This window comes from Haliotis cracherodii, unplaced genomic scaffold, assembly GCF_022045235.1.
Source record: "Haliotis cracherodii isolate W230 unplaced genomic scaffold, xgHalCrac1.p SCAF_1, whole genome shotgun sequence".
In the NCBI taxonomy this organism is placed as follows: Eukaryota; Metazoa; Mollusca; class Gastropoda; order Lepetellida; family Haliotidae; genus Haliotis; species Haliotis cracherodii.
In genome coordinates this window covers 61,139,740-61,196,808 of record NW_027266264.1, presented here as the reverse complement: position 1 = coordinate 61,196,808, position 57,069 = coordinate 61,139,740, and the positions used below count along the sequence as shown (strand labels likewise).

General features: G+C 41.2%; 1 protein-coding gene across 1 annotated transcript; it reads right to left on the bottom strand.

Moving 5' to 3' along the window:
* Positions 1–828: 828 nt before the first annotated feature.
* Positions 829–37,391, bottom strand: LOC139470189 (arrestin domain-containing protein 3-like). The gene is made up of 7 exons (XM_071252873.1): positions 37,140–37,391; positions 20,890–21,039; positions 14,295–14,518; positions 13,166–13,348; positions 6,338–6,517; positions 5,363–5,576; positions 829–4,904 (listed from the first exon to the last, which is right to left on the bottom strand). The coding sequence occupies exons 1-7, from the start codon at positions 37,255–37,257 to the stop codon at positions 4,756–4,758; spliced, it is 1,218 nt and encodes a 405-aa protein (XP_071108974.1). The 5' UTR covers positions 37,258–37,391; the 3' UTR covers positions 829–4,755.
* Between the last annotated feature and the right edge of the window lie 19,678 nt (positions 37,392–57,069).

The following is a 57,069-nucleotide window of genomic DNA, read 5'->3' as shown; positions in this document are numbered from 1 at the left end:
TAGGTAAAGTGGGCTGACACCGTTTAAGTATGGGGGCTGTGATAGGCATAACGCTACAACCGTTTCATACCTTTCTTGCTTTAGCCTATCACGCCATTCAGTCACGGTCACGCAGGCACCCAAGTCGGGGTTGTGTTTTATGATTCTGAACGCAGCTATAAATTGACCTCGTTAACAGTTAAGACGCGTGAAAGTAAAAATTCATGAGGTGAATTATATTTACTATCACCTACTGTTGCTATGGAAACTAAATAAAACGCATATTCCTTTCGAGTCGTTTGAGATTGGGGATGTGTACAACTGATAGGAATCTCGCCAACTCAAACAGCAAATACATCAAGTTTCGAATGTTAAGAAAATATAAAATAACATCTCTAGCTTAACACAAGAAGACGAGTGAATTCGAACTTGAACTGTGTGGAGCTGCAGTCACCGAACCCATTGTTGCGCTTGTTTCTTTTCTAAAATAAAATTCCATAAGGATATGTAATATTTCGCGAGACTATTTCTGAAAACTACAGAAAACTATTTTAAACCTCACTTTCAGCAGGTCATGCCGTGTGCTATCTTTATGTGTATTTAACGCTTGTGGGATATGCGATCCCAGTGCAGTGGAACGCGCCGCTGAATTCTCCTCGTGCTGGGAACCAGGTTGAATGATACCAGCACCGCAGACCGTAACGCTGATTGATAGCTCCACGCACAAACAGGACAACTGTAGTTGTGTTTTATTATTTTTATTAGTACGTAAACATTTTAGCATATAAAAGTGAAAGAAAATAGCGTTTCATTCAGTAACATGTTAACTTTCATAAAATACAGATTGTTTTCAAGTATTTTCAAAAATATTCATCATAATATATTGACACGATTAATGATATATCCCATATACGATTATAGAATTACACAGAAAGATTGATAATCAACATAAATAAAACTCAGTGATCTTTGCATTGCAATGAGTACTTGCTGTGTTATTTACAAATAAAATCAGAAGGCAGAGGAGACAGCTGTCCAACATGTAGAGCAATGCCTCAGAGTTGCTGGAACTAAGGCTAAACTATATATTGTCCATCCTGCTACCCGGGGCCACGTCCACAAAGCGATCTTAGCACTATGTCGATCGTATTGCCCAAACTTTAACACTGGTTTACAGTCGTAGTCCGAAGAAGGCTTTGTGGATGCCGCCCAGGGCCATGTTCCGAACAGAGACCTTTGCCCTACGATGTTTCGAAAGTCTTTGTTAATGAAGCGCTAAAATCACTTTGTCGAACGGCCAAGTTCTATCGGACACTACCTGTTGTAAGCCCTTCAGTGGAAGCAGTCTCTCATGGATCCTACATTTGAGTGAGAGATTTGGTGTAAGCCGCTTTGAACATTCTCATTAATATTGCCATAATATATATGTGCACGAAAACGTAGTTTGAGGGGTCTAAACTGACGCTGTCCTTGACGTTTACCCCTTTCATAAACGTCACTGTTAGCTAAGAATGCTAAGTACATAATGTTTTCTTCTAAATGCGAATATTTCTATAAATACAGCCTCATGATGATAAACTAGTGTTTACAATCATAATGATTATATTAATACCGTGTTTCTTAAAGGTATTATTCACTATGGAATACAGGATGATTACAATAAGCTTATGACCGTAGACGATAGCAACGACGTAGATGTAGAGCTACAATGCACGTTTCCACACACAGTGAAACCTCTTTATTCCGGACGTCACCTTTCCGAATGAATGCAAGCCATACAAAAATCCAATTGACGAGGCAAGTTCACTGAGAAGATCATTTTGTTAATGTGGACGGTCCTTTACAGTATTTGCCCGGAACGCGGTGTCCGGATTACCGAGGTTTCACTGTACGCACGATAGTTGAAGTTGTGACATCGGATCCGCTGTTGCAAACGCCACGGTCAGTGTAGCAGAATAAACAATGCCATTATATAAAACATAATGGTAATGTGTAAACATCAATTTTTTTTTATCAAAGAAATAGATGTATAGCCATTACTCTTACCAAAAAGGTCTAAACGCTGAAATATGTTATGGTTTAAAATACATTGAAATGTCAGCTGTTTCGTGAAAAGCTGAGACGTGAAAAGGCAAGGTACGGATTTGTGTTGATGAACAACAAACAGTAAACAATTATATAATTCCTTGTAACTGTTCCGAGCAGAATAGTCAGCCATGACATCCTATCCAGCAAGGCGTGTAAAGAAAGAATGTGTAAATGACGCTTTGGATGTCGTTACCAGGCCAACATGATAAAACATTTGCACTCTTCATCACAGGAAATAGGTAAAGAGGAATGGTGGGTAAATATATCATAATAAATGTACATGGTATACTGACATTCCGGACACGGCCGATGTGTTCCGATGTATGTACAGCATTATTCCGTAACCGATGTGGCTTTTACCGTAATGACACGAGTGGTCACGAATGCTGCCAACGTGCACTTGATGTGTACGATGATAAAATAGTTTTACTCCCACATGTGTCTCTGACAGTTGACGTAGGTCGCTGACACCGTTGCTGTTGACGTTGACGTTGATGACCGAGGATCATGTCAGGAAGGTAAATAGTGAACGGAGTCTCCAATAAGAGATGTCGAATGGAGAAACTATTGCGACGTGAACTCAGGCACATCGAGGACTGACAGACCTGTATACAGTGAAATCTCCAAAGGCCGGACCCCGTCAATCTGGAAACCCCGCGATTACAAGGTGATATTGCTCCGTATATGATTCTCTCATTTGGACATTTGTTAATCCGGTCGATCCCAGATATAGAAATATAATAGTCGGGTATACGAAGGCGACGCATTTCAAGGTCATTGTTGTCCCTTAAACCTGAAATACACACTCTCAGTCGATTTCTTTCTGAGATCTATTGCCACAAATACTTGGAAAATTGTAGTAACTAAATTGTTAGATTGGCGTTGAAGAAGAATGTAAGAACCAACATCGAAACATCGCTACATCCAATAAATCAAAAGTTGTTATCCAAACAGTTGTACGTTTTGTTATGTAATTACTAAAATTATGCATTCCGTACTCTGTAATTGTACATATCATTACTTCGCAAACGACAAGTTCTTTTCTGTAAATATTAGCTCTCGCTGTGATGCGTTGTCAAAATATCTGTTCAATCAGAGGTGTTTATAATGATTGGAAGCCTCTGATTGATTATTCAGAAAAGAGTATTTTCCATGCATGGTTAAATATACATAGCATCTTGTTTGCTTACATAAACGTTAGATAAAAATATTTTTATGCACCTTTGTAATCTTTGCAATAGAAGGACGTCGACTCAATCAGCGAACAACGGAACACTGGACTAAGTGAAAGTCGTTCATAACACATACGTTGACATACTGATGGGGTTGTTTTATAGGTAAAATACGGTTCGACATGATAGGCTTAAGGCGACGTGTCTTTAAGGAGTCTACACGGTATAACTCTACACGCATGAGTCTACATGTGTAACATGCTTGTATTGTTACATTTTACCAGTACAAAATACGATTGTTCAAAATATAACTGTACAATATGAATGTTGTATCATTTTATCACTGGTCATATGACGGTTAATTTAGAAAATCATACACGGTTTGGTGAACTTAACATATGAACTAACATATGCTCTATATACTATCTGGGGTCACGAGTTGCCCAGTCGTCTAAGGCGCCGCGATTCGCTGTGCAGAGTTGCGTCCCTTGGGCACGCCAGAAGCTTATGATTGTGGGTTCGAATCCCGGTTCTCCCCGATTATGTTTCTAGGTTTGTCAGCACCATACCCGTGCTCGTGGGTTTCACCGAAGTGGTAAACGTCTGAGACCTGCATCACTTCGGGCTTTCCTTCCACATTAAGCTGACACGCCGTGATATAACAGGAATACTGTTAAAAGCGGCGTTAAACCCAACTCACTCACTCACTCATATACTATCTGTCCAGTATTTACAGGTTGAAAAGTAAACACTATAATTCCGCATTCAGTAAACAATTCATATTCGTATGTCCACTATCTTATACGTGTACGTGACTCCCGTTAGGTTAAAACATAAGATACCATAGAGAACATTCGAAACATAATTAAATTCGAGGTAAGATATATTTACATGGAATCTACAGACAATACCTCCTAATATAGGGGCAGATGTTGCCGTGAGATGAGCAGATCCTCTTACCAGAAAATAAGGATGAGAGAACAGAATTAACTGGATTCCGTTACAAGTAACTACTTCCTACAACAGCTGCTATAGCTTTGCTTCTGATGTTGGGAGATTGTTCAATGGCGATAAAAAGCCATATTTCTACAGAATTGTTCTTCTGACAAAACCTATTCTCATCCCAACCTTGACTTGGCTCGCCAAACGGTCCTGTCAATCACGGGGTCCTGTCTTGTAACGGAGAGCGTCGCCTTTTTCTGCTTCTGTCACGAATTCCATTACTTGACATGCGCATCTTCATCGCAAATAATTCAGCACTTAACCTTTTTCCTGATAAGGTTGATTAAATATACATAAAAAAGTCACGTTAAAAATAACTTGAAGTGACATAAAGTTTCTGAAAATACCGAAATTACGCCGACCTGTCAGCTTTAGCCTATCATATGACAAATTGGTTTTACTCAAGTACGGTAACACCGCCAACATCAGATGGTATGTCAGCCTCGTTTTAATGAATTTGCCAAACCTCGTTTTGAAAATCGCGAATATACCCGACTACCCCCGAATGATCGTTCTAATCATCAGTATCGTCCCTTGTTTGGTCGGCCATGTCGTAATATGCATACATAGGGGTGAAGACGAGGTCGCCCTGGGTGTAGTCGGTGTCGTCCTTGTCTTTAATGTTGACACGACCGAAGACACACTCCTCGTAGCTAGGTGGCGCTGTGTGTAAGAAAACAACCTTGGATTGTATTGGTGCTAAATATGAACACCTGAGGAAAATATGATTGAGAATGAAATTGATTTTAAATAATAAAAATAATAATAATAATAATGATTATAATAATAATAAAAAACAACCCCTTTTCGTATTTATATGACATCTCTGCTTAAAGCAGAGTCGAATGTACGATTCCGACTACATCATGAGCATGTTTTTGAATCACTACCAAATACTGATGATACCAGGTGGCACGCGTCACAAACACATACAAAGGCAAGTCAAATACAAGTACTTCATCACTCATATTGATCATAACGTTTACCAAGGTCGATTTATTACATTCGTGCAGGCTATATTTATCTTCTTTCACGTACATATACACCGCCATGACAAACATGAACTCCATCGCAACGACGCACGAAATCCCAGACACTGGAAAGAAGGCTGCTAGACTTACATTGCTGAATGAGTTTGGTTTTCTTTGCTTTCGCTGCTGCTACTGCAACTGTGTCTTTGGATGAGAAGGGCGTGTAGTAGGGTGGTGGCTCGACGGGTAGGGGGTGGGGCATGAAGGTCCCTGGGGTGGGCCCACACATGGGGATGGTGCCGATGATGATTTCCTTGTCAAACTCTATCGCGTCACAATTACATCCATCAGTCTCACAGATGAACTATAAGAGAAAACTATAAATATATACTAGTAGTACAGTGAATCCCCGTCTCACGGATGAGTGAGTGAATGAGTTAGGTTTTACGCCGCTTCGAACAGTATTCCAGTTATATCACGGCCTGTCAGCTTAATGTGGTAGGAAACCCCGAAGTGATGCAGGTGTCAAACAAGCACACAGAAATAGGTTTCTGGTCTGCCTGAGAGACGCAGTTTTGCACAGCGAATTGCGGCGCCTTAGACGACCCGTGCCCCCTCACAGGTGTGCTATAACAGAAAGCAAAAATGTGACCAACCATGAGATAACGGACCTTATGGTTGAAAAATAAAACTTTGACTTCTCATCATACTTTAAAACTACAGTAACTTAGGAACTCAAAAATACAACAAGCTTCAATTCATATTTATTACAGAGATACATGGCATCAAACGTTTGAACTCATTTTCTGCAAAGCCCCATTTTTTAAATTTGATGTAGTTGATGTAGCCTGATTAATTGAAAGTAGACATGTATGCTGAAATGTTTTGAAAAATGTTTTTATTACATTACAAACTAACGAGAGAGAAATAATATGTTTGTACAGACCGCACACCTTAAGTTGACGTCAAGAGCCCAGTTGTATCGAAACACCAATAAGGTCCCTTTTATGGTGGGTCACAATTATTTTGTACACCCGTCTGAAACCCCGTCTCCCCTTTGTCACCTCTAACATGCATATGACGTTCGCAAGGTCATGACATGCAGCTACATATTGTCACACTGACCTGTAATACATATTTGGTATCTATGATGCTGCAGCCTGCGAGATGAGACGGGGGAAGAGGGGGGATAGTGAACGCTTCAGTCCATATGTCTTCATTCCCCGTGCTCAATCGATCACGTTTTAGCCTCGTTATCACTTTCTTCTCCTGGCGGGACTTTCGATCCGCGTGGTACGACATCACCTGGAGAGACGAGAACAAGATAATCAGGCCAGTCCAACATTTACTGATGACCCTACCTTGACTAGGTCAGACAAACATTTACTAATAATCTTACCTTGACTAGGTCAGACCAACATTTACTAATGAGGTTACCGTGACAAGGTCAGACCAACATTTACTAATAATCTTACCCTGTCTAGGTCAGACCAACATTTACTATCAATCAATCTTTAATGTATGAAAGGCCATTGGCCCATATACACATACAGATAAACAATATTATTTACAGCTGTACAGCGCATTTTATAATTATTTGATAACTAATATGATGCTTGACATATAATAAAGGTATTGTAATAACATTGGTAATAACCACAGTGGCAGCAGTAGTAGTAAAAAATACATAAGGAATACAAAAGGAATGGAATGGAAATATGAAGTTTTACGTCGCAAAGGCTTTCAGCCATAGCGCGACATTCAATACAAAAGGATCTATCAGAAATATACTCATCATGTCAGGACAATTTGACAATTTAAATGTATATGCATTTCTAGTAGAAACAAACAGACAAAAATGAAATGTAGATACTCCTGATCTAGATGCGAAAGTTTCAAAACAACTTATTATTTCTGGACATATCGGATTTACTAAGTAGTTTACTACGCACTCGTAGACTTTGATAGATGTATTGTAATATCTTAGTTAATGTTTTACTAGAGATACCATTAAAAGATAATATACTAATAATCTTACCTTGACGAGGTCAGACCAACATTTACTAATAATCTTACCTTGACGAGGTCAGACCAACATTTACTAATAATCTTACCGTGACAAGGTCAGACCAACATTTACTAATAATCTTACCTTGACAAGGTCAGACCAACATTTACTAATAATCTTACCTTGACGAGGTCAGACCAACATTTACTAATAATCTTACCTTGACTAGGGCACACCAATATTTACTGATGAGCTTACCATGACGAGGTCAGACCAACATTTACTAATGAGCTTACCGTGACAAGGTCAGACCAACATTTACTAATAATCTTACCTTGACTAGGTCAGACCAACATTTACTAATAATCTTACCTTGACTAGGGCACACCAATATTTACCGATGAGCTTACCATGACGAGGTCAGACCAACATTTACTAATGAGCTTCCCTTGACGAGTTCAGACCAACATTTACTGATGATCTTACCATGACAAGGTCAGACCAACATTTACTGATGTTCTTATCTTGAATAGGTCAGACCAACATTTACTGATGTTGTTATCTTGACTAGGTCAGACCAACATTTACTAATAATCTTACTTTGATCAGGTGAAGCCAACATTTACTGATGACCCCAGCTCCATTATGTAAAAGGAAAGAACAAGTGCTACTTGTTTGTACGCGCTTTAATGGCAACATATTTAAGTCAAGTAAACAAGTACCCTTATTATCAACAGACCTGGATTCTTAATTTAGTAACAGAACGTACAAACGTGTTTGTAGTCAGTAATCTACAGCCAATCCGGTTATTCTCTTTCCCCTTGGCATTTTTGAATATTTCAACGGAATGTATGTATAAGAAATCCGGAATACATCAGCGGGAATTCTGGTAATGGACTGATCCGAGAATATGTTTAAGAGTAGTTGAGACGCCTATTGAACAAACTCTACAAAACTCCCCTAAATATAATTGGCCTCGTGATGGTGAGTTGATCTCTCAACTATCTTAACTGGCAGTATAGTTTGGCAACACACACGCTATGGGTTCACATGAATAAATAATATTTGTTTCCTCTGTGGCTCAAGAAGAAACCTATCAGTACTATATAAACACTGCGATCTCACTGGAAACACATACAACTATGCTTGACTGCATCCTCGAACTGTCTCAGTACAATAGAGACATTCTTTCAAGATAACAACCCAACATATTGTTAACGGAAAAAGTATGCCAACAAAAACTTTTTTCCTTACGAACTTCAAGACAACTAACTCTCCGATCTGATGCATCATATTTCTGAAGATGTAAATATATTTAATCAATAGTAACTATTCGCTCAGCGGCTAGGGTGTCCTTTTCCACTTTTTGAGTAAGATCGTAGGCAATATGTCAACTATATGACGGCTGTGAATAATATACATGAAAGTCCAGGGTTACTTGTTATTACCCTGTTAACAGCTGATGATGTAGGCATTCCCTGGATTCACCACAACATTGATTGGATGTTTGTTTGTTTGTTTGTTTGTTTGTTGTTTAACGCCGCACTCAGCAATATTCCAGCTATATGACGGCGGTCTGTAAATAATCGCGTCTGGGCCAGACAATCCAGTGATTGACATCATGAGCATCGATCCATGCAATTGGGATACGATGACATGCATCAACCAAGTCAGCGAGCCTTACCACCCGATCCCTTTAGTCGCCTCTTACGACAAGCATAGTGGCCTTTTACGGCAAGCATTCTATTGGTTTAGTACCTGACAGACAAGGTCTTAACTGTTCTAATCTTAGTTGTCTCCTGGCAGTGCGAAGGATGTACTGTTTAAGTTTCAGTTATCAGTATAAAAACTAAATGACACAGTACGTGAAGGTAGAAGTACAGATAGACGTAAAGATGACCGCGTGATGTCTGGTCACGTATGAGTGAGTGAGTATGGTTAACGCCGCTTTTAGCAATATTCCAGCAATATGATGGCGGGGTACACCAGAAATGGGCTTCACACATTGTACCCGTGTCGGGAATCGAACCCGGGTCTTCGGCGTGACGAGCGAACGCTTTAACCACTAGGCTACCCGACCGCCCCGGTCACGTATGATAAAAAAAGAATAGTTTGCAATAATTCCAACATTTAGTGAGACATGATACGTGGTTCTCTTCTGCGAAACGCTTGCATTAGAAATATACTTGGGTCATCACTGACTGGGTTGATCAAATGATAACTTCAGGGTCCTATACGCCCTGTCAGTGTACAGTGGTACCTCTGCAAAGCAAGCTGATTCCCACTCGTTTTAATAATATTTGGACAAATGCATAAAAAATAATTGGTTCTCAGTTTTTACATTCAAAAAAATTATTGTTCATTGGACATGATGAATGGTCTGAACAATTATGTGTTTTGGCAAAAAATATGGCATAAAGAAATGTTTAGCTATCCATTTCCGAGAAACAGAATGTCTGTCTGGTCTGTAAATTAACCTTTTTGAAGTACACAAGTGATGCTGAAATGCTCTGTAGATCTGGTGAGATGAGAAACGGTGTCTGGTGGAATACGAAACAGCTGTTTCACGTCAGACAGGGGGTTACGCCATCACATTGTAACACAACCCATACCTCGGCTACAACCGTGACACCACCATTACAACAGCACTTGGCCAGCAGAGCGTTTCGTGAGTTTCTATGTTCAAGCCACGTAAGCTTTTCGCCACAACACTCTGTTTACCAGTCTGTGACACGCGGTCGAGATCAGGGGTTACATGTTGGTTAACATGGACATTGCTCTCCTTGACGGCGTTCCGCAAAGGATCAAATCCCAGCTTTGTGGAACAAGATCCAGGTCTACTCAGTGGCATGATGGTCTCTGCAAGATGGGAGTGTGCAACACTTTTCATAATTCCAGTTCCAGAGTATTTTTCGAACTTGACTGCCCATAAGGTTGTGGTATGGATTTCGCCACTTTTGTCATTTATTTTGTTATTAACTTAAAGATTTCTGTATATTCAAAGAACAGTTACGAGTTAACCTAAGTTGTGATAAACTTGAAGAAACGTGAACGATAATTAATCCATATGCATATGGAATACTGTAAGGGTCATTTTCGCGTTTTCGCATTCTCGCGATCTCGACCTTTGGAAACAAAAGAAACATGCCAAAAGGGCGAGAGTGCGAGATCGCAGGAACGCAAAATTTCGTCTGTATCATTTGGCCACAGCGATATATCATAATACATCGTCAGCAGCATTTAGCCATAGGAATATGTTCATTGCCAGTAGCATTTAGCCATAAGAATATATATAACGTCAGTAGCATTTACATATAGCCATAGCGATATTAACACCGTCGGTAGCATTTAGCCACAGCGATATTTACACCATCGGTAACATTTAGCCACAGCGATATTTACACCATCGGTAACATTTAGCCACAGCGATATTTACACCGTCAGTAGCATTTCGCCACAGCGATGGTATTTACACCATCAGTAGTATTTAGCCATAGGTATATTTCTATCGTCAGTAGCATTTAGCCACAGCGATATATATATCGTCAGTAGCATTTATCCAAAGCTATATTTATGCCGTCAGTAGCATTTAGCCACAGCGATATATATATCGTCAGTAGCATTTAACCATAGCGATATTTATGCCGTCAGTAGCATTTAGCCATAGCGATATAAATGCCGTCAGTAGATTTAGCCACAGCGATATATATATATCGTCAGTAGCATTTAGCCATAACTATATATATATATGGTCAGTAGCATTTAGCCACAGCGATATATATATCGTCTGTAGCATTTAGCCATAGCGATATTCATGCCGTCAGTAGCATTTAACCATAGCGATATTTATGCCGTCAGTAGATTTAGCCACAGCGATACTTATGCCGTCAGTAGATTTAGCCACAGCGATATATATATCGTGAGTAGCAATTAGCCATAGCGATATATATATATCGTCAGTAGCATTTAGCCACAGCGATATATATATCGTCTGTAGCATTTAGCCATAGCGATATTTATGCCGTTAGTAGCATTTAGCCATAGCAATATTTATGCCGTCAGTAGATTTAGCCACAGCGATATATATATATCGTCAGTAGCATTTAGCCACAGCGATATATATATCGTCAGTAGCATTTAGCCACAGCGATATATATATCGTCAGTAGCATTTAGCCACAGCGATATATATATCGTCAGTGGCATTTAGCCATGGCGATATTTACACCGTCAGTAGCATTTTAGCCATAGCGATGTGCGAGTATCCATGACATTTTGTGACACAAATAGCCGTAGCATGAAGCCAAAGCGACATTAACTACACCGTAGTGACATATTTTGCATCGTCGGCAGCATGAAGTTAGAATAAAATATAGTGTATATGGTAGGGCAACATTAAGCAATACTGACATGACGCCCAATCCTATCAGCCCGTGAACCCAATAGCGCCCAAGGAATGTCTCCAGACATGACTGATAAACATCCGTGAATGCTTGCCAGACAAACCTCGCTTGCGTTAAAGTTTGTTGATGCATGATTGTCAGCTGATCAATCCCACAGTCCTGTTTTGTCAGGTTGTAAACGGTACCCATGACTGTGGATCACCCTCCTTTGATGGAGACGAACACGGCTCTGACCCTGTCAGGCCTCCACAGAGATGCTACTTAACTCCTGGAAGAAACTAATTACCTGGTTTTTGGTTTAAGGACGTTACACGCGTAGATAACGCCGCATGTTTTTGGCAGTTTAGGATACATTATACGGATGATGTCTCTCGGCCCATGCACAAAGTAGCCTTAACGATAAGACGTACGGGTTTATATTTCCCAGACTTTACCGAGGTCGTGGTCTGAACCTTTACTATTAGGTGTCTGGGCTATATATATATATATGAGTGAGTGAGTGAGTTGGATTTACCGCCGCTTTCAACATTATTCCAGTTAAATCACGGCGTGTCAGCTTAATGTGGGAGGAAAGTCCGAAGTGATGCAGGTCTCCATGAACAAAATTTTCTTATCAAGACACGTTAGATACATACAGTTAGGAAGTTGCGGGTCTTGCATAAGGTACTTCTGTCCCATGATATAGAATCAGTCTAGTATCTAAACACGTTGCCAATGTGCAGGAACATTTCAAGTTTGATATATAGGTAAGTGCTGTTTTGATGTTAAACGATTCACTCCAACGTTTGAACCAAATTACATTCCCCATTACATCATATCTAAGTAGATCGTCAAGCAATTTAGCTATTTCACAGATGAACTAGCAGTTATCCGAGTTAGTGGACCACCTTGCAATACATGCCTTATCTCCCCAAGGTGATGTGCGTGCACCAATGTGCACATTGTGTGGTGGCGGTGGCGGCCAACTAAGAGTTTTCGTCCCTCGCGTTCTCCACGAACCATTTCGGGTGTTCAGAAATATGCCCAAAATGAATAGTTTGATGGCAGGGGTGACTATTTGATTGACTGTGCTCAGTAAATAAATAGTGTTTTGGATGCAGGTGGGAATATATATTGTTCTGATATAATTCCCTCTTTACGCATCAAAAGGATGCTCACTTAGAGTGTTTCGTCCCGGGTGTTCTATATTAACCGTTTAATAGCCATATGATGACTGTTACGACAGCATTGAACCTACACATACCTGTTTGAGTCTGATCATCTAGTCAGATTTCCGCTGAGCAGATGGACCACCTACCAGTTTGAGCCTGATCTCCGCTGAGCAGATGGACCACCTACCAGTTTGAGCCTGATCTCCGCTAAACAGTTGGACCACCTACCAGTTTCAACCTGATCTCCGCTGAGCAGTTTGACCACCTACCAGTTTCAACCTGATCTCCGCTGAGCAGACGGATCACCTACCAGTTTGAGCCTGATCTCCGCTGAGCAGATGGACCACCTACCAGTTTGAGCCTGATCTCCACTGCGCAGATGGACGACCTACCAGTTTGAGCCTGATCTCCGCTGAGCAGTTGGACCACCGTGTATGGTTCTCGACTTCTGTGTACAGGAGGAGCACCTCCCCCGGGACGCACCCCCGGCAGTTGGTGCAGAAGATGGCGCTGTACCCACCACACTTGCACAACCAGCATCCGGCGTTCACCTCCCCCTCACACCGGATAGGGTCCTGGCGAAGAAATCATAGCGGTAAAAGTGAATGATTATAAACATGTTTTCAGGACTCCATTTCAGTTTTACGAGCGACGTCGTTATGAATGTCAAAACAGAACGTCGCCAGAGATCGATAAACTATGAATTGTGAACTGTAAACTGTTTTTTCGCTGTAATATTTGCTACAGAGTGACATTAGAACATACGATCATTTCCGAATGACTAAACGACAAGTGTTGAGCTACACAGATAACAGTATACAAACCTACAAGCTAACAAAACTTCCGTGTCGATTAGGACAATATGTATACAAACATGATCATGACAAAATATTGTTAGAAAAAATTATTATTTGCCAGTTGTATAATTATGGATGGTAATAACGCTTAAAAAAGGAAACTCGCTGTGCGGAGTTGGTCCCTGAATAGTATGCTCGTGGCTTCGAATAACACATTCGACTTGATTATGAATCTTACGTCGTCAGCACCGTGCAAGTGGGTTTCACCAAAGAGGAATACGTCTAAAGCCTGTGTCTCTTCAGGTTGTCCTTTCTCATTAAGCTGTGATACAACTCAAGTCCAACTCAGTCAATTCATTGTATCTAGACCATTTCGGTAGTCCAGTGGATAGAGCGGAGAGCGGAAGATCGGTGATTCGACCCCCGCGTCATACCAATAGACGTTACAATATGGTACTTGTTGTTTCCTAGCCCTGTGCTCGGCATTAAGGGGATAAAACAAGCACAGGCCTGCTCGCAGTCCGTATTCAGTGTCTGAATGGGGAATTCATGTTAAACTGCGGCGTGGTATCTCAGTTGGCTAGCACTATACATCAACATTAGTTCATGCAGCCACATACATGTATGCATGCAGTAAATAAGTAATAATCTTGAACGCGACGTTAAACTCCATTCCACCTCACTTCACCTTATATCGACGTAGGAATGTAACGGGTATTCTCACCGCAGCACGCGCCTCCTTGTTGAGGTCCAGGTTAGCTATGACAGTGAAAGCCTTTTTACAGTGATGGTCAAACTTCCATGGTTTGTCGATGGTACCTTTCACCCAGTACCGGATGTAACCGTAGCTGCCTTCGAACGACGACGGTAACGTCGCTGGCAACAACAGGTCGAAGGGGAAGGTGTGGTGGCCCGGCTGCAAACAGTTTGTATCCTCGCCTCGCACGTCTGGAAGGTGAAGACAACATTTACAACAAGCCTGCATCTTGTGGGATGACACCAACTTCGTGAGAGAGAATGACAGGTGGTGGTTATACTAAAGGTATACTAAAACACATTGTTTGTCAAATTCATACATTTCGTTAAACTAAAGTAAACAATTAAAAAACCCGACGCCAACGGGGTCATATATGGACAATTTACCACCTTGACGATTAAACCTAACCGTGAGTGAATGAGTGTGTGTTTTGGGTTTTAATCTTTAGCATGTTTGTTTTTACACCTACGACGCATATCATACACTAAATATACAGTTCTTGTTTTGAAATATATTTGTATAATAGTTTAGCAAACTTAATAAATAGATAATGAAAATGTATTTTCCTTTGAACAAATTCAAAAGATCTTATGTCAATCACGATTCTGAGTCAGTATACATTCGTCACCACTCGCCCCTTCCGTAACCTATTCGGCTTGTCCCGGAATAACACGTGTTGGTCATGAATGAGTGAGTATAATGTCCCAACCAATCAAACCTGATTTCTCTTACTATAAGGTTTATTATTTTTATCATCTCTCAACGTTTCTACATTCCCCGTGTTTCACCCGACCAAAGTCAAACTCCATTTATCCGAGAGCTGGTGAAAATGTCAGGATTAACAAATGTAGTACAAAAAGTGCGATTATTTACGACCTAAGCATCCGGGCAGAGGGAAGTGATGTTGGCCCAAAATAAAATAAACAAGAAATGTTTATTTGAAGGCGATGTATTTGAACGGGGTATCATGGGTGCGTTTTGGATCTAAAGTTTGCACTTTTTCGGCAACTGTTTTCAACCTAGTAACGTTTTGATAAAGTTTGTAATTTTGTGGTCACATCCAATTTCCATTGTATGCTGAGGGGCCTGCCAGTTTGCGGTTTACGGTAGAATTATGCAGTATTACTAATCCATTCCACCTGTAGTAGTATGTAGGTAACGGAAAACGATGAAAGGACCTGAACGAATCTGGAAGCAGGTAATATAAAAGCGAAAACAGCCTTTCCATATTCATAAAAAATCGCGTCCTAACGAGTGTACGATTCCGGCTATATCATGAGCATGTTTAAGAATCACTATCAAATAGCGATAGTTGTTCTCGGAAAGATGAGCCTATCCAGCCCCACTAGTGTCATTCGTCACAAACACTTGCAAAGGCAAGTCAATTGTTCACATGAAAAACACTGGAACTTATGATACAAGTCAAAATAGGGAATTGCATCGGACATCATTGTTGTCACTGATGCGTCATATTTGGAAACGTCCTCCACATATATACCATAAAACCTATTGGAAGCATTACTGAGACTTTGAATGTTGCAACCTTATCTCAAACGTTGTGAAATGTGGACACCAGGGGTTGGAGCTGTAGGAGTGAGTGAGTGAGTGAGTGAGTGAGTGAGTAAGGTTTTACGCCGCTTTTAGCAATATTCCAGCAATATTACGGCGGGGGACACCAGAAATGGGCTTCACACATTGTACCCATGTCGGGAATCGAACCCGGGTCTTCGGCGTGACGAGCGAACGCTTAACCACTAGGCTACCCAACCGTCCAGTGCTCGACATAAAGGTTAAGGTGACTATGGATGGGAAAGTGGAGGTCATCCCTCTTGTCACACAGTCATGTGGAGAGTGTTTTGCCACTCTGAATCTCTATGCACAGATCTAAATATGAAACCGATGTCCTTTATTTCTAGTTCAGGTGGGTAAATCAATAAAAGGGAAATGTCTCTTTGCTGATTATTGAACGAAATGTTTGCATCTCAAATACTTCTGACGACCAGTATTTAGAGACCACAAATGCGAGGCAGCACCTTCGCATGCCAGGTAACTTCATTCAAACAGTACGAAGATGTCAAAGTTGTTTGTTGCAAAGACTCAGTTTTGGCAGTTTTTGAAAGAAGCAATATGTATCAGAACACGTTAACGTCAAACCCACGTTAACTCTCCACACGTGTGTCAGCATCATTTCATCGCCACACTTTGAGAACACCTGTTAGCGATCATGGATAATTAAGAACAGTTCGTGCGAACGCAACCTGATATACCGTCTTGTGCAACTGATTGACGCTTGGATTTAACAAGGAGCAGCCTCATGACATAATGTCATATTCTGGTTATCGTTCTTGACAACCATTACACACAACTGGCATAACACATATATCGCTAACTGGCTGTGTAAAGTGTCGGTTATAATAATTCCAGCAATTAGCCATTGATATGCAATGAAATACATTTGCTATAGTTCACGCGTGAGTGGTACATCCTCCGTGTCAAGAGCTCCCAGGTTCTATTCCCAGATTCGACCCAATAGAAACCTATGATTATGGGTTGGAATCCTGGTTCGGGCTTTCCTCCCACATTAAACTGACACGCCCTGATATAACCGGAATACTGTTAAAAGCGGCGTTAAACCCAACTCACTCACTCACACTTATGGTCTTAGGATGAACCATTACTACGACCTTATACCTTGGGCTTCCTCCGCCGTTCAGCTGATATAATCGAAGTGAGGTTAAAAGTGGCGTTAAAACAAGCTCACAAATCACCCATGTGTGATAAAAGGGTATGGTTCATCGATAAATGAGGTGAGTGAAAGTTCATCACCACTCCACCAGCCATCGCGTTACTTATCCACGCCAGAATATCTGGTCTATGTACCGCAGCACCCGAGACCAAAATAAACAGACAGGAGCATGTTGTAATGACTACCACGTGCCAGAAAACTGCAGTCCGTCCATTTATCCACTTATCAGCCTCAAGCATTTAAAGGACTAAACGTCTGTGCATTATTGTACAGCCCTCACATACCGCTCTCACCGGAGACTTATTCGCCACCATTTCGCGTATACCCATCCTTATCTCAAAAACACGGTTAGGTGAGCTTTAAGTCAATTCATCAAATAATTTACCTCCTAAAACTGACTGCAGCTTCTGAAATAGTCCAAGCTGTTTAATATGAGATTCAGTTATCAGTCCCCAGCGAATACGTCCGTGGAGGTACCTGTACCTGTCGTCATCACGGCTCGCGCTGTTGGCTTACTCCCTATCCGGTTTATTGTAACTCAGCTTGGATGTATACAAGTTATCAGGAAGTGATGTGAGACAACTAGTATCAACAGTGCAGCCAAGACAAGAAGCTGTGCCGGCACTTTGTCTTGGCTATCCATTATATTTGGCATTTCCTTTCCATCCTAACCTTCACAAGGATCGTGCGGAAAGAAATTAAAGAGGCATGCTTTTATTCGAAAACTAATATGTGTATTATATGACAAAATGGATCACAATTTAATCGTTATTGTGCAGAAGTCGGAGTTTCCGAACGGTGCACGGTCGGTGTTAAGAGCTGAAGGCGAAAAAGCCCAAAGCAACAGACCTTCTTCGAATATGTTTACGATAAAAAAAACCCATAAAAAGTCGTTGATATGTTCTCCAAGACGGGATGATATATACATGCAAGCTGGCGTAATGATATATACATGCAAGCTGGCGTAATGATAGATAAGTCAGATGAAAAAGGGCATATGTAGGAAACGAAACGTAAGGGAGGCCTAATGCTGTACTGTTTACGATAATGGAATCGATGTAAATATCTTCTGTTCATATACGAGGAACAATATTTGAGGGAACCCCAAAAATGTATTCAGAAACGATATCATAATGTAAAGAAATGACATTGTGGAATTTATTATTCATAATCAAGTGAATATCTGGTCCATGGCCGCGAACATCAACACATGCACGACATCTTCTGGGCATACTGGATATCAAACACCGGATTGTCTCCCGTGGTATACTTCGCCATTCTTGTAAGACCTTTCCAAATTCTGGGAACGCTGAGGAACGCTGAGGTCGGTTGCGAGGACGTCAGCCCAGAACATCCCAAAGGTGTTCAATCGGTGCCATGTCTTAAGAAATTCGCTGGCCAGGTCAATGTGTCCCACATGGCTGCCTCAGACAGTTGACTGTAACACGAGCTCTGTGAGGATGCACACTGTCATCCCGGAACTCAAAGGTTCTCAACTACGCACTGGGCAAATGGGAAGACCGCTGGTCGTAAAATATCTGTCCACATAACGTTGTCCGGTCATGTTCCCTTGCATAATCTTCAGATGCGTCGTTTTGTGGCATTTGATGCCAACCCAGACCATGATGCTGCCAGCACCGTGCCTATCGTGTTCTGCTCAACAAAGTGGTTGTGACGTTTATTGGCACATGCAGGTTTCTAGGATGTGTCACTGTTGATGGCATGTGTTACATGTGCAACGTGCAAATTTTGAGCGAGTTTTCTATCCGTGTTCAGTAGCTGTGCCTTGTGCAACAAAGCTGGGCATGTGATTGTTACAGATGAAATGACAGAGGTTCCCTTAAATTTTGTTGCTCGTACATTGTGACATGTATTGGTATTATATTTCATGAAAGATATTTAATCAAAGAAAGTCTCTAAAGCAAGAATACATAACTCTTTTCTTGATGTTTTGTTTGAAATATCTTGGTTTGGTAAATGTTTCAATGTTCCCAATGAACCAATCACAACCCATTTCCTAAACTGTCAAATTTAGTTTGCAAACATGTCAAGGAAACAGTGAAACGTTAAGAATTGTAGCCTTTATCGAACCCGGACCAAATGACAGTAAACACTAGCCTACCTCATGCACCACCGAACAATGTGTGCACTATAACTGATACTTCTAAAAAAGTGTATCACCTCATGGATTCTAGGTTTCTAATTTCGGCAGCATATGATTAGGATAAAGAATGTGTATATCAACATGCCTACGTGGTTTGGTAGATAAAGTGACTGCCGGGAGCGAAAGGTTGGTGTTTCTATCCCTGGCCGCGTCATTCCAAACGACGTTATAATATGGTACTTGTTGTTACCTTACCTGGGGCTAGGTATTCAAGGGTATAAAACACAGTCCGGTCGGCTCGGAGTCAGTATACTGTGTTCAATGCAAACATTTTGAACGCCAAGTAAAACCCCACCTCACCTCACCCCAATATGCCCTCTGCTGACGCTGCTGCTGAAGATACGCCGATAACGGTGATAATGAAAATGAGAAAACAATTCAGAACATATGCAACATTACACTGCAGACGGCTTTCTCACTCGCGAAGCAACAGACCACAGCAAACAATAATAGCCATCGCACTGTCGCTGCATCATTAAGTGAGGAGTGTTGGTTTTACGCCTCTTTGGGCAGTATGTCACTTGTATCCGGGTGTGTAAGGTTAATGTAGGATGAAAGTGATGTAGATCTTACACGTTACCAATTTGACGATACCTACCATTAAAGGTGTAATACTGACGAACCAAGGACCAATCCGGGATTCGAACCCTCTGTCAGCAGATCCTGGCACGATTAACGGGCGCAACACTGCACAGCAAACGGCTGCACTCTATACGATAAGGCGACCTGTGCCCAGTCACCATATGGTTGTTTTGATGGCGATTATGACACAAAGGATGTTATATATTTAATCCCTATTTACTCTAAATCAGCTGCTTACGTTCACATTTTAACAGCAAGACGTTGACACGTAAACCAACAAATAATAGTTTTTTTCTACAAACTCTAACGTATGTTTCCTATCATGTACGTATCTGGTGAGTCTTTTTTCTATGAGTTAATAGATAACAGAAGTGGGAAAAGGAATGAACTCAACATTTCTTGAAAGGGAAACGTCTCAAAACCAGATGAATTGATTACACAGTTATTTAGCGTGAAAGTTGGGTTCGTGATAAAGATATTTGCACCTGAGAATCCATGATGACCAGATATACATTCCCCGAGTTCTCCACTGTCACATTTGGTGCATTTATCCGTCTTCTACTGTAATAGTTCCAATGGGTTTCTTATTTTGGAATGCAATTCTTTCATACAGAGTTTTGGAAATCAATCTCATACATACCCACATGTAGGTGTACATAGAGGGGTGTACTATTTATATACAACACAGCGGTGAGGTGAAGTGGGGTGTAGGTTTACTGCACTTATACAACGACGTGCATGCACATGTGTGTGTGTGTGTGTGTGTGTGTGTGTGTGTGTGTGTGTGTGTGTGTGTGTGTGTGTGTGTGTGTGTGTGTATGTGTGTATGTGTCTGCGTGTACTAGTCCGAACTTATGCCGATTTTATAGTGCCAGCCCACTGATATGCAATGCCACAGTTTAGCATGAATATCCCATTCAGACACAGTTAAATGACTCCGAGACAACCAGTCCTTGGTTAAGCCTTTATGCCGAGCGCCAGACAGGGTAACAACAAGTACATTCTTGAAACGTCTTTTGGTATTACGTACAAGTCTCGTCGTTGCCCCACACTACTTGTTCAGGTCTCACCTTTGCCCCACAGTCTGAACCTGTGTTTGAAGTAGCCCTCCTCCGCTGAGTACTCCACCGTCTCCAGACGTTGACGTCCCCCACGTCGCCCTACGTTCTCCAGCTCCGACCAATGCACATAAGCCCGGCCCAGACACGTCAGCCGGAGTTCTGCACAAACAATGAATGCACACGTGAGTTGTGTGAATGTATATGAACATTAAAACACAGTTGATACTTATGGGTAAACCGTAACAACTTGCAATGCATGTACGTAGCATTTATCAATTCAGACACGATATTATGCTTTCGGTACACATCAACGACCCTCGGACGAACGAACACGCTTGTAACGCACTGACGGATATAACAAACTGTTTATTGGTCCTGTTCATTTGCTGTGTATAGGGAGTACTCAAAGTCAAAGTCAAAAGAACTTTATTGTACAAAAGGCCTCCGGCCCATATACAAGAGAGAGTTACTCATGTAAATACAATCATAGATGTTATACACTGGGATATACACGTTGTTTGATTAATTCATGTCTTTTGGCTAATTCATGCTTAATATATAGAGAACGATTTAATATATTAGATTCGTTCTTTGTCGTCAGATTAACTACAAAGACGTTTATCGGTGGCATTGCGATTAAATAATCTTTTGTAACAAATGTTATATTTGGGATAACGCTTTCTTTTTAAACACAGATTCTCGTACTTTTTTGGGTTGAGTCCCGTCCGGGATTCGAACCCACACTTGCCAGAGTGAGGCACCTAATCGCCAGCACTCAAAGTCAGCGATCTAACCGATCTAGTGTGGGTTCGAATCCCGGACGGGACTCAACCCAAAAAAGTACGAGAATCTGTACTTTACTAAGAAAGTGTTATCCCAAATATAACATTTGTTACATTTGACCACTTTCTAAATGGCATTGTGTATTCAAATAATCTTTTATATATTTCTTTCGAAGATCATTGTAAAATGGACAGACAAACACAAAATCAATTTAATTTTCTATCTCAAGATTTCTTAATGGACAAATTCTTTTCAGATTTTCTATGGACAGTTTTCTTCCTTCATTTACAATTAGGTCCAGTAAACCAAGTCGATATTTAATGAAATTTTTTCTTAAGTTTTCCGAAGTGTGTACTCATAAATATATTTCTGGTTGAAGTAAAGTCTTGAAAGTTTTGTTATATTCATAACGTGAACTATGCTCTAAAGTGGAATGCAATTCTTGGTAGAACATATTTATAGACCGATTTCGAAATGTATAAAGAAACATATTTACATTTCCAACTGACTGACATAGCCAAATAAAACCAAAACCATGAGAAAATAAAAGATTTCTTATATGCAATGTCCAAGTATTCTTTCCCATGTTATCTAAATGTAGAAGCATGTTATGAGCTAAGTTAGGGTGACGTTTTTCATGCATATGAAGGATTTTAAACCAGTATTTTACACATCTAATCTGGGTATCTACATCATTCACCATAAACCATACAATTTAGTGTAGAGGATCCGACACACAGAAACTTTTTACATGCTGATAAGTGAACCTTCTCTTAACAGTCATAACGTTGATACCCCCATACTTCAGAACCATACAATAAAATTGGTTGTATCTGGGTATCAAAAGGCTTAAAGAAGATATTAGGTCACATCGTTCCAACTTTATGAGCAACAGACATTACACATATTAAAGCTTTCTTTGCACGCAAGGACAAGTCAAGGGCACATTTTCCCAATTCATTGTGTGTAAGAACCAGATTCCAAAATATTAATAGTATAGGCTGTAGATGTGCTTAATGAACTAACAGTGGTGGTCCTTGTACATATCAAATATGGATACACGATAACAAGATATGGAAACGATTTTTATTGCATTTGTCAAACAAAACACACGTTCAACGTTTTTTATTTATCATACAAATCTAAATGCTATCGAGGCATATGAACATTAATAAACACCAAAGTGGCTACGTATGTTACTATGTTTTCATTTTAAACACAGTGTACTGTTTTTGACCACAAGTTGTGTCACAGCAGGTTGCCTGCACGGCGTTGTTTTAAGATCGTGTGATGAGGAAACACGAAGGGTGCTCTTGTAATGGGTCTTCCTATCTTGATATACCTTGCCACTCAGTATTCGCCATTGTACACACCAGACAAGAACTATATATATAGCTATACTGATAGTTCTCCCCCAACACAAGAACGGTGATCTTACAATATTGACAGCAGGGAAATAATCAGCTTACTGAGTAAATATTACGAAATATATATAACAGTTTTAAAACGAGAATGGGTGCGGCGTATGGAAACGAAACCCTTCTCACGGAGGCTTTAATAGGATATGTTTGTAAATAGACTAAACTCTCTGCGTGAAATTGATTAAACTTTTGGAGATAAGAAAGCTAATATTCACCACAAGATGGATTGGCTATATCTTCACGAGATTTTAATTAAGAATTGAATTTCATTTTGGGTTGATTGGAGTATGAAGCTTCATGGCGTGTGAGTGTGAGTGAACGAGTGTGTGTATGTGTGTGTGTGAGTGATTGTGCGTGTCTGTGTGAAGTGAGTGAGTGAGTGTGTGTTTGTGCGTGAGTGAGTGAGTGTGTGTTTGTGTGTCTGTGTGTATGTTTGTGTCAGTGAGTGTGTGTGTGTGTGTGTGTGTGTGTGTGTGTGTGTGTGTGTGTGTGTGTTACAAAATATTTCCCATATTTGGACTTCATTACTGGTAATAATCGTAAAGACACACTGGTTAGAATGTTCTGTTAGAACTCTTCTGATGTAAACCGCCTTGAGAACTTAGCCAATTATATTAAAAATGCAATCTGTCTTCGTTCTTCTTACCTGTTAATATTATTTCATGCAGCACTTGATGTGAAACTAAATTATATATATCTGTACGTGGGCCTGAGGCCTTATTACCGAATAAACTGATTGATTGTGTGTGTGTTACACGTTGGTGTAGCTTCGAGGAAAAGGATAGTTTCGGTTATGCTCTGAAAATACAATTACAAGAGAGTATGCTATTCAAGATATTAACACACATGGAACTTCATACCGTAATGTCTTAAAAAAACTGCAAAATATTGTTGTATTTACCTATAAGGCTCAGCTGTAATGAAAGCAAGTACACGGACTCTCAAGAAAGTAGCCAGAGAGCTAATATACCAAGCAGTGTCTACATACGTCACTGGGAAAGCGTCAGTTAATGGTGGACTATATACAGGCCGCTATATATAGATCAGACTGTTTTTTTATTTCTTTTTATTAAAATACTGAAATTACTAGTAGACATATTCGGTTCTTAGTATAAGATGGTGTCATATGATAACACCTGCATTTTGGTGTGGGGTTATCACCACATGTATGCAGAGTTGACATTCATCAAAGACTTTCTCTTTTGGACTCCTTAGCTTCAAAGAGCTACATAGACATATTGACATGTTTATGGGAGCTTTTTCAATGTCAAAATATCTTTAACACTCTCTTAAACCTGGTTGGAATGCAACACACGAATAACTTAGTTCAGCTTGCGTCTTCATTCAGACACTGCCCCGTGGGAATTCCAGGTTACAGATAGTACCAACCTGTGCTGGTCGTTAGAGTGAGTGAGTATGGTTTTACACCGCTTTTAGCAATATTCCAGCAATATCACGGCGGGGGACGCCAGAAATAGGCTTCACACATAGAACCCACGTCGAGAATCGAACCCGGGTCTTCAGCGTGACGAGCGAACACTTTAACCACTATGCTCCCCGACCGCCCCGCTTGTCGTTAGAGGCGACACTAGTCGGGTTATAAGACCCCGGGACTTCGTTAACCGCGTGTCGCCGTACCCCAAAAGCGTACATCGTTGCTCATAATATCAACCTTATAATCAGAGCGAATCTTGATACGACTGAAATACTGGTAAACGAGACGCAAAACCCAACAAATCGTGTACAGAAACTAGGTTAAGTCTAGTTGATGTAAACATAATTTATTTACATACATACGATTCCTACGTCATATATGTTCTTCTACAAATGTGAAATCGGCAAAACGATCGCGGATCCGGGTTTCAAAGGCAGAAGGGCGTGTTGGTTGGGGGATGGGGGTGGGGGTGGGGGTAGGGGTGGGGTTGGGGGTGGGGGTTGTGATGGTGGTGCTGGACACCCTTGACATCTTACCTCCCTTTGGTTCTGCCAGGATAATGGATACATCGGCTATAGGGCAGCATTTGCTGCGGTGAGTATAAATGCTGCACCCTGGGCAGTCCACGCTGATGGCATTTGGATCTGCCCAAACGCATGTCACCTGGGAAGTTGCACAGGCCAGCACACTGTCTGGGAAATTTCCTCTCAGTGTTGGAAACAATTTTTCAAAGATGTACAAACCTGACATGAAACACATTTCAGTAGGCGCTGCTACTGCAACGATGGTCTACCAGCACTCGCCCATGAACTATTTCTAGAAACAGTAAGCTATTGTTTACCTTCAACATCAGACAAAGAAGAACAGATGGACCAAACATAAACTCGCGCCACAAAACACATGTACACTTGCTTACCTTGTATCAAGGAGACCACATCAACAACAAACGTACGTGAGAAGTGAGTGAGTGAGTGAGTGAGTGAGTGAGTTGGGTTTAACGCCGCTTTTAACAATATTCCAGTTATATCACGGCGTGTCAGCTTAATGTGGGAGGAAATCCAGAAGCGATGCAGGTCTCAGACGTTTACCACTTTGGTGAAATCCACGAGCACGGGTATGGTGCTGACAAACCTAGAAACATAATCGAGGCGAACCGGGATTCGAACCCACAATCATAGGTTTCTGGTGTGCCCAAGGGACGCAACTCTGCACAGCGAATCTCGGCGCCTTAGACGACTGGGCCACCCGTGTCCCCGTACGTGAGACGAGTGGGCAGATGCGATTAACTATACCACTCAACCAGAGTGCAGGCATTTAGCTGACAATAACAACGTGAGTTAATATGGTTACATGACACTCAAGACGTTTCTTGTGTTTTCATTAATTGGTCAGTTTTATTAATTACCTTGCAAGGAATGTGACGTATGTAAGAGGATTGCTGACGGCGGGGGACACCAGAAATGGGTTTGACACATTGTACCCATGTCGGGAATCGAACCCGGGTCTTCGGCGTGACGAGCGAACGCTTTAACCACTAGGCTACCCGACCGCCCCCGTATACATCTCAGACAGGAATATATAAGTTTTATGCAGGCAAACCGATGGCTGATGAACTGATATTGAGTGTCGCCGGAGTCCGATGATACACTGACTCACCCAGGTCGCACCTCATCGAGTCGACCGGATCAACCGTTCAGTCATATTGTCAGACAGGAGTTTTTGGGTCGTGTTCCACAACGGAGACAAGGGTATACCAATAGAGACCTCCCCGTGCAGGGGGCCGTGGTGGCCAGGCCATCTAAGCCGCCCAAAATTTGCTGTTTGGGGTTGCCTCCCTTAGACGTTCAGGATCATATGATCCCATTTTCACCTAAAGTGGTAAATGTGTAAGACCTGCATAACGTCGGAGGTTCCTTCAACATCAAACTGACAAACAGTGATAGGACTAAACTACTGGTCAAAATCTTTGCTTATATGACAATATATCGGTGATATCTAAGTCACTTAGGTTCTTAAACCCAAAACTTTATGCCTGAGGTCCCTTATCTTAACATAGACAGCCAGCCATAGCGCTGCTACAGCTTTGAGGAACGAGCTCCTGGGGAGCTAAGGTTGGAATGGTTATGGTATGCTCGTCACATATATTCACACACGCTCAAGTAAAAGCGGTTTTACAATTGGTTCCCTGCCTGTGACTATTAAGGAGAGTCTGCTCAGTTTGCACTCTAACCATGACTATAAATGAGGGTCACCCTAACTATACTACTACGAATAATAATGTGATTGACAAGATTCAGGGAAAACACGGCAAATATGTAGACCTCGCCTTAGGTTTGGTACCTCCCAACCTGTTGACAGACATTGGGAGAGCACCAGGATTTGCTACCAGGAATGCAGTCCTTCTGACAATCTGGGTAATGCGGAAGGCTGCAGTGTTGGGGAGTCTTCACATTCTACGCAGCGCTTCCTAGGAGAAGTCTCTGTCTGGGCTGCGTGTAGAGGAGGGCAACAGCCCTGATCTGATGACGAGCCTAACCAGCCTGACTGTGCCAGGATGACCCAAACTCTATTTGCGGCATTTTTTATTTGAATCTGTACATAACAATACTGGATATATGTAATGTACTATAGACCATCCCTTGACTAATGATCAAAGAGCAAGCACCATTATTACCCTGGTCAGTGGATCAGTTTCACTCGACTTTCTTTCTCAGCACCCTAAGGAGTATACAACCCTATCAGACTGACTTAGTAGTACTTGCTAAATTTAGTTCCCCATAATAATTAATAACTTTCTACAAGCTGCTGTGCTCTTGCGTTAATTTTGACACTGACAATTACGGCTGCATCTGGGCCCTGTAAACGGCGATGATAAAACTAAGCTGGAAACTCAGAATGTGTGCTATGCACCGGTACAGACCTTCAACAATACACTCGGCAGTGTGGGCGTGCTGGGAACGTGAAAGTGCAGTCGGCATACGCGTGTATTACACGTAGGTTAACTACACACTTACATACATCAGTACGCGTAGCAAGTGGCCGCCAGTGGAGGATGCTTGATTACAACATGCACAACGCATATGAATACTGATACAGGAGAGTGGCGGCTACATCTACATACATCAGGGAGGCGGTATGTCAGTGGAGTGTTAGTATGGGAGGCATGAGTATATTCCCAGAATGTGGGGGTGAGGGGTTCAATTAGGAAAGATAAGGCGGCTGTGCGTGGAGTCTTACTGTCACATCGTGGTTGCCCCTCAGTCAAAAATGTTTACTTCGGCCATACGTATGTCCTGTGTTGTCTCCTGCATTCTATAGAAGATTCGACAGCACAGGTAACCATCATGGGTCCGTATTCAGTGAAGTTGGTGAGTGAGGGAGTAGGGTTCACTCCGCTTTAAGCACTATTTTAGGCATGACATGGCGAATTGACTTCACATATTCTACCATAGTCGTTTGAAGAACTGTTTACATATTCTACATTTTTTGAAATAGTACTTATCTGACGTTCATGCATGAAAAAAGAAGAATTTACTTTGAATTTACCTTGGCAGTTGTTGGCTGACAACATCACATTCCAAGTTTAATAAAAAGGATCCAAAATAAGCATTGACATGCATGGTTCTGATGGGAATCTCACCTGAGTCAGATAATAAGTGTAGTCAGAGCGAATGATAAGTTGTGAGTGAACTTCTAATTATAATGCATTTCCTGTCCATCACACACTTCAAACACTTCACTATTAATGATACTTTAATACTTTAATGAAATGTCTCACTTAAGGTTTCTACATATTTTACACACACACACACACACACACACACACACACACACACACACACACACACACACACACACACACACACACACACACACACACACACACACACACACACACACACACACACACACATGCAAACATAAAAACATACACACATACATACATACATACATACATACATACATACATACATACACGTACGTTTGTAAAATAGTTCTGTCAGTGTGAAGAAGGACTCGTAAACACGTCATCGTATTGAATGTGGATTCGTTAAAAACCTAATTTATAATTGAGAATAGGTCTTGAAGTTTTTGTCACAATGTGAACCCTGCTATCCGGACATTGTTGACTTCACAATGCCACACACGACCATCATACAAGTTCAGCAATTCGAGGAGAAATACAATGTTCGATGAAGGTTATTGACTAGTACCGTTTTGTTCATGTTTTCAATGTTCATGATGATTCATGGCAATTTAGGATTCAAATCTGACTATCAGCGGATCCTGGTACAACTGCGGAACAATAACCACTGGACCCCACATCCCCTCTCCCCTAAACATATCGAGGTGTGATGAAATGGGGTTTAACGTCGCGTTCATGCATGTGTGTTTCTGTTTAAACCAGTTCGGAATAACGTCGGGTTAAAAGTGCTTGCCCACTGAGATACCGCTGTGGCGTCGCACTGTAACGTGAATACCCACTCTGACAAAATATACTGATCTCGAGCCGATCAATCCTTGTTTCAACCTCTTATTGCCAAACACCAGGAATGGTACCACAAGTACCACCATTTAACGTCTTTTGGTATGACGTGGCCGGGGATCGAACCACCGACCTTCAGCTCTACGGGCAGACCACGGAGATGGTCACAAACACTACGAGTAAGTGAGTGAGTGAGTGAGTGAGATGGGTTAAACGCCGCTTTTAACAGTGTTCCAGTTGATCCACGGCGTGTCATCTTAATGTGGGAGGAAAGCCAGAAGTGATGCAGGTCTAAGACGTTTACCACTTCGGTAAAACCCACGAGCACGGGTATGGTGCTGACAAACCTAGAAACATAATCGGGGCGAAGCGGGATTCGAACCCACAATCATAGATTTTTGGCGTGCCCAAGGGACGCAACTCTGCACAGCGAATCTCGGCGCCATAGACGACTGGGCCATCCGTGCCCCCCAAAAAATTACGAGAGCTAACTTTAGGATTGGAATGTAACAGCACAGCGAAGAAAGACAAGCCTGATCACAGTAACAAACACATAGTCCTATGTACTTGAGATCAAACACGCCTCTTCAACCACTGTGTGCGTGGTCCGTGATGTCAGCCGAAACTCATGTAACTTATCACAGGTACTAACCCGATATGACATCAGTCTCGGCAGGCATATCGTCACGCCGAAAACCCGGATTCGATTCCCGACATGGGTACAATGTGTGAAGCCCATTTCTTGTGTCCCCGCTGAGATATTGCTGGAATGTTGCTAAAAGCGGCGTTAAATAAAACTCACTCACTCAGCAGGCATACGAATAGGCGTGGAGCGCAGATAACAAAGACACTACACAGCACTGGAGTATAACGTATTGAGAACAGTAGTGCTACATATTGGATATTTTTTGTCTCGGGAATAATGATCTCTGTCTGCTGGAAGGCTGCCGAGAAGTGAAGAAAAAAATGTTCATTATGATGACTGGCAAAACACAAATTCAGTAAGACACACGATACCACCATAGAGACAGTTGTTTTCTTTGAAAGGAGTGAAGGCATCATCTCTCAACTGAGAACGCACTCACCCCGGCACACCTGACAGGTGCCCGTGTTTATCAGAGAATGACACTTTCATACAGTATTGAAACATCCGAGCTATGAAATAGTATTTCATTTGGGCTATTTGACATAAACGTGTGGATCTTCCCGTTGAATATGACAAATAAATGTTGGCGATACTAAACTACCTGGCAAAAGAAAGTATACACCGATGTTTGATGGTGACTAAACATGAAACAAATGAGGAATGGTTATTCAATTGTGATACATATGTGATACTAGTCCGGCAGAATGTTGACACGACCTTGCAATTTAGGTCCCACAGTTGTTTTTGCATGATTTCATTTGTTCAGGCACTACATATGAACACAACTAATGGATGCCACTTTGGCACCCTTGAGGGTTTCGAAATTCCAAGGGTATATTTAAAACACATTTTAATCATAATCCTCAAGGGTATCAAGTTGGCACCAGTTGTTTCTTGATCTACATATCTTAAAGTTATAAAATCAGCAATAAAACACCGTGTGGCCTCAAAAGCAAGGTTAGCATGGGAAATTGATTTTAGTTACTAGACTAATTTGTGTATTTGTTTCATTATGTTTTTAGATCTTAAGTTTGCAGTGTTTGGGCGACGGTTTTATGCCTGTAAGGTTTAATGACGTTTGTATTTTTTGGTCAAATCCATTTTCAAGTGTACACTTCCTTTTGCCCGGCAGTTTATTTTTTCATTTCAATGAGTACTTGGTGAGCGAGGGTACTATTACGCATGTTTTAGCAATGTACCAACGAATCCAAAAAGGGAAACAAAACATGGTTTATGTGATATCGAGCCGGATATGAAGAACGGACATCTTTATCACAAGATTACGTCAACTAAACTTAAGGAAGAGAATATATGGATGTCAACTTCTTTATTATGAGGAACACAACGTTTCGGAGTATATGCTTACTCCTTCATCAGGTGAGCATATACTCCGAAACGTTGTGTTCCTCATAATAAAAAAAATTGACATACATATATTCTCTTCCTTATGTGTATAAAACCTTTCAAAGACCTGGTCATCTAAACTTGTTTATAATGAGATGCACATGCTGCCCCTGATATACGTGTTGACGTTTCAAACATGTAGTTTCTCAACTACCTGAGATGAGATGGTGTATCCTAGTGATATGAACGCTCGCTCGTCAAGCACCTGGATTCGAAACCCCACATAAGTACAATGCGTGAAGCCCTTTGTCCCTTATTTGGAAATGGTTGCAATATTGCTAAAAGACGCAAAATACATAATCATACACTCACTCGCGCAAGTTCAGAATCGCCATTATCTTCTATTAGAATGTTAATATTACATCTATCAGCTCCATAGTTCCATGTGCATACTTGCAACACGTAGTTGTACCTGACCCCGATGGTCCAGGGTTTGAATCCAAGATACGCCTGATTTGGATGCTTGGTTTGTCAGCACCTACATCAAATGTCAAGGATCTGTATCACATTACCCTGTATCATATTTTCCCTCCCATATACAGCTGATACGCCTTATTTATATTAATCATATTGATAAACCAAAATAGATGTACAAACATTTAAGACCATCCACAAATGGATGGTTATGTGTTGCAATGTCCACCAGCCGTGAAAGATTATTTAAATAAATCGGATGTTCTTTTAACTTCTTAATGAGTAGTTGTCAAGCCGAGTAATGCTCGAGAGACATTTTAGTATAGTTTTCTCTTTTGCTCAAGCATTGGCTGATGCTATCAAATGTTTACAGGAAATAAAAAAAACATGTTTATGATAAACGTATTTAGTATGACACAGAAAAGCATCGAGTAGACAGTTGTTTTTATCGTGAAGATATAAACACATCTGTTTTGAAGAACCGGGGTGTACGTAATCACCTCTCGCCGTAGTGAGAAGCCGGATAGCCAACTCGCACAACGGGTTCACATGCAAATAAAAAAGTAGATAGATACGTTGTGAAAGTCCAACTCATCTTATAAGATCAACTTTCAATTATTAAACCTCATCATAAACATCGGAAAAGCACCCTTAATAGCTACTGCTGTGCTCTGACGGTGGCAGTGGCATTAACCTGTATGAACAGTTCCACGCGTTGCAACACGAAAATGCAGTTAAAAAGACCCCATGATGAAGTCTTATCTGTTCCCGTTAACACTGAAGGATAAGAGAGTCAAATCAGCCCCCGTATATATCGTTCCCCAATGACAATAAAGGATAAGTCACATCATACTCCGATGAATCAGCAGGATAAGTGTGTCACATTGGTTCCTGACGCACTACAGGATAAGTCATATGTTTCCATGATGATACTGAAAAATAGGAGAGTCATTTCGTTCCCTGAAGATTCTGAAGAAGAGAGAATCATGTCGTTCCCTTAAGATTATGAAGAAGAAGAGAATCCTATCTTACCAAAAGATTCTGAAGCAGGAGATAATCAGATCTTTCTTTAAGGATTCTGAAGGCGAAGAGATCTCTCGTAAGCTGATTACATTGCATGATAAGAGAGTAATAAAGGTCTCTGACGATACCGAAGAAGAAGAAGATAATCCTATAGTTCCCCAAATATTCTGAAGAAGAAGAGAGTCCTATCGTTCCCGAGACATTCTGAAGGAGAAGAGAGCCCTATCGACCCTTAAAGATTCTGAAATAGAAGAGAGACCTATCGTTCCCTAATGATATTGCATGAGAAAAGATTACTATCGTTCCCTGAAGATTCTGAATAGGAAGAGAGTCTTATCGCCCCCTAAAGATTCTGAAGAAGAAGAGAGCCCTATCGTTCCCTGGTGATATATAGATCCCTAACGATCCCTAATGAGAAGAGAGTCCTAGCATCCCATAACGATTCTGAAGAAGAAGATGCGATTTTTTGAAAATGTTTAAAAGTATTTAGGCTCATAATTGTAAATTATTTTTTTGTGGTGTTGCTATTGTGGATGACAACATGTCCGTTCTACACACACAATACATGAAAAATTTGAAGTATCAGAAGGTCCTATCGATACCGGACTAGTGGATAAGTCATATCATTTCCCAGTGGCACTAGAGGGTATTTCCTCTCATTTCCTGCTGGCACTAGATGATAGGTCATATCGTTCTCTGAACACTCTGAAGTATAAGAAGGTCCTATCGTTCCCTGATGTCACAAGAAGATACGTCCTATCTTTCCCTGATGGCACCAGAGCATAAGTCACATCGTTTTGTTGTTGGCATTAGAAGATACGTCCTATCTTTCCCTGATGACAAATGAGGATAAGTCATATCGTTTCCTGGTGGCACAAGAAGAGAAGTCCTATCTTCTCTGTTGGCAAGAGAGGATAAGCTATATCGTTCCCTGATGTCACAAGAAGACACGTCCTATCTTTCTCTGATGGCACGAGAGGATAAGTCATATCGTTCCATGATGTCACAAGAAGAGAAGTCCTATCTTTCCCTGATGGAACTAGAAGAGAAGTCCTATCTTTCTCTGATGGCACGAGAGGATAAGTCGTATCGTTCCCTGATGTCAAAAGAGGTGAGGTGAAATGGGGTTTAACGTCGCGTCCAAGATTATTGCACTTATATAGCGACGTGCATGTACGTGTGTGTGTTTGTGTGGCTGCTTGTACTAGTCCGGACTGATGTCGATTTATAGTGCTAGCTCACTGAGATACCATGCCACAGTTTAACATGAATACCCCACTCAGACACAGTATACTGACTCCGAGCCGACCAGTCCTTGTTTTAGCCCCTTAATGCCGAGCGCCAGACAGGGTAACAACAAGTACCATCTTTTGACGTCTTTTGGTATGACGCGGTCGGGGATCGAACCCTTGACCTTCCGCTCTCCGGGCGGACGCTCTACCACTAGACCACAGAGGCGGTCTGGTGTCACAAGAAGATACGTCCTATCGTTCTCTGATGGCATTAGAAGATAAGTGATATCGTTTCCTGGTGTAACAAGAAGATACGTCCTATCTTTCCATGATGGCACGAGAGGATACGTCCTATCTTTCTCTCATGGCACGAGAGGATAAGTCATATCGTTCCCTGATGTCACAAGAAGATACGTCCTATTTTTCTCTGATGGCACGAGAGGATAAGTCATATCGTTTCCTGTTGGCACAAGAAGATACGTCCTATCTTTCCCTGATGGTACAAGAAAATACGTCCTATCTTTCCCTGATGTCACATGAAGATACGTCCTATCTTTCCCTGATGGCACTATAGTATAAGTCATATCGTTCCCTGATATCACAAGAAGATACGTCCTATCTTTCTCTGATGGCACTAGACGATAAGTCATATCGTTTCCTGTTGGCACAAGAAGATACGTCCTAACTTTCCTGATGTCACAAGGAGATACGTCCTATCTTTCCCTGATAACTAGAAGATACGTCCTATCTTTCCCTGATGGCACAAGAAGATACGTCCTATCTCTCCTGATGTCACAAGAAGATACGTCCTATCTTTCCCTGATGGCACAAGAAGATACGTCCTATCTTTCCCTGATGTCACAAGAAGATACGTCCTATCTTTCCCTGATGGCACTAGACGATAAGTCATATCGTTTCCTGTTGGCACAAGAAGATACGTCCTATCTTTCCCTGATGGTACAAGAAGATACGTCCTATCTTTCCCTGATGACACTAGACGATAATTCATATCGTTTCCTGTTGGCACAAGAAGATACGTCCTATCTTTCTCTGATGGCACAAGAAGATACGTCCTATCTTTCCCTGATGTCACAAGAAGATACGTCCTATCTGTCCCTGATGGCACTATAGGATAAGTCATATCATTCCCTGATATCACTAGAAGATACGTCCTATCTTTCTCTGATGGCACTAGACGATAAGTCATATCGTTTCCTGTTGGCACAAGAAGATACGTCCTAACTTTCCCTGATGTCACAAGAAGATACGTCCTATCTGTCCCTGATGTCAGAAGAAGATACGTCCTATCTTTCCCTGATGGCACGAGAGGATAAGTCATATCATTTCCTGAAAACTACGAAGTATAAGAAGGCCCTATCGTTCACTAAAGACATGAGAGGATACGTCCTATGGTTCCTTGACGGCACTAAAGCGTTTGTCCTGTCATTCTCTGAAGATTCTGCAGGAGTGAGTGAGTGAGTGAGTGAGTGAGTGAGTGAGTGAGTGAGTATGGTTTTACGCTGCTTTTAGCAATATTCCAGCAATATCACGGCGGGGGACACCAGAAATGGGCTCCACATATTGTACCCATGTCGGGAATCGAACCCGGGTCTTCGGCGTGACGAGCGAACGCTTTAACCACTAGGCTACCCGACAGCCCCGATTCTGCAGGATGAGAGCGTCCTATATTTCCCCGATGGCAGTATAGGAACAGTCCTATCGTTCCCTGAAAAGACTTTGAGCGATATCTTAGTGTTATCGTTCCCAAATACTTTGATGAAAAAGAACGTCCTGTCGTTCCCTGGCTGAGCTAGAGGACACGTCATATTGTTCCCTGAACGGATGAATGAATATGAAAGTCCTGCCACCACCCGATTACAAAGAAGCATTTCCTCCCCCGACGACACCGTGAATAGAGATAAGAATATATGATGGAAACATGCTAAAATTAGGCTGGTGAAATACAAGACAGTGGACGTGTACCAAAACTGTAAGAACTGTGACTAGGTACGGCAACCCGAAAACAATGAGACCAGATGTCCTGCATACCGAGTCACAGCCACAGCAAAACACGAACCGTTCCCACCACCAATACTATGTGACATTCAACAACACATGCTCGTTGCCCCTGCAGCATAGGCGAAAACTGTTGATAACACTAGGCGATGATGCGCTCCTCCTCGGAAGCTCGGTCCTCATATCAAGGTAAATATAGACAGGAATTTACTTTATTTTACTGGGGTATGCCTAGAAGTGCTTCGTTAGTCCGGCAACTCATCTCGGACGGTCATGAGACCCGACGTTGTATATCCGAACCTTCCTCTACGCACTGAAAGGACAGTCCGAAGATACAGTTGACGCTACAACCAGTGGGTGCAGTGGTATTCAAGCGGTTCATTTATTTCCTGAATTTATGTACTAGTACAATTAATATGGTTCCTTGAGTGTTTGTGGTTATCTTTCGTTCCCCCAAATCCGGGCATCTATTTCTAGGAAAAGGGGAAAATGAAACAGAAGATATTTAACAATTTTGAATTTTGTTTCTATGTTAAATTGATCAAGTAATCCCCATTAGTAACACTACCCTCTCGGCTCCATAAACCCAGTTGTCACAAAACCAAGGAGATATTTCACCGTCAAGTGATTGATAGCTGTAGTCTCATGTTGTTGTAATACATGCATGAGTCGAAATACACACGGTAGAGATTTATTGTCGGAAACCGGAAATCTTCTTAAGTCCCTCTTTGATATACGAGGTACATATGTGAGACACATTACAAGGCAAATAAACACCTTCTGCTTGGAATACCCACTGCTCTGACATTTCTAATAAAGTAGCAACATTAAAAGAGTAAGTCGTTATCAGTGTCTTTTATCAAGAATTGCTTTCGATATGTGTGTAAGAATGTGTTTATGACCAAAGCCATATGTTTTCCCGTTCTGTGCAGACCTATCAATACCTGCCAGCCGACAGCTTTCTCCTCACTTGTATGACCTTTGACATGGATGCCACTGGGTTTATACATTGTTGCCGTTGGCTTCTCCACATAATGGAAGTGTATGCAGTGGTATATGTTAACGGAGTGAGTGTTTAATGTGCCCCTACTGACATACCATTGGGCTGGAGAGCCAAGTGATGCAAGCTTTAACGATCAAAACATGAGGGGATCATCTTCCCAACAACGCTGGCTGGTTGTATTGTCATTCCCATGATACGTCTTTCTGAAGGGCTGTGTATTACCTGTACTAATTTGGTCGAGGGAACGTGTTAGAAAACTGATCGGATAATCAGCATCTGGCTTTCATACCACTCATCACAATACGTCACAAATAACCATAGCAATAGGTACTGCTGCAATACCACATCATTGCTCCTCAAATGATTATGTTGAATAAAACGATATCCATAACTTACCTCTCATTTTCATGGGCTCATTCAGGTCCACGGTAATCTGACCCCTGAGCACTTCCCCTGCAAAGTAAACTCCTTTACTGTTGTCAAAGGTGATACTGAACTCTTTAAGTTTGCCCATGTTGAGTGTAACGTTCCTTCTCTCATCACGTGCAGAGAGCACTGAGCCTGGCAGCAGAGACGCTCGCAAGCAGCATCCCTCTGTGTTGTCTACCTCCCGTACATGGGTACTCTAGAAATAGTAGCCGCTCTACTTCTGACTTCTCCCCTCTGGCACATCAGCAGGACCAAGTCCTCAAAATGTGTCCTGATGCTTCTGGCAGGGGGAGATCACTCCGACTATTTCTCGTAATCATGACAACTGTTTATGATGCGAGCTGTTAATGAGGTGCATGCATGGGAGAAACAAGTCAGGTATGAAACCAGTGCTGTCCACGAGGGTTACGAACATTGTTACTTTCCCACTATGATTTAGTTTTTATCGTGACCAAGTTTCCATTATTTTTGTGACCCGGTCTTTGTTTTACTTCACTTCTTCTTAACGTTCAACAACGAACCAACAAGAACAAACTTTTTTTTTTTTTTTTTTCATTTTTTAAACACTTGAATGATCCCCCCCCCCCCCCCCCCCCCCCCCCCCTAAAAGTATTTGTGTCGTTAATATGTTCCTCCTAACGGAGTTCTATTTGTTTTTGTCTCGTTCTGGAAAATCTCTTACGTGTGGCTTAAATAACAGGTAAAACCATTGCATACTTCCAGTATATTCCGTGAGTTATTGTTCTGACCTAAGACGATGCTATTTGTCGCTGTCTGTTTTTAAACGGTCGGGCAATAGAATGTATACACACATTTTTTTATGTTGGCTAAAAATGAATCAAACAAGAAATGGTTATTCGATCGTAATAGATTTGATTTGTGTATTATAGTTGTGTTTCAGACCTTAGGTTTGTAGTGTTTTCAACCTAGTAACGTTGTGACAACGTTTGTAAGTTTTTGGTCAAATTTATTTTTTTGTCCGGCAGTTTATCTCTACATATCTATGGTGAGCTACCTCCAATTCGACATTTGACATGACGACAAAACATTTACCATTCGTGCTGACAATAACGTTTTATAACTGAAAAATATTTATAAAACCCTTTCATATACGTTCAACGGAACACGTACGGAAAACATTTTGTAAAAGTATCAATTCGTCTTGTTTATTATTTTGGGAAACATAAGAGTCAATATTACGATCTCACTGTCAGCTGGGCCCGAACAAAGGTGATATATGAAACAACTGCTTATGTTGTAGGTTGGAACCAGCCTGGGGAGACGGCGTTGATGGGTGTAACACTCCCAACCATATTCCACACCTGTTATAACTATGATTATACCTGGCAGTTTCCAAAAATACTCCGCACTCACAACCCCACTGCAGCGACACACAGGGAGACTTCCATTCACGTTATGTAAGACTTGGAATGAATGTAACGATAACCCATTGATATTCCGCCTTGCCTGCAGGTCAGTGCATATACCTTTGATGCCGACCATGGCGCACAGTACCCCCAGGTCTAAACGCACCCCCGGACACCTGTGATGGGGGTGGTGCATGTTCAAGCATTCCTGTTCTACAGAGATCACCTGCATATGTCCGAGGCCTTATAGCTCAGTGTATCAACTACATGTAAACATGAAGCGCAGGTATATACAATGTTACTCCCAACGTCGGGGTGTGCGGTGTACATCGTTAGCGTGTTTTGTGTCTCACTTTTTCCCACATGATTTGTAACACACTTCACGTTTGATTTTGATAATGTTTTGTAATGGGAGCCACCGGAGGGGCAGGATGCTCATTTTTTGACAGTGATTCAAAAACACATGCCCATGATACAGTCGGAATCCTACACTGGTCTCTGCTTTTCTGCTTTTAGCAAGCATTGTTTATAATTATCGAAAGCGCTTTGTCGCTTTTATTGTAAAATATGTTTTTTTTATGAACGTTAATGATCCGAACTGCTTGCAATAAGATGATAAGTGTCTTTCACTTTGTGAAGTTTTCAAAGTTAACAAGAAAACTGACATCAGTGGATAAACCCTGTAAAGTGGGTGGGTTAGTGGGTCGGGGATGAGGGGTGGTGTTGCTATGTTGCACAAAAGTTTGTTTGTTTTTTGTTTAACCACGGACTTGTTATATAGGTCCGTGGTTTAACGCCGCACTCAGCAATATTCCAGCCAAATGACGGCGGTCTGTAGATAATCGTGTCTGGATCAGACAATCCTGTGATTGATATCATGAACATCGATCCACTCAATCGGGATACGATTACATATATCAACCAAGTCAGCGAGCATGGCCACCCGATCTCGTTAATCGCCTCTATCGACAAGCATAGTCACCTTTCAAGGCAAGCAAGGATTGGTGGAGACCTGTTCTACCCCGGATCTTCACGGGTCGTTGCGCAAAAGGGATGGCCTTTTACATACGCTTGGATACTAATTGCTGAGGGAACGTCTTTATTAAGCAGGCGAACAATTGCACGATTTGACCCCATCGGATGTATTGGGTTATAATAAGAAGCAAGGAAGTATGGGTTATATGTCCCTCGTAATTCCTCGTAGATCGCAATATTTTCTCTAAATTCATAACCCTATACATAGTATGACGTCATACTGACTACGTCGATGATCACAAACATTCCATGTAGCAGTTATCTGATTTAATAATAGGGACTTATGTGTACCAATATACAGACTAACGCCTCCTACGTAATCTAATAGTATCACAGACGGTTCACACGTCCCACTTCCACGGCGATAGTTTTAAAGGTAGTCATCAAGCAAATATATTCCAAAGCCTGCTTAAACCCACCACGAGGGTTACATAACTGTGCTCTTTGAGCGCACAGAGGTTTTCTACTGATAGTACATTTTTGGGTGTGCTGATGCTTAAATCAGTCAGTGGAGTTAGTATTGTTGTCTTGTTTATTTATAAGAAATGACTTCAATATAATTTTGCGTTTTTGTAGGTATAAACCCGAAGCGGATTTAACAGAGTGTGCACTCCGTTTTTTACGTTGATACCTCCATAAACGCAAAATTATATTGAAGTCATTTCGCTTAAAGACCAGCGTCCTGTGGAGAAAGAGAATTCCATTGTGCCGGATCTGGTCACGTGTTACTTGGGTCTTCCAGACTCCGGGTATCGCTCGATGGCTTCTCTAGATCTGATACTATTTATCCCGAGGCGACTGTACACGCCTACCGAGCCCTTCACGTCAGTGTAAGAATCCTATGACGTAACTTAAGCGTCAGTGAATTCCCCAGTTAAGTTCATTTGTGATAACCCTTGAAGCACGTTTAAAGCAAAATGTGAAAGTAATATTAACCTAATCTCCTATTTTGAAATAACTACACAAGTCGATTGTATCAGTTTGTCGTAGTGGTTTTCGACAGCAGGGAACGTCATTAAACTCGTGTTACAGGAATCGCAACTGGCAACGTCTTCTTGAGTGTGTTAGATGGTAGTTGGTGTTTATGTGTTTATTTATTGTATAACCTATACATGAACAGGCAAATGTGATTGTCATATCAAACTATCACATATTACACTATCAAAATACGCCAGTCGTTAAAATGTGTTAGCCGGTAAGAGCTTGCCACGGTGGAAAATGTTATGAAAATATTACCTGGCAAATGCTTCTTTGAAATGCAATGATGACGTCCACATAGACAACCCCCATTTCTGATAATAAACAGTTTCTGGCATAATGTGTCTGGTAATGTTAGATTAGCGTCTCGTTAGGAATACGTTCTGGTCAGACACTGATACAAGTTTAGCGAGTGATGAATGATCTCTATTTTTGGCAGGGCTAAACAACCCTTCTGTTTAAGTAAGTGTGAGTGTGTTGTTTAACGCCGCACTTACCAATATTCCAGCTATATGACGGCGGTCTGTAAATAATCGAGTCTGGACCAGACAATCCAGTGACTGACATCATGAGCATCGATCCACGCAATTGGGATACAATGACATGCATCAACCAAGTCAGCGAGCCTGATCACCCGATCCCGTTAGCCTCCTCTTACAAGCATAGTCTTTTACGGCAAGCATGGTAGCTGAAGACCTATTCTACCGGGATCTTTACGGGTCGTTTGAGTAAGTGAGTGAGTTGGGATTTACGCAGTGTTCAAGCAATATTACGGCGGAGGACACCAGAATTGGGCTTCGCACATCTGTATCCATGTTGTCATTTGAACCCGGGCCTTCAGTGTGACAGGCGGACGCTTGAACTACCAACACTGCTCTTGAACTAACTGACTTGGTGATCTGTTTAACAGACATAACACACTACTACACGTATATTGCTTCACGGACCGTTTTCAGTCACCCAGCACTAAGCCTTCCAGTGAACCTGTGACCACAGATTCACCCCTCGATTTAGGAAAACAGTCCGTGCTTGCAAGACAATGAGATTTTGTGAAAGAAAACACATCTACAATACATTTGGTGCGGAAATGCTGTGGTTTTAAGCACGAGTGAATAATGTCAAAAGCTTCATTAGAAGTTGTGCATAAATCTGCTTCCTTCTATTTGATGTTGTTTTGTCATTATTTCTTGTTGGGATTATCATCGTTGTGTGAAACGAATAAGGCCAAGTCTTCAAAAAAAACTTTGAGGCAAACGAAAGAATACCTAGTTGCTTTTTATGTAATTGAAAATTGAAAGAACTGTTGTTAACTTTGATTATGTCTATTTAGAGACTGTGCATTTTACTGTAGGGAAGCGGGCGAGCGGTGAGATCTTTAATTCGCCGACCTCCCTGTTTTTTCCCCGACATTTTTTCGTGCCCACCCCCATCCCACCTGTAAACCTCTCTTTCGCTATGCCCCCCAAATTTCACCCTTAACCATCACTCATTCCTGCAACAGTTTGTAAAAAGTTATGTGTGGCTGGATAAGTTTTTCTGTACAAATATATTAGTTCAATGAAGACTGGAGTACGAAATAAATTTGCAACTACATGACCCCTACCATGTTTGAAATGTAAATTTGTCTTGAATTTTGTTTTTGTTGAATTTCAAAAATAATATCCAAGATAGTCATGATGTGTATTGTGTTTTTTCGTAAATTTTCAAAAGTTTTAAATCAAATGATATTTTAAACATGGATATTTCTTTGAGTGCGGACTAAGCACTTAGTGTCTATTGCTCCTCAGTTTACATCGTATGATTTAAGGGAGAGCTTAAAATTCATATGTCTACAAATTCACGAAGGAACAGGTCAGAAGTCAAATGTGAAGCTTAATCTGAACCGAAAACCGAAACCCGATTCAACTGTTACTCCTAGTGTTTGCCCCAGTGATGGTTGGGTGACGAAAGGTTTCCCAGGATCCCATGCCAGTCGGGACAGCCAACAGAGGGGGATTGGATGGTCAGATGACTTGGCTGACCGCATGGCATCGTATCCCGATGTAGTTGGTCATGCTTTCAGTCGTGATATACATGATGACTACAGTGTTATATTCATTTCTCACAATTGCCATCGCCAATCCTCAAACCTACTGGAGTTGCACAAGGCCGACAATACATCACTACTTTTTATACATCACTATCACTGATCTAAAGTCCGCCTGATGTTACATCTATTTTCTATTTCAGCACATCCTTAAATATTCGCTTCGTGAAGCAGACATAGTCACATTTATGGGAAAATATCACATACTCGACTAAATCTATATTTTTTGTATCCTCCTGGGTTTTTGTGGTTCCCCATAGCGCTGACTGTATGTGTATCGGAATAGCTAGAGTGTCCCGCTCCGACACCCGGTGATGACATGGACACGATAAATCGCACATTTACAAGCGATTTCTCTCTGGTGAAGTGAGGGCGTTGAGTAAAGTAGTGATAACACAGACATCCACGTGTTACACAATACGTTCCATCCCACGGAACGATCTATCTGTGCTGTAAGTCATGGCGCCTTGTGTTGAGCAAGCCGATATTCAACTACAGCTGTTATATAAAGCGAGATAAAGTCGCTGATGTTTGCAAAGCTCATGTATTCTCGATGAGTGAGTGAGTGAGTTACATTTTAACGCCGCATCGGTATTCCCTCGACGACAAATATCTGTTCTTCGACACATTTCATAGGGACTAAAAGAATAAAATCCATACGCAAATCAGTTTTATTATCAATCGTGATGTGTTAACATTGACTGCTTAAGACTCGAAGTACGCCTTCTCAAAGTATTTTCCTTCAAAAGTTTCTAAAGCTACATGCATGTGGAAGTCACAAATGCTCAACTGATTATGGTCATGCAACTCCCTGCTTTCTATGAAACAAAATGTTTTGTTTTTGTTTGTTTGTGATTTAACGCCGCACTCTGCTGTATGACGGCGGTCTGTACCAGACAATCCAGTGATTGACATCATGGGCATCGATCCACCCAAATGTGATCGATGACATGCATCAACCAAGTCAGCGCGCCTTATCACCCGATCCCGTTCGTCGCGTCCGTGTGTGAATGCCCGGAATAAGTAATAGTTTTATAGTGTTAGCCCACAGATTCCATGCCGCATTCTAACACGGACACACCACTCAGACACAGTACATGGACTCCGAGCAGACCAGTCCTTGTTTTATTCCCTTAATGCTGAGCCCCAGGCAGGGTAACAACAAATACCATCTTTTAAAGTCTTTTGGTATGACTCTCTCCGGGCAGACGCTCTATCCACTAGACCACGGAGGCGGTCGTGAAAACAGGGCATGATAAAAGGTGCCTTGATATCTTTGCAGACACTCGCTAACAAGCGTGATTAGAGCAACAGACACCGGCTATCGACCGAGCAGGACTGGGATACAATACTGAGCATAGCATATATAATTGAATATATATTTCAATAATGGATTTACAGCGTGTATTTCATCGTTAGACCATGGCGGCAAAGGTGACTCCATGTTGGTGGGAAACATGGCGAAATACTTACAAACTGAAACAACTGACTACAGGGCTGGTTTTCCCTGACAGAACACGTCTACACGATGTGTTGGTTGTGTACATGTTCTGTCTTTATGTAACGCACGGTGCACCTTTATTGCTTTTACATTTGTGGATTTGGTTTGAGGATATTACACAGAAAGTGTGACGTCATCAATGGAGCGTTGTTGTTGAAGGGCTTGTGGCATGTTAATAAGCTTACATCATCTCCCACTTGTGTAAATATTCCAAATCTGCCAAAATAATCTCTGAGTTAGCGAACGGAGTGGAACTAGTTTCATATACACTCTGGCACAAACAAGACGATGATGACTAAATGTGTTCCTCGTTAGCCTCCGCTCGCGTGGCGGGGTATCACAACTCTCAATTTGCGGGGGTTAAGTTTAGGGAAATATTATTTATTTACAGGTTCAGTAGTATATGTCGTACATGTTACAGATTAATTACATGTCACATACTTTGCCGATGTGTAGATGTTTATCGTGGCCCATCTTCGTCTGTTTCTGTCAAGATATTAATTAAGTAAGGCTGTTTTCAGGAAGCCATGTGGCTATCACGTCACTATAATGTAGACCAAAGTTCCAGTTGTGTCGATGTAATATCGTGACTCATCCCTCGCGCTGAAGATGTGTTTATGGTACTGCAGACAGATCAGGACTTGCTCCCACCTATCATGAACACCCGGTGCCGTTGTTATAAACAGTCTCAGAATTAAAAGTAACTCCTAAGTGTAGAAGGTATTGAGCATTCTCTGAGAGTTAATCTTTGTTTGTTATACCACGGACTTGTATAACCATATAGGTCCGTGGTTATACTTAAGGTTACTCTTAGAGTGAGCAAACATTACTCCTCACTGAGGAATCTTTAGTCCAACTAAGAATGCTCTTATTGAGTATTGAGTATTCTTGAGTATATTATGAGAATATCAGATAACAAAGGCCCATGATGGAATATCCTCGCTACGACCCACCCTAATGAACATAACTGAAGAAATACACACTCAAACTAGGCTTATATGTTGTAACTATACTAGAACAATCTGAGAATTTGCTTATGCCGTCTCACGTTTTGGGGAATCGTTTGTTTTTTAATTTAATTTTTAAACTTTAGTAAAAATAATCCTCACATTTTGTAAATACGTGTCATGGGTATAGCTCGAAATGTTTCGTCAAAGACTTCCATAAGGATTAGACATAAAAATACCATAGACTTTTAATAGAGAATGAATTTAAGTTTACATTCCACAAAATTATTTGCTGCGGTAGTTTGATGATAACATTGAACCATGGATCTCTATATTGTTTAAGGCACCCCTAATAAACACCTTATGGATGTTTTGACGTAAGTATGTCACGACATGCACCACTGATCTTTACTTCTTGTCTGTGTTATTGTCAGTCTTATTTGTTTTGAATATTCGTTCATCTCTATGCGGTTTTACATGGACGAAATGGCGTTATTGATTCAGATAATATTGTTTCAATGTCATCTCAAACTATTCACAACATTATTATAATGATAACGCTAGGCATGATACATATCATATGGTTCAGTAGTGAATGAGTTAGTGAGTGAGTGAGTGAGAAATTTCTTATTTCAAACCTTTTCAAATATAGCACTAACAAGTTCAGGATTACTTCAAATTGGTACGGCCATTATTTTGTAAATTGAATTTGAGAAGTTTCAAAGGTTATGCAGTTTTACCTTTATGAAACCCTTAATCCCCAGACAATAATTAATACCAGTAGTGCCTGTCTTGAAATATCTGACATGACAAACGCCAGGTAACCACACTTACCACAGGACGGAAACCAAGGTTTGAGTCCTACCTGTATATAATCTGATATTCTGTAAGTACTCTTTAAGCCTAACAAATGTGACATTTCTCCTAATTTGAATTAAACGTAAATCAGTAAATAAACACACGGGATCAATGAATAATCGATACATTATATTGAAACACCGATTTAGGTTGACAAACAAACAAAGTAATGCAACTGGTCAAACAAGTGGCAGCGGCAGTAAGTAGACGGGTCTAGAGCTATTATAAGTGCACTCGCAAATGTTCACTGTAGTGTCACTGTTGATTGCTTGTTGTTGTCTCCGTGCTTGAACCAAGAATATTGTTGGAAGCTGGTAGGAATTTGGTGTTTACACATGAGACTTTTTCTACTACTACTACTACTACTACTACTACTACCGCTGCTGCTGCGGCTACTTACACATCTGCTGTCGTTCCTACTATAAAAGTCTGGAAGGTAATTTGAGGTACCGACGTTTACTACAATATCAGAAAAACTATCGGGTGCACGGGAATCACGCACGCACGAATACGGTGTTGGCGTTGGGCGTCTCAACGTGCGTGATTCCCGTGCACCCTTTCGAGTTGAGTCGATTGGTTTAACTGTGTCATATGGCCTTGTCACGCAGGGTGAGCATTATGCAGATGGCTGTTTCAATGAATGATCGTTCCACCCGTGACGAACAGGTCTGGTTGTTGATGAAATAGTGTGATAGCTAAAAAGACGATGCACCGATTGTCTTTAAATGTAATATCCAGTTATGTATGACTGTTTAATAATCTCATACCAACTTTGACTGGAGTAGGTCCGATAGTTTTTCAGATATTGTTGTAAACGTCGGTACCTTAAATTACCTTCCAGACTATACCAATGCAGTCATGTCATGAATTCACCTTTAACCGCGGTCCCCGGACTCCCTTTAAACCACCATGAGCTGCTGCTATCTGTTACTGACATCTACTGAGGTATTTCTCTCGTGCAGGAAAACAACATGTATACACTGGAGTAGTGTGAAGACGTCAACGTAGAGGGGTTAGAATCAATTCTCGCCGTTCAATGCCCACTTGTAGAAAGAGGGACTCATTTGAATATTGTGGTGGTACGGTTCATGTCAGCGTGAGTAATGTGGATGTGTGGCTGGTGTAGTCGCTGATGGACGCACTGGGCGCAGGTGGAGACGACATATTAAACAACGTATGATGGACTGGAGGCAGTGTGAGTGCTCTTTACGTACTCCTCGTGCGTAGAGGCAGTATTCTCCAGTATGACTGCATGAAGGCAGTATGATACAGTATGATTGCATGTAGGCAGTATTTTCCAGTATGACTGTATGGAATCAGTATTGTCCAGTATGAGTGTATATAGAGGTAGTATCTTCTGAATTGGTGCATAGCGGCTATAACTTCCGGTATGACTGCATGGAGGCTGTATTCTCCAGTATGACTGCATGGAGGCAGTATTCATCAGTATGACAACATGGGGGCATTATTGTCCAGTATGACTGTATGGAATCAGTATTGTACAGTATGAATGTATGGAATCAGTATTGTCCAGTGTGAGTGTATATGGAGGTGGTATCTTCTGAATGGGTGCATAGCGGCTGTAACCTCCAGTATGACTGCATTGAGGCTGTATTCTCCAGTATAACTGCATGGGGGCAGTATTCTCCAGTAGAACTGAATGGAGGCAGTATTCTCCACTATGAGTGAGTGAGTACGGTTTTACGCCGCTTTTAACAATATTCCAGCAATATCACGGCGGGGGACACCAGAAATGGGCTTCACACATTGTGCCCATGTCGGGAATCGAACCCGGGTCTTCGGCGTGACGAGCGAACGCTTTAACCACTAGGCTACCCGACCGCCCCTTTCTCCACTATGACTGTATGGAGGCAGTATTCTCCAGTATGACTACATGGAGGCAGTATTGTCCAGTATGACTGTATGGAATCAGTATTGTCCAGTATGACTGTATGGAATCAGTATTGTCCAGTATGACTGTATGGAATCAGTATTGTCCAGTATGACTGTATGGAGGCAGTATAGTCCAGTATGACTGTATGGAATCAGTATTGTCCAGTATGAATGTATGTGAAGGTAGTATCTTCTGAATTGGCGCATAGCGGCTATAACCTCCAGTATGACTGCATGGAGGCAGTATTCTCCAGTATGAATGGATGGAGGCGGAATTGTCTAATATGACTGTATGGAATCAGTATTGTCCAGTGTGAGTGTATATAGAGGTAGTATCTTCTGAATTGGTGCATAGCGGCTATAACCTCCGGTATGACTGCATGGATGCTGTATTCTCCAGTATGACTGCATGGAGGCAGTATTCAGCAGTATGACAGCATGGAATCAGTATTGTCTAGTATGATTGTATGGAAACAGTATAGTCCAGTATGAGTGTATAGGGAGGTAGTATCTTCTGAATTGGTGCATAGCGGCTGTAACCTCCAGTATGACTGGATGGAGGCTGTATTCTCCAGTATGACTGCATGGAGGCAGTATTCAGCAGTATGACAGCATGGAATCAGTATTGTCTAGTATGACTGTATGGAAACAGTATTGTCCAGTATAAGTGTATAGGGAGGTAGTATCTTCTGAATTGGTGCATAGCGGCTGTAACCTCCAGTATGACTACATGGAGGCTGTATTCTCCAGTATGACTGCATGGAGGCAGTATTCTCCAGTATGACTGTACGGAGGCAGTATTCTCCAGCATGACTGTATGGAGGCAGTAATCTCCAGTATGACTGCATTGAGGCAGTATTCTCCAGTATGACTACATGGAGGCAGTATTGTCCAGTATGACTAAATATGAAGGTAGTATCTTCTGAATGAGTTCATAGCGGCTGAAACTTCCAGTATGGCTGTACAACAAGGACACCGTGTGTATGGTGATTGTCGTTTTGGAGGGAGAACCCACGTTGGTGGTATGAAGAGAATACGAAGCATCACTGTGATGTAACTTTGCCAGTAGAACACCACTATTTTGGAACAACTCATTTGTTTTGTTTATAGTAATAATAGCTAAATCCTAAGTTTAGGTAATTTTTCAACACAGGTAATGTCCAATAACACCGATAATATCTCTGGAAAGTCGTGATACTAATTAACTATCTTTTCGTGGAGATTGAAGCGACGGGGCTGAAGACAAAAACCTGAAACCGAGCCTACATAAAGAACATAGGCCCTCGACATTTAATTCAGTTTAACATGTGAAGTTGAAAGAAATCACTGTAGGATGAAAACAGCTTTAATCTGAGTCCCCGCCACCTGTCTCGTCGAGATGTTTCAGATTAGTCTGACATTCCAGCTCGCTATTGCCGTGTGAGCTGAGAGCAGGAGAGTAGGGTAGTGATATACTTGGAAGTGGAGATAAAGTATATTACCATCAAACATAACAGTGGAGTCCTGTTCCGCATTTAATCGCGAGACTGATCGTATAGTGGTATTAAGGATAAGGGTGTTCATCCATCACGGTCACTTCCAAGGAAATTGTGCGATATGCGTTCTTCCCATTTGTTGTCAGCCTATGGCTCATCCCCTCACTCTTAACTGTTAAACAAAGAGATAATAAAACTTACTAGTATTCCGGTCATCACTCTACACAGTTAAACAAAGAGATAATAAAACTAACTAGTATTCCTGTCATCACTCTACACCGTTAAACAAAGAGATAATAAAACTTACTAGTATTCCTGTCATCACTCTACACCGTTAAACGAAGAGAGAATAAAACTTACTAGTATTCCTGTCATCACTCTACACCGTTAAACAAAGAGATAATAAAACTTACTAGTATTCCTGTCATCACTCTACACCGTTAAACGAAGAGAGAATAAAACTTACTAGTATTCCTGTCATCACTCTACACCGTTAAACGAAGAGAGAATAAAACTTACTAGTATTCCGGTCATCACTCTACACAGTTAAACAAAGAGAGAATAAAACTTACTAGTATTCCGGTCATCACTCTACACCGTTAAACAAAGAGATAATAAAACTTACTAGTATTCCGGTCATCACTCTACACCGTTAAACAAAGAGAGAATAAAACTTACTAGTATTCCTGTCATCACTCTACACCGTTAAACGAAAAGAGAATAAAACTTACTAGTATTCCTGTCATCACTCTACGACGTCAAACAAAGAGATAATAAAACTTATTAGTATTCCTGTCATCACTCTATACCGTCAAACAAAGAGATAATAAAACTTACTAGTATTCCTGTCATCACTCTACGTCGTCAAACAAAGAGATAATAAAACTTATCAGTATTCCTGTCATCACTCTATACCGTCAAACAAAGAGAGAATAAAACTTACTAGTATTCCCGTCATTACTCTACACCGTCAAACATGAGGATACACCACTTACTAATTTTCCTGTCATCACTCAGCACAGTTAAACAAGGAGGATATACCACGTAGTAATGTTCCTGCCATCACTCTACACAGGTAAACAAGGGGGATATACCACTTACTAATGTTCCTGTCATCACTCTTCACCTTTCAACAAGGGGAATATACCACTTACTGGTATTCCTGTTATCACTCTATACAATCAAAAAAGGGGAATATACCACTTACTAATGTTCCTGTCATCACTCTTCACCTTTCAACAAGGGGAATATACCACTTACTGGTATTCCTGTTATCACTCTATACAATCAAAAAAGGGGAATATACCACTTACTAATGTTCCTGTCAGCACTCTTCACCTTTAAACATGAGGAATATACCACTTACTGGTATTCCTGTTATCACTCTATACTGTTAAACAAGGGGAATATACCACTTACTAATGTTCCCGTCATCACTCTTCACCTTTCAACAAGGGGAATATACCACTTACTGGTATTCCTGTTATCACTCTATACTTTCAAAAAAGGGGAATATACCACTTACTAATGTTCCTGTCATCACTCTTCACCTTTAAACATGAAGAATATACCACTTACTAGTATTCCTGTTATCACTCTATACTGTTTAACAAGGGGAATATACCACTTACTAATGTTCCTGTCATCACTCTTCACCTTTAAACATGGGGAATATAGAACTTACTGGTATTCCTGTCATCACTAACTCTTCAACGTTATACAAGGGTGATATACCACCTACTGGTATTCCTGTCATCAGTCTATACCGTTAAGTAAGGGAAATATACAACTTACTGGTATTCCTGTCATCATTCTATAGAGATAAATAAGGGGAATATACCACTTACTAATGTTCCTGTCATCGCTCTATATCGTTAATGAAGGGGAATATACTACTTACTAGTATTCCTATCATCACTTTTCACCCTAAACAAGGGGAATATACTACTTACAGGTATTCCTGTCATCAGTCTATGCAGTTAAACAAGGAGGGTATAGCACTAACTGGTATTCATGTCATCACTCTATACAGATAAACAAGGAGGATATACAACGTACTAATGTTCCTGTCATCACTCTACACAGTTAAACAAGGTGAGGTGAGGTGAAATTGGGTTTAACGTCGCGTCCAAGATTATTGCACTTATATAGCGACGTGCATGCACGTGTATGTGTGTGTGTGGCTGCTTGTACTAGTCTGGACTGATGCCGATTTATAGTGCTAGCTCACTGAGATACCATGCCGCAGTTTAACATGAATACCCCACTCAGACACAGTATACTGACTCCGAGCCGACCAGTCCTTGTTTTAGCCCCTTAATGCCGAGCGCCAGACAGGGTAACAACAAGTACAATCTTTTAACGTCTTTTTGTATGAAGCGGCCCGGGATCGAACCCTGGACCTTCCGCTCTCCGGGCGGACGCTCTACCACAGGACCACGGAGGCGGTCAGTTAAACAAGGAGGATATACCACTTACTAATGTTCCTGTCATCACTCTACACAGTCAAACAAGGAGAATACACAACGTAGTAATGTTCCTGTCATCACTCTACACAGTTAAACAAGGAGGATATACCACTTACTAATGTTCCTGTCATCACTCTACACAGTTAAACAAGGAGAATATACCTGTTACTAATGTTCCTGTCATCACTCTACACAGTTAAACAAGGAGGATATACAACTTACTAATGTTCCTGTCATCACTCTACACAGTTAAACAAGGAGAATATACAACTTACTAATGTTCTTGTCATCACTCTACACAGTTAAACAAGAAGGATATACAACGTAGTAATGTTCCTGTCATCACTCTACACAGTTAAACAAGGAGGATATACCACTTACTAATGTTCCTGTCATCACTCTACACAGTTAAACAAGGAGGATATACCTGTTACTAATGTTCCTGTCATCACTCTACACAGTTAAACAAGGAGGATATACAACTTACTAATGTTCCTGTCATCACTCTACACAGTTAAACAAGGAGGATATACCACTTACTAATGTTCCTGTCATCACTCTACACAGTTAAACAAGGAGGATATACAACTTACTAATGTTCCTGTCATCACTCTACACAGTTAAACAAGGAGGATATACCTGTTACTAATGTTCCTGTCATCACTCTACACAGTTAAACAAGGAGGATATACAACTTACTAATGTTCCTGTCATCACTCTACACAGTTAAACAAGGAGGATATACCACTTACTAATGTTCCTGTCATCACTCTACACAGTTAAACAAGGAGAATATACCTGTTACTAATGTTCCTGTCATCACTCTACACAGTTAAACAAGGAGGATATACAACTTACTAATGTTCCTGTCATCACTCTACACAGTTAAACAAGGAGAATATACAACTTACTAATGTTCTTGTCATCACTCTACACAGTTAAACAAGAAGGATATACCACTTACTAATGTTCTTGTCATCACTCAGCACAGTTAAACAAGGAGGATATACAACTTACTAATGTTCCTGTCATCACTCTACACAGTTAAACAAGGAGGATATACCTGTTACTAATGTTCCTGTCATCACTCTACACAGTTAAACAAGGAGAATATACCTGTTACTAATGTTCTTGTCATCACTCTACACAGTTAAACAAGAAGGATATACCACTTACTAATGTTCCTGTCATCACTCAGCATAGGTAAACAAGGAGGATATACAACTTACTAATGCTCCTGTAATCACTCTACACAGTTAAACAAGGAGGAAATACAACTTACTAATGCTCCTGTAATCACTCTACACAGTTAAACAAGGAGGACATACAACTTACTAATGCTCCTGAAATCACTCTACAAAGTTAAACAAGGAGGATATACCACTTACTAATGTTCCTGTCATCACTCTACACAGTTAAACAAGGAGGATATACCACTTACTAATGTTCTTGTCATCACTCTACACAGTTAAACAAGGAGGATATACAACTTACTAATGTTCCTGTCATCACTCTACACAGTTAAACAAGGAGAATATACCACTTACTAATGTTCCTGTCATCACTCTACACAGTTAAACAAGGAGAATATAACTGTTACTAATGTTCCTGTAATCACTCTACACAGTTAAACAAGGAGGATATACCTGTTACGAATGTTCCTGTCATCACTCTACACAGTTAAACAAGGAGGATATACAACTTACTAATGTTCCTGTCATCACTCTACACAGTTAAACAAGGAGGATATACAACTTACTTATGTTCCTGTCATCACTCTACACAGTTAAACAAGGAGGATATACCACTTACTAATGTTCCTGTCATCACTCTACACAGTTAAACAAGGAGGATATACCACTTACTAATGTTCTTGTCATCACTCTACACAGTTAAGCAAGGAGGATATACCACTTACTAATGTTCCTGTAATCACTCTACACAGTTAAACAAGGAGGATATACAACGTAGTAATGTTCCTGCCATCACTCTACACAGGTAAACAAGGAGGATATACCACTTACTAATTTTCCTGTCATCACTCAGCACAGTTAAACAAGGAGGATATACCACGTAGTAATGTTCCTGCCATCACTCTACACAGGTAAACAAGGCGGATATACCACTTACTAATTTTCCTGTCATCACTCAGCACAGGTAAACAAGGAGGATATACCACTTACTAATGCTCCTGTAATCACTCTACACAGTTAAACAAGGAGGATATACAACTTACTAATGCTCCTGTAATCACTCTACAAAGTTAAACAAGGAGGATATACCACTTACTAATGTTCCTGTCATCACTCTACACAGTTAAACAAGGAGGATATACCACTTACTAATGCTCCTGTAATCACTCTACACAGTTAAACTCGTGGCATGGATTCCAGTTCAGGTTTCAGGACATGACATTGTGCGAGTTTGGAAATTATTTTTCTCCTCACGTTTTACGATTAACATTTTAACGAATGCCACCACAACACTGCATTCTGAGATTTTCAAAACACAAACGTAAGGAAGTTCCACATACAGCTGAAACCTTTTGGGTGTTGGCCTAATGGGACATATATCACTAGACAGACAGTTGAAAAGACTTGGATGACTCCTGAACGCCTAGAGTGAGTGAGTTTGGTTTTACGCCGCTTTTAGCAATATTACAGCAATATCACGGCTGGGTACATCAGAAATGGGCTTCACACATTGTACCCATGTCGGTAATCGAACCCGGGTCTTCGGCGTGACGAGCGAACGCTTTATCCACTAGGCTACCCGACCGCCCCTGACCGCCTAGAGGATAACAGACATTCAGCTATTTCTAACACCGGATACCAGTTTACATCACTGAGACGGAAAGAAACCACTCTTGAAAATGTATCCACCTTGTGGCATAAATCCCATAAGTGCATAAAAATAATATCTCCAGCGACTTTACAACATCTGTCGACCGAGAATTAACTGTATGATCAAATAACAATTACTGTCAGAAATTTGATTTTTCTGCAAATACATGACAACGTTTTTGATAATTCTATCCACCTTGGCAATAAGAACGCAGTGTCAATAGTTGTATCTCCACTCCATCTTAATCTCTCCCCTAGCCGCCAAAACATAACAGTTGTCGGCCCGACCTCTCAAACATCATACAAAAACAATAAACAAACACAAAAAGGGCAAAACATCAAGTATAGTTAAGCCGAAATGAACCACAAACAGCCATACTGAGATTGAGAGACAACAGTATAAAGTTGATGTATTTATGTAATGGGAAGTACTTGCACACTACAAGGAGCTTAAGCCCCTCCGTTAATGACGCGATAATGGCGTCTAACGCCGCCCGAGACTGACGTCTATCAGTGGATGTTATCAAAGCAGGTACATCAGCGTTCAGTGAGCTGGCGTCCACATGTTGGCCTCGCCTCCTACAGTAAATGGTGGATTCCCTGCCATGACTGCTAGTTGATAGTTTGCAAGAGTTCACGATCAGAACGTGGATCAGCGTTACGTAAGGAATTACCACCTAAGCATGCCCGCTTACAGAGGCAGGAAACTGGTAACCGCTGACTAGGTATAACGTATTCATCTTGTTAGACGAACATTTAGTCCCAGAAATAATAGTATCTCATTTACAAATATACCTTTACTCAACAAACAAATAAAAACCAAATGGAGCCAAGAACAATCCTTAATTTCACGCCAAGAGCTGAGGCAATCATGGCTTGCCAAATCATTCTAGACTTGATTCGGTGTCCTTTTTGAATTTATTGTTTAGGGTCTGGGCGACATTTTGTCGGTGGAGTCAAATACACATCTTTGTGATACAGTCTAAGGTTTGTGATACCGACGGAGATGACGTTTTGCTACAGAGGGATTACGGCTACATCAACACACATGCTGACAACCGTACTCTTGAGTTGGATTACATCATTCAATGTTTTATGAGATCACTTCTCGAGAAGCCTTTTACGAAATGGGATGATGGCAACTTCGATTGTAGTTGTTCTTCAGTAGTTGAAGAAGAAACAAGCATAGTTGCCGTTGATGCTGTAGATGTAGCAGCAACAAATAGTACCGACGGTACCAGTAACACTGCCTGTGTTGGATGAGGTTTGAGCGGCCAAGCGGTCAAAGGCAACTGGGGCGCTGCTTGTTTCGTAGAGAGTGGCGTTCCTTAGCCGCACCCGGATCAGTTCGAATCCTTGATTCCCCGCGATTATGGTCAACATCCTGCCCGTGGTCGCTGGTGCTCAGAGAAGTGATACATGTTTATGACAGGCCGATGAATTCTGGGTATTCCTCCTGAATCATCAGAAATACTGACTCACTCAAACAATCGTATCCCAGTGAAACCATAAGGTATATAATACTGCAATGTCCCTGTCAATCCAAACTAGTTGTCTACCATAAGGATAGAGTCCTTTAGGCCTTTAATCCTATGATAGTTGGTTCGAATCTCAAATTCGCCCTGATCACGTTTCGTTATGTCAGCAACAAACTGTTCTCCTTGGTTTTTCCAAAGTTGTTAAACGTCTCCAAGACGGGATTTACTCCCCCGCGCACTAATATTACTGATATACTGCTCAAAGACGCTTAAAACCCAACTCACCCAGTCATTGTCTATCATATGGTCTCAGTTCCTTTTATCGTTATAGACGGACAGGGCAATAAGAAGGGAAGGTAAGACAGGTCGTCCCCAAACGAAGGGCTTCTATTTCGTAAACCCGGAGAACGGAAGGTCGGGGTTCGCGTCACAACAACCGACGTTACAAATGGTACATGTTGTTATCCGGCCTGGCGCTCTGCATAAGGGACTGGTCGGCTCGGAGTATTGAATTGGGCTATCCATATTTAAAAAAACCCTGCGGCATGGTGTTGCATTGGGCTAGCACTATGGAACCGGCATTAGTCCGGACTGGTGTAAGCAGTCAAACATACACACGCACACACACACATACACATCCGTAAGCCATGAGTCAGGAGAACACACTGCAAACTGTGTCATGTATTGGCTCCATCTACCATGTGGCAGTCGTTGCAATTGAAGCTGCAGCCCAGGGTCATGGTGGTGCCGTTAATAGGACTCCTTACGTGCGTTAATCGATGTACACCAAGCTGGAATGTAAAAACAATGCGGTACAATCAACAAATAGGTAGCTTATCTGTTAGCGAAAGTAGTGTTACGTGCATGTACGGAAACATCGCAGAGAAATAGATCTCCTCAAAGCAAATCACAAATGAGTGCAAACATATACAGTAAAGTACGGTTATAACGAACTCAAAGGGACTACT

Bases quoted from the DNA above. Each gene is read 5' to 3' on its own strand.
- LOC139470189 (XM_071252873.1), bottom strand. From the start codon at position 37,257: ATGGGCAAACTTAAAGAGTTCAGTATCACCTTTGACAACAGTAAAGGA. The intron at 6,518-13,165 runs GTAGGTCGTCCA...TCGTCTCTCCAG, and splicing joins CGGAGATCAGGCTCAAACTG to GTGATGTCGTACCACGCGGA. The intron at 4,905-5,362 runs GTAAGTCTAGCA...TCTTACACACAG, and splicing joins AACCAAACTCATTCAGCAAT to CGCCACCTAGCTACGAGGAG.